The 72,089-nt window shown below is 39.9% G+C and overlaps 2 protein-coding genes across 3 annotated transcripts in view; both read left to right on the forward strand.

Annotated features, from left to right (window-relative positions):
• The window catches only part of eIF5B (eukaryotic translation initiation factor 5B), a 39,952-nt gene extending 20,318 nt beyond the window's left edge, over window positions 1–19,634 (forward strand). The window contains exons 6-9 of the mRNA XM_002046797.4: window positions 354–549; window positions 2,561–2,668; window positions 15,144–15,305; window positions 19,172–19,634. Coding sequence (XP_002046833.1) covers window positions 354–549; window positions 2,561–2,668; window positions 15,144–15,305; window positions 19,172–19,279 — 574 coding nt within the window. The 3' untranslated portion in view covers window positions 19,280–19,634. The remainder of the gene's footprint in view (window positions 1–353; window positions 550–2,560; window positions 2,669–15,143; window positions 15,306–19,171) is intronic.
• A 5,323-nt stretch (window positions 19,635–24,957) lies between these two features.
• sty (sprouty signaling antagonist) lies at window positions 24,958–54,868 on the forward strand. 2 transcript variants are annotated; one of them, XM_015175698.3, is made up of 2 exons: window positions 24,958–25,301; window positions 50,635–54,868. In XM_015175698.3, the coding sequence occupies exon 2, from the start codon at window positions 50,873–50,875 to the stop codon at window positions 52,706–52,708; it is 1,836 nt and encodes a 611-aa protein (XP_015031184.1). In that variant the 5' UTR covers window positions 24,958–25,301; window positions 50,635–50,872; the 3' UTR covers window positions 52,709–54,868. The 2 variants fall into 2 exon arrangements, with proteins under 2 accessions (XP_015031184.1, XP_002046835.1); XM_002046799.4 differs by lacking the exon at window positions 24,958–25,301 and adding an exon at window positions 34,304–35,735.
• Window positions 54,869–72,089: the final 17,221 nt, after the last annotated feature.

Below are 72,089 nucleotides of genomic sequence, written 5' to 3' on the forward strand. Positions count from 1 at the left end.
TAAGCAAACAACGTCGTTGAAAAAGAAGAAGAATGGAGATGGAGAACCAGAGACATCGGCATCGGCATCGTCTCTATTCAATTATTGACGCTTCCTGGTTCTGGTGGTGGGGGCAGGGCTTAGCTTGCAACATGTGGAAATATAATTAGCCCAACTCGACACTCGACACAGGAAAACCCAAACACGTTGGATAGTTTCTGATTATGATTATGATGATGTTGATTATTATTATAATTGTAATGTAACACGATCATTTGTTATACATTTAATTGCACACAATTGCCGTGGCGTGTTCGTTCTCTAAAATACCAACTGCTCTTTGTCATTCCCGATCTATGCTTGGACGCCGTCAGATATGCAACAATCTTGGCATTCGATGTGAAAGTGGAGCGCGAGGCGCAGGAAATGGCCGATTCGCTGGGTGTCAAGATCTTTCAAGCGGACATTATCTATCATCTGTTCGACAAGTTCACCAGCTACCGCGAGGAGCTGAAGCAAAAGAAACGCGAAGAATTCCGCTCAATAGCCGTCTTTCCATGCAAACTAAAGGTGAGTTCAGATTAATCAGTTATTGTAAGCATATGTCTCTATTTAAGCATATATAAATCCGATGAGGATATTTACTCATTAAAGCTAGACAGACAGAGGTCCAGCCTTAGCTGAGTAAACGTAGACCATTATCTTCTAATAAAATATCTTCTTGATTATTGATTAAATTATATATCTGAGTATATGCCTTTAGCTAACCTTTCATATAACTCTTTTGGTCTCACATGATCCTCTTATTTTAGTTAATAGCTGGAGTAGCACGATAGCTGTGCTGTACGGCACGCTGAGCTCGAAGCTTAGGGTTCGAACCCCCGTGAAGGCAAAATATATGTGAATATATACTTTGAGCTGCTCTGTCATATAGCTTCTTTGAGCTCACAGGATCATTTAGCTAATGAATAGTTGTTAAAGTAATGCAATGGCTTTAAGATGACACTTTGAGCACTAAATTTGAGGTATAAAGGAAAATGAACACTGAGTGCTCTTGTGATAATTTAGTTAATTAAGTTGAGTAAGAAGCGATCGAGTCAGTGATCAGTTATGTGATCAGTTACTTAATAAAGAGCCTCACGTTTAGCAGGAAGTTGAGGGTTCGAACCCAAGTCAAGAAAATATGTATGCACTTAGAGCTACTAAGTCAAGCAAATTACCTGAGCCCATCTGCTTAATTTAATTTAGTATGCCCGCATAGGGTATTTAATCTTCGGCACAGCTTGTAATATTTACATGCATTATTTTTTTTTATTTTTCGTGAGCCTTGATCGAAACATAATTACGCCAAAAGCTACAGGTGTAAAATGCAATCAGCTCGCTTTGTGGTTGACTGCAAATGCAGGTCTCCAGCTAGGCCAGCTCCGGCCCGTTGTGGCTAATGATGCGTGCGCTCTGCTGCCCAAGAAACGCCACTCGGCGAGCTGCGAGCGAGCGATTAAGGCCTGTCCGAGAGACGCTTGCATCACGTCCACACTTCCTGCTCAAATAATGTTAAAATAGCATATTTGATTTATAGCTAATCATTAGGTTATAGTCGCAGTCAACGATTGTTGGCTGGCTTGTCGACGACCCTAGCGCTCGCGTATTAAAACAGAGTTGGCCATTCTAGCCACCGTCTCGTCTCCCACTGTGCTGTTAATTGGGCACACAGCTGTGGCCAGTTGCCAGTTGGCAGTTGCCAGTTGGCAGTCGTGGCTCACCTTGTTGCTGGCTGCTTAGATGCAGCCCCAACAATGACGTTGTTTAGTTAAGTTATTACCTTGCCTCTTACCTTCTCATATCAGCTCAGAGTGGCCCTTTTAAATGCCAGCTGCAGGCGCAATATCATTGGCAACGCTCTTAAAAAAAACCGAAGGCACACAAATTGCATTTATCTTTAGAAACGATTAAAAATAAGCTTGGCATAGATAATCTCAATATTCGATTTAATATTAATAATCCGATTCTTTTTAACTCAAAAGAGATTTTGATTATAATCTGAGTCTGTTCTAATTATCTTTTTTCCTACATCATATATATGATCAAAATGAATTAACTTAAGGAAAAGAAAATACCATCTGTATATTAGATCTTTTACTCAAAAAAATATATTAATTATTATTTCAAATATACACTTTGACTGAATTTCATCAGAGATACAAATAGATGATATGATCTCTATTCAGATATTCTTATATTTTAAGCCTTGGATACAGGGAACATGATTTTATTTTGATATCTACCTGGAAAAAAGAGTTCGTTTGATCAACACCAAGGTCTAATTTTGCATTTAATCTCATGAAAGTTTAAATTTATTAGGCTCAAGAAATAGAAATGACGACATAAAATATAATCTTATATCTTTTTCTTTCAATGGAAGATTTGAACGTGTCATAAATGATCGTCATAAATGATCTTATTATGATAACCCATATTTAGAAAGTCCCAAATTCCTTTTCCTTCAAAATACCATTTAAGCATAAGTACTTCGGATAATTATCAAACATCGATCTAATCTCGGTTTTCTATCCTTTCACAGATACTGCCACAATTTATATTCAACAGTCGCGATCCGATCATCATAGGCGTTATGGTTGAGAATGGCATAGTTAAGGTGGGCACACCGATCTGCGTGCCGAGCAAAGAGGTGAGTGATTAGTGAAGTAGACGAAGTAAAAGACGAAGACGAAGTGTCCGAGCCACGCAAATATTTAACTATTCTGCGAGAGCACCACAACAGGCACACTCAATGGGCAGGCATTGTAGATCCATCCAGGGTCGGTTCTAACAATTGAGACTTGCGAGCGGCGTGCACAATGAACATCCTTGTCTTGAACGGGCCTCTTCAAAATCGTGTCAAGTATCTAGATACAAAATGTGCGTGTGCGTGTATCTGTGTGTGTGTGTGTGTGTGTGTGTGCACGTAAGGGCCCATCTCGCAGTTTATGAACTGCGTCATTCGAATTGCTGCTTTTGGATTGGTTTGTATCCAACTCCGGGCGCTTCTTCCATTGTTGACACAGGTGCTCGTTGTGTCTGCTACACTTGGTATTTATTGTTTATTTGCGAATGCTCTCGTGATGCAATTGCGTTTTAGAACACCGACACACATAATGTATGCAGACAGACATATTTACACACACTCGCACACACACAGACACGAAAACTTGGTGCTGGCGCAGCCAACTTAATGTGCTGATTTAACAGCTGATTCGGGCCTGAGAAAGCAACCACTTTTATGATTATCATCGCATAAATCAAAATGCGTCTCGTTTGTTTGAAGATTAGAGTGAATTGCGAACGAGAGCTTCAATTAATGTCCTTCCGTTGCACACAAAGCTTGGGGAGGTGGGGACAGACGACTGCAACTGGCATTCAATTTATGCGAAGACATGTCCTGTTTCCCGTCGTCAGCCCGAGAGACAACAATAACTGTTTCCTCTTGCCACAATCACAACAAAAAAAAAAAAAAATTAAAAAAAAAAAAAAAAAAACCAACAGCAACAACTTGAATTGGCTACTGCGGCAACAACTGCGATCTTTTTTGCAAAAGGGTTCGCCCCGTTTCGTACAATCTGCTTGACTCCGCTGCCAGGGGATCCGCAGCAGCGCAGCCGGATCGCTTGGTCCCCCGGCTGCTTGGTCGGTCGGTCTGTCGGTCGGTTGTTCTGTTGGTCGGCGTGGCAATCTCTTAGTCTGGGCTGGTTGGCTTCATTGGCAATTATAACTTCCTCAATTATCCAGCAGAGCGCAGCTAAGCTGTGCGCTTCCCGTCATTCATCGTCATTCTTTTTAACATTTTCCTCCTTTTTTTTTTTTGCTTCAGCTCTTTCTAAAGTTAAATTTATACAGATTTTCTGTGCTGTTCTTGCTTGAATACTTTAATACTCTACGTTGTCATTTAAAAATTCATCCTTTAAATATATTCATAGCGCTAACAGACTGCTCGTTTTGCACAGCTATCGATAACACTATCGATACTATTATCGATTGGTTAGTTTATCTGCTATTATCAAAAGCTAGCGCATATATTGTAAAGATCGATTTTTAACGATTTCCGGCTGGCTTGATGACCGATTATTATCGATAGTGGTCGATAACTCTTATTGCAATTCTCGATTTAAACTCTTATCGATTGTCCCGATTATCGATAACTTTGCTGCACTACCCTAGAGAAACCACACTCAAAGTAAAAGCTGAACATTTTGAAACTCTATCAATATAAAAAGTTACCACATTTGTAGTTCATTTATCAAGTCGACTTAGGTACGTTGCGGCCTTCTGGGGGGATACGAGAACATGTGAGTCCCCAATCAACTCTACTTTAAATGTGCACGTTATTTCTGCCAAAGAATGCCGAGTGTATAGGTTGTCGTTGTTGTTTTTGTCGCCAATGCTGCCAGTTGTTGTAGTTGTTGTTGTGGAATTTTTTTTCCTTTGCCTCGCGATTTCCGCCAACTCTGCTGTTGGACTTGAGGCAGGGGTCCAACAACTTCCTTTGGAACGGCTGCTGCTGATGCCTCTGGAGCTGGCTTTTGCGCGTGCGTGTCAGCCGTTCGGTGTTTTGCCTGCCCAACTGGCTGCCAGATGGCCAGAGAGCAGGCCTTGGCCCTGCCATTGATTGCCTTTATTAATTATCTAATTAAATCTGTAATGGCAAAGTGGCTCAGCCTCAGCCTCGCCCTGCCCTGCCTTGCCTCGAGTTGTTGTGGGCCCTTTTGTTTTTGAGCGCCGCGTAATTGTTTCCACCAAAACTTCCGTTCCCAAGCGGCATTTACACCAGCCCAGAAACCACTTCCAGTTCCCGTTTTGGTTTTTTTTTTTTTTTGCTGGTTTATTGATTGCTTCGATCGTTTGGTCAGCTGCCCGCCAGTGCGTGCTGTGCAACCCTTAACCTCGGGTCAATTGAGGCTCACAATGCGACAGCCAAGTGTCAAAGTGTGCAGCGTAATTTGAGCCGGACAACAACAACAGCTCCTTGGGGCTAATGAGGGTAAATCTCATGCATAATTTGAAGGTCCTTGGCTTGAACTAAGGGTTGTACGAATTGCATATTGATTACATTACGCTTTGATTTTTGCAGAGAACTAAAAACAAGGCTGCAAATGCAAGGTTCACGTTTCGCAGCAACTGCCTGAACCTGGTTTTCTGCTTGCTTGAATCTAACTTCTGGTTCAAACTTGGAAATCTCTTTCAACCAGTTCATTTTTTTTTTTTTTAATTTTTAACTGCGCGCTTGTCCACCGGAAATATTGCAAGTCGTCAATATTTTCATATGCAAAAGGCGCGCTACATTTGATATCTAGCCAAAATTGACAACTTTCAAATATGGTTGGATAATTGTAAAAGTTGGGGCCAAAGCTATTTGAGTTTTGTAGCTGAGTCTCTCTTTGAATATATTTTCATAATAAAACCCAAGCTTTTTTTTTAAGGAAACACAAAATTCAGTTCAGAGTTAAAATAAGTTGTTTAATTGTGCAGCCGGATTTGTTTAGGGCTTAGGTTAATAGTAAAAAATTAATTGGAATTCAAGCTTCGAACTGGCTTAAAATCAGTTTGCAGCCTTGCTACAACATTTATAAACAAAATATATAATCGAACCTTAAATTAAATATATTTTTAATGAACGCTAACAAACGGGCTGATCTCAGAGACAATTAGAAGCCGAGATAAATAAATGAAACGCTTACTTTGCTAAGTCATAGTTTACATGCAGCCCAAATACAGTGTATTTGTTAGTCGAGTACACCCTGCTAAAGCATTTTTGCTTGTTTCTCTCATTTTCTTTTGCCTGCCTGCATTTAAAGGCCGAACCAAACAGCGAACGGAAGTTGGAGGCGTTGCTCAGCGCCAAATCCGACAAACACTCGACATATGGTGTGTGCGCTTGCGTGTGTGTATGCATATATATATATATGTGTGTGTGTGTGTGTGTGTGCCTAGCTGTCCGCATTAAAAAGTTAAATAGTCTGGTTGGCTTTTTAGCCGCGTTTATTAAAGCGCAACAGTCCAAAAGCACGAAGAAAGCGAAATTCAGCTATGTAAATGCAAACGTGTTGCAGATTCATTGATCTACGTATGCAGATAAATATATTTATATATACTATATATCATACATATATATATAAATCGCTGTAGGACGTTTGGATACCCTCTTGAAAAAGCTTTTAGAGGGTATGTTTAATATGTCCATGAATAGTTCAGAAAATAGTTACAAGCAATCAAAGTTGCAAAGCTAATGGATATTCGTGGATTTGAACCAGCAACTTTCTTCTCGCATTTGTAATGCAGCTAAGACAATACAAAATATTCGTGGATTTGAACTAGCAACTTTCCTATCGCTTCTGTAATTCAGCTCAGGCACTTCGAAATAGTCGTGGGTTTGAACCAGCGACGTTGAGCTTGAAATAATCATGTATTTTAATGCCTTCTAATACTTATGCTACTCCAGCTGTTATTGTAAAAACTATTATGAGTGGAAAGCTCTAGGTCTATAGGTACTACAGAGTATCCTCTAGTCAGTCATTTTCATACGTTTGCCTTTAGTTTGGTGCTACTCTTTGTTGCTGCTGCTGCTGATGGTTGTTACCCGTCGAGCGGGCTCCTGTCCGGGCTACTACTCTGGCTACTCGTTTTTCTCCAGTTGTTTTTGGTTGGGAGATCGAACCAGCGATCGATATCTTTAATAATTTCATTCATGCCGCGAGTCGGCGCTGATATGCACCGGAAATGAAAGCTTATTCAACATGCTGCTGCTGCTGCTGGTTTTGTTTTGTTTTGTTTTCTTTTTTTTTTCTCTTTTATTTTTCAGTTTTCTGTTAATTAAATGCCTCGGGATCTTTGTGGGTTGATTACTTTGTGTAGTAGCCGTTATCCCTTTGCCAACGCTGGCAGCTGATCGTGTTTAATTTATGGACTGTAAAATGCAAGTCGCCCCTTTATAGCGGAAATCGTAGTGCTTAATGCATGTGCCGTCGCATTACGAGCAAAGATTTTCAATTGTTAAGCCTAAATGGACGTACAACTTCCGTTTGTCGCCTTTGGCAAATTTGTAGAGCAACGCGAAGTCGTTGCGATGCACAATTCAATACGACTACCTATTTTTTCCTATTTGAAATGTCGTGTATAGAATTTCATCACGAACTATAATTCAATTATAGAAAAGTATTCAATTTTGACTGCAAAATCGAATTCGTGCTAATTTTGGATTTCTTGATAAAAGTGACTAGTTCCTTTTGGATGATTTAAGAGCGCAATGCATCATTATCAGGCAGACGGGACTTAAGGCATTTGGCAGTCTTTCAACTTTAAATACAATATATTTATTAGCTGAGCACATAAGCTGCCCAATATAAAGAATTGTTTATGTAAGGGTATCACAAGGCGACCAACCAACCACTTTTATCAATGGGCAACTGCGTCATATCTTGGCTTGGGGTACTGCGCTGCGAAGTATACGAAACAAATGCGATACGTGTGCGACAAAGAAGTACTCTGAGCATTACGACAACAATGGAAGTGACAACAACAACAACGAGAACGAACAACTATAAAGCGCTAGAAACAGCGTTAAGAGTCGGAACAAGTAATTAAATGGAAAATATGTTCCAGCTGAGGCGCTGCGGAAGCAGATTGCAGTCAAAGGCAGCAGCAGATGCGGGTTGCAATTTGATGCAGCAGCCGCAGCAGCAGCAGCAGCCGAAGCAGCAGCAGCAGCAGCAGCAGCGCCTGCCTTAGAACGGAAGCGGCAGAACGGATATGAATGCTTCCGCACGTAGAATGAATAAAAGATACCGCAAAGGAGGCACACGCTCTTGAGTGTGTGTGTGTGTGTGGTGGCAGTTGGTCGTCTTAGGGCGTGGCCTCAACTCGGAAGTGAATGGAACAAAGGCAACAGCAGCAGCGGAAGTAGCTTAAACCCTTGTGTGCCAGCCCAAAGGCAGGGGCAGGTGTGCCGCTTGCTTAGCCGGAAGTAAAAGTAAAATTTCATGAATGAACAAGACTCGCAGCGAGTCTTTGAGTAAAAAGCAGCAGCAGTAAATTATGCTGTACGCCAAAGAATCCACCTTAAGATTGGTTGTAAGGGGTATTATGATTTGTTGCAGAAGTATGTGACAGTTAGTAGAAAGAATATTTATATATTCTTGATGAGAGCGAAGAGCTGAGTACATCTAGACACGTCTGGCTGGTGGTCTGTGTAGTTCGATGTAAATATTCACCCTGAAATTCATTTTAAATATTCTTGCCTTTTTCGTAAGATCGATAAATACATATATGAGCTGTGGTTTTTTAAGCATAATTCAGAAATGAGTCACGTTAATAACTTGCCCCATTTCCCCAAAACTTCAAAAAAGACAACATTTTTAAAGGGAATGTCTAATGCTTGCTGCTGGTTTTAGGGCATATTCTAGTCGGGCACTTGTTTAGGTTCAAATAAATGTGTGGGCGCATTCAATAACAGCAACAAAAAAAAAAAAAAAACGAATATACGTATCTAAAAACTGTATCTATGTATATAAAATAATGTAAAGTGGAGCAAACAGACCATAAAACCAACAGCAATAGCTTTTATTATTGCTAAAGCGAACCATGAATGAAAACTAAGCTAATAGAAACTATAAACGCAAGTTTTAAAATTAATATATCTGGGTCTATCTCTATCTCTATCTATATCTATATCTATATCTATGTCTATATCTATATCTATATCTATATCTGTATCTATATCTATATCTATATTTATATCTATATCTATATCTTTATCTATATCTATATCTATATCTATATCTATATCTATATCTATATCTATATCTATATCTATATCTATATCTATATCTATATCTATATCTATATCTATATCTATATCTATATCTATATCTATATCTATATCTATATCTATATCTATATCTATATCTATATCTATATCTATATCTATATCTATATCTATATCTATATCTATATCTATATCTATATCTATATCTATATCTATATCTATATCTATATCTATATCTATATCTATATCTATATCTATATATCTATAACTCTCTAATGCCCAAAAAATCAAAATGCACCAATTTTTTTTTTGTTGGCATTTTTCACTTAAGCTAAACATTTTGCACGTAACTGTAAGTGGAGCTGTATTTGTATCTGTATCTGTATCTGTATCTGTGCATCTATGTATCTGTATCTGTATCTATTGGTGTGTTTTGCTCGCTCGCCAACGTTTCATTCATAAAAATGCTTATTTCCTGTTGTTTGGCTAGGCGACCGCCTAGAGCGCTTCATGTTTCGAGTGTAGTTTGCACAGTCATAAAAAACACACACACACACACTGAAAGTCATTCTGGCTAGCGATAAGATAATAAAATCCGCTTAGATACGCACTTTTTTTTTGCGCTCCGTCTGCCTCGACTTGTGTCTCCGCGCAGCTGTATGTGTATCCGAATATACATATATATCTGCCTTTTATATATAAATATATACATCTATATGTATATAAATTTTACTATGAAAATGAATAGCAGCAACAAAAGAAATTAGCGTAATTAGCAAATTACCCGCCATATACACTTTTTTGTGGCTTGGAATTGACGTCGTCGTCGCCCCGTCGCCTGGTCGGTCGGTCTGTCGGTCAGTCGGTCGCCTTCGACATCGTCGCATTTCAGTTTCTTGGCCGGATATGCTGAATTTGCACAAAAGTCGGAAAATCGCATAAATACTTATTCGTTGGAGCATTTCTCGGTATGTGTGTGTATCTTTTTTCTCTGTTTTTTTTTTTTTTTTTTTTTGGTTACACGCGCTGCCAAAATAAATATACTTAATTGACGTTTGTTAATCGCAACGCAAGATGATGTGGGGCGGCACGGACTGCTGGTCGGGTCGGGTCTGGCCTGGCCTGGCCTGCCCTGGCCTGGTCTGGTCTGGCATTCTGCATGCCATACGTTTTTGGCCAGAACGAAATGTACAGCAGACAGCGACAGCGACAGCGACGTCAGCGTCGACGTCAACGTCAACGTCGCTGCCGCCCACGAGCAATTCTTAAAGTAGAACAATAAACCAAAAAGGGCTGACAGTTTGTCTGGCTCGGTCGCTTGGCTCGTCATTTGGCCAATTAGTCAAGAACTAAGCGTCATATGAACGAGATGCATAAGATACTTGTAGAGTACATTACATATAGATAAATGCTAAATGTATTTAGATAAAGGTAGATACAATTCCAGTTCTAATGCAATCTAAGCAGTAATTCATAAAGCTATTGTTTCTATTATCGCTTTTTGCCTAAAATTGCTTAAAAAACTGAACAATTTTGCAACAAAAGTTCAAATTTCTATCCATAAATAGTAACTAGAATATAAAATATTATGTAGATATCAAGATAGTCACCAATGAATCAGTTAGTCAGTCAGTTTGTCATGCACTCTGTCATTTAGTCAGTCTGTGAGTCAGTCAGTCAATCAATCCGTCATTAAGTCAGCCATTCACTTAGTCAGTTAATCAGCTTGTTATTCAGTCAGTTGGTTTGTCAGTCAGTCCTTCAATCAGACAGTCTGTCCTTCAGTCAGTCATCCAGTGATTCAATCTTTCTGTCAATTAGCCAATCTGTCATTTAGTCAGTCATTCACTCAGTCAGTCGGTCCGTCAGTCAGTTCGTCAATCAGTCAGTAGGTCTTTTAGTCAGTCATCCAGTAATTCAATCTTTCTGTCAATTGATCAGTCAATCCGTCAAAGATATTAGGTATATATATTATATAATGTTATTAAATATATATATATATATAATGTAGAACCATACTAGACGAATGATATCTATATCAGAAATGGTAAAGGGCTCAACATTATATGGTGCCTACAATCGAATCACACAAATTGAGTGAAATCAATTTCCTATAAAATTTAAGCAAAGCAAAAGCCAGCAACACATTTGCTGAGCAAAGAAATCCCCGAAAATTCCGAGCAGCACCTGTTAAAGAAGGTTACTTGCGACCCCTTGCAAAAACCTTGGACTACAAACAACAAACGAATGCAGCATGGCATTGAACTAACCGCTGTTAACCTTGAAACAAAAAATAATAATAATTTTATGCTTAATCACTTCCTATCATGGTCAATCAGTATATTTTGTCGGTCAACCAGATGGTCAATGGGGGTTTTCGGCTTGATTCTTATCGGTTCTATGCAGTTGGCGCTTATCAGAATAAGTTGCTTTCCCGTTGCTCTAATTACTTTATGGGCTTTCATTCATGATTGTTTTGCACTTGGTTTGCGTATTGATTGATGACTGATAAATCTGTATCTTTAAGTGTTTCCGATTTGATAAAGGAACAAAAAAGAAATCAACAGCAACAGACTTGAATATACCTTATCAATGGAACAATCTCTGAAATCATGAGTTGTTTTTTTTTTGTAACCGGGCTGATCTTGGCCACTGTTGACACGGCTGGCTGGCACTTTGCAGCACCCACCTGAGTTGATACTTCAATCTAAAGCCCACAGACTTCCTGTGAGCGAGTGAAAGAAAGACTTTTGTGCCCTGCCTCCTACGAGCTTTTAATGCTCTTGTTGTTGTTGTTGTTGTTGTTGTTTATGTAGTCAATATGTGGGCGTCGCTGCATTCACAGCGGATGCTAATGAGCATGACTAGACTTATGCCTGATTGCTGGGAACGTGCTGCTGACTGTCCGCTCGAAAGGTGTTGTTGACAGCCCTCAGGGGCGTTATGCCGAGGCGTTGCAGATGCGCTCTGCAACTGCAGCTGCTCTTGGCCTGCTGCTGCAACAGTTGCATTATTCTCATCGCTTGTCAGTCCAGGCATTGTGGGCTTGTGACAGTCACTTGAATCTAACTGATCAACTGATGAAATGCCAAAACATTGGAGATATTCAAGTAGAAGCATTTCTTTTAGGTACAGAAAATAAATAAACTTTAGTTGACAGAACTATCGATTGATTGAATCGTTTGGTTGAGTATATCGATAAGTTTTTATCACATGCTAAAGTTCTGTCAAATGAATAGTTGTACTTTGGGGAACTTTAGAATCGTCGGTTAAAAATATCGTGAGATTTTGTAGCATCAGCTAGACTTAAAATTGTGGTTTAAATCTTGATTTAAACTATCGATAGTTTTATTTAGCACAAGCTGAACTTAAATTTGTGGCAACGATAAACAAATAACGGTTTAATCTGCAAATTTACCCATGTTATAAGAACTATCTTTGAACTTTAATTTGTCGACCTCTAACATAGACGTAAAAGATTGAATGAATCATGTGTTGAAACTATCGATCGATTGTTAGTGACATGAATAGCGTTCGATCAATTATTGTCTTTGATATATTTTCTCTGTACTCCTATTGTTGAAAACATTAAAGAACACTTGAATAAATGACAAGTATAGCTTTGCGTTCAAATCATATGCCACGAGCTGCTTTGTTGTTTTTGTCGCAAACTCATTCGAAATGCATAGAAACAGTTAATCATAAAAGTCCAAAGTTCTGCAGCCAAAAAGATTAAATATTTGAAGAACTTCAGAATTCAAGAAGTGAACTTTTTATTGTTGTTGTGAACATTTGCAGCTGCGCAGCTGGGTGACAATTCTGACGTTGCCAAAGTTGTCAGCGCTGTGATTAAAGCTAAAACCAGGCGCATTCAACAGATGTTGAATGTCTTTTGATACACCCACTCTCCCTCTCTCTCTCTCTCTCTCTCGCTCTCTCTTTCTCTATCTATCTGAATATCTGTGAGTAGCTCTGTCCTGCTCGCTCGGAGGTTTGCTGTGACGGATGTCGCAAATTTTGGCACTCTGATTTGTCTGTGCATGACAAACGCACACAGATACACACACACATACACACACACTCTGCTTATTGTGCATGTGTGTGTGTTGTTTTGTGTCGAAATGCCGTAATTCTCTCAGCCGGCAGCTAATTTAGTGTTTCCTGCTGACAACTGCAGTTTAAGCTTCAAAGACAAAAGCAAACCATGACATGATAAAGAAAGCACAGCACAGAGAAAGGCAAAGCGAAAGAGAGAGAGAGAGAGTGAAATTAATTGCGAGAGTTAAGTTAATTACAAAAGCAACAATAACAACAACAACAGCAACAAGTACGCACAATTTGCAAAACGATCCATGGGCTGTATCAAAAAGTTCTAGTATCTCTCATAAATTGTACAATAAATGTTGATTTTGTACAAACAAGCTGGCAGCGCCTCGTGTTTGTTGTTGTTCTTGTTGTTCAAAATAGACGACATCCGGTCTGTACAAAAAAAAAATACATATATATATATAAATCATATTTTTAGATAAACGTTGATACACACACAAACACACACACACACACACCAACACCAACACACACATTCATTCGGTTCGGCACGAGCTGCGCATTGCATGATTGAGTTGCTCTTTTGTCATTACCAATAACATTTTTATTCGAAATGCATTTTTGGTTTAGTGTTCAGATATGTATATATGTTATTATGACCCAGTTTCAGATTCTCACTAATCGCAATTGCTTGAGAAAATAATACAATTGTGCTCTAGTTTTACAAAGGTTCATTATGGGAAAATTAAATGCTTTTGATAAAAACCCAATAATTTCTTTTACTTCAAATAATATTTTTGACATAAAATAAAGTATACTTTTCTAACTTTATTGGGTCTACTCAATAAGTTGGGTAATGTGCTGGAAAATATGTAATTATTAGGGGGTAAAATCTGGATAATATTGCATTTATCCATAAATTTACCAATTAACACAAGTCAGTTTCTATCTTTAATTTACCTTAATCAGAGCTCGAATTTCACATAGATCTCGATTAATTTGCTTCGCCTAATCAATAGAAATCGATATGTAATCGAAATCGATAACATCTGAAGCATCTGTCAGCCTCTTATCATCTGTTCTAGTGTGGCAACACTGGCCAGAGCATGCAACAGGGCCAAATGTTAAAAGAAAAATTGTGTGGAAATGGAAATAAATTAACACATTTAATGAAAATTCGACAAGCGGACTAGAACCGAAAACGGAGCGTATGAGTAATCAACGACAGGAAATGGTGACAAATGCGCCCCTCCGCGCTCTATGTGTGTGTGTGTGTGTGTGTCTCCCTATGTATGTAAATGTGTTGTAGCTATTTGCACCGATAGCAACAAGCCAAAAACGACGAAAAAAAAAAATATAGAAAAAAAAATTTCAATAATTTATTTGGTTTGAATGAAATACGAACGAAGCGACGGGCGACGGGTGACGGGCGACGTGGCCGCCATTGGGGCGCCCACAGGAAACGTTGACGCTGGCAGCGCAGTCGACGCCAGCGTTGGGTTGGCAACAGTTTCCTGTGTTTAATTTGTTGTTGTTGTTGCTGTTGTTGTCGCTGAGTGCAAACGAGTTACGACAACAAACATATTACAATTTGGTTCAATGACTTTGCCCAGCGATAGAGACTGGCGAGTGGCGTTGGGCGACGCGACGCGACGCGTACTTGGTTGCCCCGGGGGCGTTATCTAACCCACTGTAAACACCCATTTAGCCAAAACACCCACAAGCTCGTTTATCAGTCGTGCTGCTGCTGGTCGTGGCAATATTAAGGAAATGGCCGACGCCGCACAAAAGGCTTGCGCCAGATGTGTTGATAAGACCCAAGTCGATTTAGCTTAAATACCCGCCCACAAAAGTGTGTAGAGTATATTGGCTTTGCGCCATGTCCGTTCGTTTGTCCAGCTGTCAGCATACACTCCATTTGACCCTTAAACTCCATGATGAGTCTTTCAGCTTGAAGCGTGCTAATATTCGTATACATTTTATATCTTTATCTCTACCTCTGTCTATCTATGTATATCCATATCTATATCTATATCTTTACATATATATATCGTTTATCGACAGCTCTGAATAGATTTCGCGAATGAACGTGTATTTTTCAGTCTGATGCACCCTGGTTTTTTTTTTTACCATTTGTACTTTATTTCTTCTTTGTAACTCTGGGCTTAGGGTGCTATTATTTGTTGTGCTATCTGTTGCGCTGCGAATCCCATAAGTGTGCCGGCAAATGCTGGTGTCTCTCCATTAGTCATAAGCCCCACAAAGCCACACTGAATGAAACTCTATTTCTGTCCATTTGCAGTTTGTGGACATTGGCATAGTCACCTCTATCGAATCGAATCACAAGCAAATCGAATTTGCACGAAAAGGTCAAGAGATTTGCATCAAAATAGAACCAATTCCCGGCGAATCACCAAAAATGTTTGGAAGACATTTCGAGGCGGACGATATGCTCGTGAGCAAGGTAAGTTCTAGACATATCATTTATCGATTGTGTATAAATTGGGCGTGTGTGTGTGTGTATGAATATATATATAAGTATACATGTATGTATACCAAACGCAAACCAAGGTTAGTTTTCGCTGTGCTGCAAATGTGAATAAAATGTAAAGTGCTCTTCTCCTCGATTCTCAGGGATTGCAGTAGACTCTGCAGTTATTCACGCTTAGCTTGTGATGTAGAGCTGTTTACAAAAGTAGCTTGACCAATATAGTTCCATGCAACTCACTTTTCAGACAATACTATCCATAAAAGCTGACAATTGTTGAAATTGATAAATGTTAAACGAAAAGGTAGTTCTTCTGACAAAAATTTAATATACCACACGATAGTTTGTATGGTTTTTGACAACATTGAGTCTCCAATGAGGATGAGGAAGACGCCCTCGGCACCGCCTGAGCGCATTCCAGACGCACTCGAACAGAGCCTTTTGCAGCCGGCGAAATTATTACGGCCATGCGATGCATGCAATCAGATAATGTTCGCGGACGATATCGTCTTTCTTGTCTAATCTTAATCGATTTGCTGATGTCTCGACATTTCCGGCAGACAGATTGTCTATAATTGTCTCCCCCTTAAATAACGTACAAATTTGATGTTCTATCATGTCTATTGATATGTTAGTTCATTTTATATTTATAAAAATAACTTTGGAACTCTAAAAAAAAAAAAGAAGCAACTATGTGTTTATCACCAATTGCAGCCGAATTACAACCTGACTTTTATTAGTGGGTTTTTACGCAAAAACCATCAATTGGCCCATCTAAAAAACAGTCAATTGCTAGATAGAGACTTGGCTCTCAAGCTTACGTCAGGCAATCGGAGCTGAGTGGCAACTGTACCCAGCACCTGTACCCGGCACCTGTACTTGGCACCAGGTGCAAATCCCCCTGCCCCTCTTTACTATCAGCTCCCTTGTGCGCTGCCACTCGGCACTGGGAGCACTTAAACTTTGGCAGTGCGCCATTCGCATTCGCATTTCCATTGCCAGCTTGGCTTATCAAATTACATGGCCAAGTCGTGTAAAGCGCGAGGGGAAGCTCCCTTCGCAAAGGGGCTGGGGGAGGCGGAGGGGGGCTTTATGTGCCATATAAATGGCGTTAAAAGGTCTTTGCAACTTCCGCCCCGGCAAATGGCTAGCAACATTATTTGATTAATTACTGAAACGAAACAAAAAAAAACGAGATTGATCAAGTCGGGTATGTTCGACTAGCAGTTGCTCTATCCCCAGCTGATGTCATAAGTCGAACACTCTATTATAGATACTCTACACCTTCCGTTTGCCGTACAACATGGGAAATACATTCTTTAGTAGCTCTGAAACTCATTTTCCGATTTGCTTAACATTTTCTGTAGCTTTAATATGGCAACCAAGTGTCAAAATCGATATTTATCGATGATATGCTATGTTGCAGTTATGTTAAAGTGTCGATAAATATCGATAACTTGTTAAAGGACAACTATGTTTTAAAATCGGCATTTATCGATAGTAGTTGTTAAAGCTATGTTTTAAAGTCGATATTTTGTCACGTTACTTATCGTTATTACGTCATGTTACAGTTATGTATCAAAATCGATATTTATCGATATTATTGTATGTGTCAAATACGATATTTTATCGATATCCTGTAATGTTTCCGTTATGTTTGAAACTCGATATTTATCGACATTATTAAATTAGTTTCAGCCATCGAAGATTATAGTTTAAAGAAATTTAATATATATCTCCTTCTGCCTGTAGAATATAATAAAACATAACCAGTATGCCCACTTTTAGTAGATACAGGGTATAACAACTATAAAGCTGACGTCAAGCGAAGGACACTGGGTGTGTGTTGTGTTGTGCTAGCTACTGGGGGGAAGGGGACTGTGAACTTTTCAAATCGATAATGAACTTAATTTTCGCGCTATTTTAGTGGCGCTTATCAATGCGGTGGCATCAATGACGTCAGCAGCATTGGCTGTCAGCACTTTGAGGCGGAAGCGAGGGCTGGAGCAGGGCGGGGGCTGGGTTTGGGACCTTAAGAGTCGTTGGGTAATTGCTCATTGAGCTCCACTTTGCAGCGAGTTTGATTCAATTAATTTGTCGTAAAAAATTGTTTGCCTGCCGAGTTGGGTAATCAAATTTAGTCCACAACATGTTGTAAAGACAAAAACATAACAGAAACACACATAAAAGCGCTTCAAGGACGAGGCACAGTCTCTCTGTGTGAGTCTGTTTGTGTGTGCTTGCCCATTCCGCTCACTTATATCTATTTACAGCCGCTTTGCTATTTTTAGCGCTCAATGCCTTTACGTGCTATCAAAGGGTATTATGTCATGGCTGACCCGATCAAAGCGGGCGCCTTCTGCCCAGCCACCCCGAGAGCCCAGCCCAGCCCAGCCCAGCTGGAATTGGGGCTGGGTCTGGGCCTGGCTGACGTCACGTTTCACCTTCCACGGCAATGCACTTGCTGCTGCCCCCAACGTTCATTGACTTCTGACGTTCTCGTCGTCGGCATCGTCATCGCAGCAATAACCCAGTTTTTGGTCGCGCTGTTTTGGGTACTCACTTGACCCAGTTGCGTGCAACGGGTTCAGCTTTTGCATTGTGCCCGGCTTTGACTCTATTTTTCTTTTTTTTTATCAGAGATTCTGACGCATTTGGCGACCCGGTTCGGCGACTGCAACCCAAATACCCACATACCAGCGTGGCTTTTAATTTTTAGACAAGGCTTAAGAGCCAGCTATAAATAGCTGAAAGTGCGGGGTCAAATATAAAAATAAACTGAAATTGAATCGAATTTGAATTTATTTAGTTGAAGGAAAAAGGTAATTCTCTATATTTAAAAAGTGTTAAGGGTTATAGCAGAAGGTCAAAAGGTTAATCAAATTAATTCCGTAATACTACTCTTTAATTTCGATAATGCTATCGATTATTTAAAAAAAATCGATATAATTAAATACAAATATTAATATGAATACATCCTTATGTACATATATAATATAATTATCAATCGGATTATAAATAATATCTCAAAATGTTATCGATATGGTTATCGATTGTCTGAAATCAAAGTAGAAAATTGCATATCAAAAAAATGCATCTCAACGTGAATTCGATTATATTTTAAATGCCGGACGAGTATAAGCCTAGCTTCTGGCCAGCTCATCAATATGCGTAGCCATTGCCCCTATTGTCCGATACGTCTATAGGTGTATCTTTTATCGGGCATTAGGTATGCAACTCTCTATATATTGAACGTATTGTTGTGCCCGGGCAAATTAATATGCAGCTGGCAAAAACTTATAATTAAATGGAAATGGAAACTAAGAAATGCGCACAAACGGCTGCCATTCAAGCGAGCTAATCGACCGGATGTAAAGAACAATGTCAGCGTGTTATATAAGAGCTTAGACAAACACGAATCGAGCATCTAAATAGGAGAATTCGAAATTGTTTTATAGTTTAGGTAATGATTGGATATATTTAAAGAAATTGTTGATACTCAGAAACAACTTTCGTTCGATTCGCAGCAACTTCTTGGCTTCGGCTGGAAACTATTCTCCTGTAGCTGAGTCCTGCCAAAAAGTTTTTTTATTTAACCAAATTTGATGGAAAAAATATGGTACGTTGAGAATTCTAGGTTCCTTTAGTGGACATTTTTTCTTTTTTGAGTTTGGTTCATAGAAAAGAACCAAAAGGAATTCTCGGCACGAACTGGTTCGCTTTAAAATAGTCTGTCACTTGACTATGAAAAAAACCCTCTTATTTTACTTGCTCTTATTGTTACTCTGTCTTATTAATTTATTTTATTAACAATATCTACAAATTGTCGCTTTTTTTTGCAGATCTCACGCCAGAGCATCGACGCCTGCAAGGACTATTTCCGCGATGACTTGATCAAACCCGACTGGGCGCTGATGGTGGAGCTCAAGAAGCTCTTTGAGATTCTCTAAATGTTTGCCAAAATATTATATAAAAAATGAAGAACAACAACTGCAACTGCAATAGAAAATTAATGCTTGTAGCTCAACTCTTAACTACAGACTGCTTCAGCTAGCGACATGGCCGACTTGTCCCTATGCAAAATAATGTCTTAGTTTTTTTTAAAAAATTAGTTTCTTTTTATTATTATTTTGGCTTACAGTCGCTGCCGTTGCCGTCGCCTACGAAAAAAAAGTGTGTTTAAAGGTTTTAAATCAAATTTGTAAATGCTTTTTGCACAACAACAACAACAACAACAATATTTTTTGCCTGCGCTTTTTTGTTACGCATCGAAAATAAAAGTAAATTTAAAGTTGTACAAAAATATTTAAAGAAAAAACTAGTCTTTGCAATAACTGTGTCAGCAATGACGTCACATCGCCAGAGCTGCCTGCCTCGCGTAACCTTCATTCAGTGTATTGACCCAGTGCCATGCGCATTGCAGCAGCCGCAGCAGCCGCAGCAGCAACAGCAACAGCAACAGCCGGAGCAGCAGCTCCTTTTCATTCATAGCTGTCATTGAATGCGCCAAGGATGCGGCTGTGGAAGGATGCTGCTTGTGAATGGGAACACACACGGCAGCCTGGCAACGGCAGGCGCTGCACAAACTGGGTCAGCCAGTCGCACGGGTTCATTCAACCTGCGGAAGGACGATTGTGTCGCACAACAGGGCGCAGATATGAGTGTGCCACACACACACACACACACTCAGCTACAGCAATGGATGCATAATAGAGGATTATGTGCTGCAAATGCGTCACTTTATGAGCACTCTAAGCACATTGCCGCTGCTCCTCCTGGCTTGAAAGTTCGAATGCCACTCGAAATTGTGCTACTCAATGAATTGTTCCTGAATTTTGATGTATGTATTTCCCGCTTATTTAATTATTTATAAATATAATACAAATATGGGGCATTTGGGCTTATGGATATGCGCCGAGCTGGCTTTATGGAAATATTCCTAAAGTTAGCAACGCCGTTGGGTTCAAGCTTCGACTATTGCTAGGCAGATCAGATGAACAACAATGTTGAGTGTTCAAATCCTGTCTAAATGTTGCTGCGATCAGCTATAGTTAGATAGATTAGTTTTAGGACAACTTTAACTCTATAAATAATTCAACTTTTCGTTAGGAGGAGGAACAGTGCATGAAGGCGAGCAAGGAAGAGATGGAGATTAATAGACAGATTAATAGGTAAATGAATGGGAAGCCAACAAGGTTGATTAAAGCTTTCCCTCTTGAACTTAGGACTATATACAGAATCTCGCGTTCGACTCATGTCCAGGCGAGCGTATCAAAAATACTTAGGCTATATATAAAAAATAACGTAAGAAATGCGCGGCTCGAACCAACTTTCATTGTAGATTCTACGGTTCGAAACGACTTTCTGATTGTATGTCTTACGGTTCGAACAAACTACCAGAATGTAGGTTCTAAGGTTCGAACCAACTGTCTGATTTCCGCTTTCACAGTTCGAACGATTTGTCTGATTGTAGGTTTTACAGTTCGAATCAACTGCCGTGAAGCAGCTTCGGTTCAAACCTTAAGTTGTATATTTTTTGACATTTTAATAAATCAATTAAATTTATAATCAAAGTATGCGTGACTGTTCTACTGAAAATATTGATATACATATTTTCACAAACAAAAGGCGCGCTAAATTGAAGCTCTAGCAAAAATTTAAGTCTATTAAATTTGACTAGATAAATGTGGCAATGGTTGAGGATCAGGTTATTTATGCCTGGATCCTGCACAAAAGTTTTTCATATTGAACCAAACTGTTTTCGAGTTGAAATATGATTTGTTTCGCGTAAAGGTTCATTTGTTTTGCGACCAACTCGTTTGGCTTTAATTTCGGTTCATATTAAAATGTAAATGAAAAGCTGGCATTTATTTGTTAGAGCTTATGCCAACTGCTAAGCTGATCTTTGCATTCTGTTAACATAAAAATGGATATCTAAGGTGTGTTTAAAAATAATATCGAATGTAACGTTCCGTAATTGGAAACGTAAATACATGTGCTAACAGGACAAACGCACATTCACATTTATGCACTCATGAATTGGAAGGACACACACAGCACGAATGACATTAGGGGGAAGGGGGATGGGGCAGGGGCTGCCACCCAGCTAGGATAACGGCTCGAGGCGTCTTCAATGACGCCACAAATAGAAGCTGCCCATTGAAAAAGGCAGCCAGCTGGAAATTGAGAGCCGCAGCGAGACTGAGAGAAATTCATTCACAAGGCGCGCAGCGAATGGCATCCACAAAGGCCGCTCTTTATCTGTGTGTGTGTGCGATGTGTGTGTGCTTGTTGTTGTGGCTGCGTCATGTGGAATGTGGAACTAGGGCAACAGGCAGGCAGGCGGCGCAACCTTCTCGATTCACGTGGGGCTGGGCTCGCGCTGGGGGGCGGGGGTCGATTTGTGGGCGGCATTTTCATTGAGAAAAACGAACATTGGCCGCAGCAGAGGGATTCGGGGCCACTCGAACGAGGCAGCTTAAACGCTTAGCCTGTCCCAGAGTGTGCGTGTGTGTGTGCGTGTGTGTGTGTGTGTGTGTGTGTGTGCGGGGTGTAACTAATGAATGAAAGGAGAAATAAAAGTCAAATGGAAAAGCAAAAAAGAAATGTAATGAAAATCAAATCAACGTCAAAAGCAGATCGCAACGGAAGCTGCAAAGCTTCCAAAAATGTTGAATGCACGTGCTTTTGGCCTGGTTGTTGTTGTTGTTGTTGTTGCTGTTTGTGTGTGAAATGTTGCCTGTTTGTTGTTTGCCAAACGATTTCATGTCTATATTATACGAGATTTCACCTCGACGTTGTTGATTCTCTATCTAGGACACTTGTGACGTCAGACGGCGCTGAATTTATTGTGCGATTTGTGCACAGGCCCGAAAAAAGCAGCCAAAACCAAAGTCAAAGCCACTCAGCCGCAGAAATTGGATGGCCAATTTTCCCATACACACTTCTGCACTTACATGTTCACATCTACACATACATATACGTATACATATACACATATATATTTATTTATATATGTATCTTTTTTACACGCTCGCAGTGCTAGTGAAAATTTGCTGTTTAATGAATTTGAAAATCTACTTGAAATGCTCAACGAAATGAATTGTCATTTATTTTTGTATCTTTCAGCTTATTTATATAGAAATCTATATATATATCTATCTGTATATATATATATGTATTCACAAAGATTTCGTCTTGTGTATGAATGAATCGATTTGTTTAATTTAGCTGTGCGCCTTTATTGAATGTCAAACAGTTTGACCTTTTTGCATTGATTCATTTTGATTCCCCTGTCAATTTTCCTTCTCCCTTTATAGGAAGTTCTATCTTACAGGTGAAATGATATGGCAAAGGCTTTGGGTCAATAGGGACCACTCTTGGCTCGAAGAGCATTTCGTATCTCTGTTTAAACTGAATCTAAATCTTTTTATATTATCTATACTAAACGTGGGCATGAATAGGTACATTTACCAGAAGACTTTACCTAGTTCAAACAACTCGAATCATAGTAAGCTTTTAAGGTATCTTAGAAAATTATCATTAAAATCGAAAAAGCTATTCTTCACATTATCACATATCACATTTCACATATCAATATATACATATCATTGATAGCTTTGTCGTTTGCTCAAATAAGTGCTTTATATGCTTCACAAAACCTGGCTTGAACACTTTTCAAGTGCTTAAATTGGTAATAGACAATAAGCCAACAATTCTTGTAAAAGTTTACATCGAAATCTCAAATGTCCATCGACTGTATTATTGTCTATGACTGACCCGGCCTTTGTTTTTTATTCAAATTTTAGATATTGCCCAGCCTTAATTTTTTCGTTGCATCATTACACATTTCCTTGAGAAATTTTTGCCTTTATGACTATTTATGCCTTATAGCTGAGTCTTCCACGAAAGTTTTTCATATTGAACCAAATCGTTTTTGAAGTGAAATATGCTGCCTTTCGGGAAGCATTTCGTTGAGCTTAAATTTCGGACCATGCTAGATCTCTTTAAATTCGTTCATGAAGTCGGATATGCACATTTTACTAATGCACAACTTTGATACAAATTTTCCATTCATGAGTTGTGGTTGTTGCAAAAAGTGTGAAAGACGTGCAAAGTGAATTTTTTACAAAGATTTTTTTTAGAAGAGTCGAGGCCGTTCGGATGAAAAATTATATATAATAGTTATTCCACGAATTTTCCACTTTTGTGAATGGAATTTCTAAAAAGAGAATTTGCTTCACAAAAGTTTGCTACAAGAAAGATGTCAGCTATATAGAGATTATATATATATATAGACTTGTTACATCCTCTTACTACAGAATTAACATTTCAGCTCTTTGTTTGGTTTATATGCAACAATTTATGCAGACTTTAAAGCCATGCCTAGATTCCTTAGTTGAATAAGTGTTACCAATAGTTGGGCCTTATAACAGAATTTAATCGGAGTTATCTTCGTATTATATTTATATCTACCATTAGCTATAGCTGACTATGAATATATCGGAGTATGAATCGATTCAAGCGCCGCGCACAAATCAGGCGCCAAAAACGATTTAATTGATAGCCGAGTGGCAACCCTGGCAATCAGCTGGTGTGCACACACACACACACATCTACTCGATTTGATGGCTGGCTGACCTTGAGCGCAGTGCAGCTGCTGCAGCGGAAGCAACCCCCAAGCGGAGCCAATGTCGAGGTTACGCCTATCGAAGGACGTTGCCAAGGCAACAGGACGCCAACGCAGCAGGCGGGCTCCGGTTCGGGCTCGGTCTCAGGGCCAGCTCATTGGGCAGGAAGTGCAGCCTGCAGTCAGAGCAACTGTTTGGGCGGCCATTGAACGGCAAAGCATATTCAAAATGGCCGTCAAAACGTGTTGACCTTGAATGCAGCGCGTTCATTGGCTGCCTCGCCAGGCGGGCCAAATCACGGCTTGCGGTCGCCTTTAGGAGCGGGAGCGGAAGCGGAAGCGGGCTTTAAAGTGAGCGTGGGAGGCGTCTTAATTCAGCTGGGATTGGGATTGAGCAGGATGGGGTGAGAGGGGGCTTGAGACTGAACGGAGCACTCGATCGAGCCCGAAAAACTGCATTAGACTGTCAATTTGCATAGAGAGTCCCGGTGGTGTGGGGAGGGGGGTGTGTTTGCCAGGTTTGTGTGGAGTGTGAAATGGAGCTGCAGTCACCGCCGTCGTCGCCGTCGCCACATCAACAACAGACCTTAACTTGAAGCCCACGCAGTCCAATCTGCGATGGCTTCGTTTCGCCAAGTTCGGCACTCGTGTGTCGCGCGTTCGGCCGAGCTCGTGCGGGCGTCGTGTGCCCCAGCATCCTGTCGGGCGGCAAGTCGGGCGCCAAGCCGATGGCAACTGCAGCACTTTGGGGCACGGTCGCGTTGCAAATGGCGTGCAGCGTCGTGCCAGTCGATGGACGAGCGTCAGGCTGCATTCAACGTACCTAAATCTCCGTTTGCCGTGTGCATCCAGCCAACAGGATACACTCCACACTCCACGCTCCACTCCGGACCTCGCTCCGTGTGTGCATAGCAATTTTAATAAAATTACCCAGCATCGCACGCAATTAAATACAAAAAAAAAAAAAAAAAAAAACCATTTAAAAACGCAAAAGACAAGACGACAAGTTTTTTTTTTCGCCCAAATAAAAAAGGACAACCCTAAAAACAATTTTCCGCTAAATGTGCGACATTTTGTGAATTGAAGATAAATTTGCAAACTTTATTTAAAAAGTGTTTCTAGCAAATAGTTAATTAAGTGCATAAACAATTAGCTAATCAGAGCATATAACTAACTCGTAAATAACCCAGTTAAACATTTTGTGTGTGCGTGTGTTAATAATTGTTAATAAGTACTTAGTTAAACTGTCTATTTAGGCAAAGTACAGTTGCCGCAAAACGTGCACTTGCATCAATTAACATACAAAAAGTTTAAACCATAAAGTTTTGCACCTCAATTTGGTGGTAAGTACATTTTATCGATGCCTAATTCATTTTTTATGGCTTGCGCCTAATTTTAATAACTTTCCAGCTAATTTGTTGTTATCCTGCATTAATTGGCAAATGGAAACTTGACAATTTAATTGCTTTCAATTAATTTATATTGTTTTCGAGACACTTTTCGACTTCTCCAAATTATAATTGTGCAATTGGAATGGTTGCTCCCGCTTAGCTCTAAATATTCTAATGTTTTATCGGGTCTGCTAATTATCAAAAAGGAAAATATTTCCGGTTCAGTTCGCGGCTTGAACCAGCTTCCTCTCTAAAGGTTCAGTTCGGGAACCTGACTTAGCTTAGGTTTTAATATTCTAATGTTCGATCTGGACTGCAAATACAAAAATATAAAGAATATATTTCAGGTACAATTCGTGGTTCGAACCAGCTTTCTCTCTCGAGTTTCAGTTCGGGAACCTGACTTAGGACATACGTGCAACCAGTTATTGGTTTCGTTATTTTCATTTTAAAATTTCTTTCAAAATAATAACAATTAAATGGTAATTAAGACAATAACAATTAATTGCGCGTTTGTTCTTTGAAAATATTAAAAGCCAAAAGATATTTTTATATACAAAAAACGCGCTAGATTCTAGCTTTAGCCAAAATTTGGCTAAGCCTTATAGCCTTATAGCTGGCTCTTCCACAAAAGTTTTTCATTTTAAAGCAAACTTTTTTTCAAGTAAAATATGTTTTGTTTTTGGTTCAATTTGAGCTCACATTCAAAATTCAATTGGAACTGGTTCATTTTCTTATCAAATTCTTATCAAAGGTAAAAATAGTCAGTTCTATTTGTGAATTAACTTCCTAATGAAGTGTGGCTTATTGTTAATAATAATTGGAATAATGCCAGTTTTGGTGACCGTCATAATATTGTTTAAGTGTTTATAATTATTAATAACAATTAGAATAATTATTAAATGTTTCTTCCTATTAATCATTATTATAGTAACAACTGTGTGCTTTTGTTTGTGCACGCAATTATTTAGATTTGATTGGATTGAAATAGATTCTATTAATTTGAATCAATAGACTTCGAATAAATTTACAAATAGACAAATGTTAAGATCCTGGAGCTATATCTTGATATATGACTTAATATTTAAATATTGTTTTATTTATTTAATTATTTATTTTTGAAAATTTTAATTTATTTATTTAGTCATTTATTCAGTTAATTGATTTTTTATTTATATATTCATTAATTATTCAGTCAATTAATTATTTTTTTATTGATTTATCGATGTATTTTTTTAAATTATGCATTTAATTGCTTAATTGTTTATTAATGGTCGGCAAACTGAACGACTGTCAACTAAAGTATTTAATATATAGTAGCATTATGTACAGGCTTTTGCAGTGCCAAAACTGAGATCAAATTTATATCAAGACTTTGAAGTTCTTTTACAAGTGCAAAATTGAACTAAACTGAAAGGGATCTCTAATCAAGACAGCGCTTCACAATCTATAAAATATTAACAGCAACAGAATACAAAAACTTCTAATAACAAACCCGACACACTGGAGATATTTTTCCCTTGCTCTCCATCACTTCTCCTGCACTTCTCCTTCTCTCTTCTTCTCAGTCTCAACTCTCTTGCCAAACAGTAGCTGTTGGCATCGGTTCCAGGCCATGGTTAAGACGGGCTACAAAATATTTGGCAATTGCGAAAAAATGCGAAACAGTAGTCGAGAAATTCCAACAGCTGAACGAATCTGTGAATAACCGACAAAGAATTGAATGCACGACCCATTTGTCTCTTGATTTTCGGTTTTTGGGGTTTTTAAGCTCTTAGGTAGCCGAGGCATATATTGGTATCATAATGGCTCGAAATCAAGATCAGGCAGACACGGCTTTGCTCTTTGTCAGCCTCGAGCAGAGGGGCTGGGGCAGGGGCAGGGCAGGTGCTGGGGCGTTGCCTTAAGCTCGAATCAAGCTCCTGAACGAGGCGCGGATCGGGCAGCGGCAAATGCGTGAATAACTGCGTTAATTTCCCAAGTTGACAGCGGATGTGGCTACTGTTGCATGGCATTCCATTCCTGCGACTCCAACTCCAGCTCCGTCTCCAGCTCCGGCTGCGATCATTCGCATTCGTTTTGGCATGAGGCATGCAACAATCTGCGGCATTCCGCGGGTGTGTCAACTGTCTTCATTTTGGCCAGCCAACGCCGCATGCTGAGCGCCATTTACGGCCAGACAATGTGCATATTTCTGAATAAGCCCCCAGTGGCAGCCACAGCCACAACCACAGCAGCAGCAGCACCAGCAGCAGCCGCGGCAGCGGCAGCGACTGACCGACTGTTGCAAACACCCGCGCAATTTACCTGTTAACCTTTCATATGCGAGTATGCGAGGGCTGCCCCAACAGTTTCAACAAGTCGACCAAAAGGCGACCAAACCTGCCTCAGCTGATTGGAAATCTTTCGAAGGAATCAAGTCAACTGCCTTTTTGTGATGGCAAATCTGTTAAAGTCTTTGATTTTGTTATAGCTTAAGCAAACCAGAACTTAGGTAAAAGGTCAATACTTTTAACCTCCTTGACTTTGTCAAAAGTGAAAAGTCCTTTAGAATCTGCACTTGAATTTCCAAAAATGCATTTATATATTTAAAGTTAGATTCCTTCGGGACTTGGTTCTTTCATAACTTCACCTAATCAGAATCGTTTTTAATGAAGGCCATGGCTGGCCCCTATAAATTTATTCAAAATATTATTAAATATTAATACAACATCCCAAATCAAAGCGATTTGAAAGAGACCTCTAGAATTTGCACTTGCATTTCCAAGCATCCATTCCACAATAATTCGACTTAAGACATTCTAAATCTTAAGTTAGAATCTTTTTGCGACTTACTTTTTTCCATAACTTTACCTTTTCTTCTTTTTATACGCAAAGAAACTTTGAAAACAGATTAAAAAAAGGGTTAATGGATTTTTAAAAGACAGAGGGAGTCTTTTCCGAACCCATAAAGTGTATATATTCCTGATCAGCATCGAAAGGAAAAGCGATCCAAGTCATTCTAGCAGTCTGTCTGTCTGTCAGTTTGTCGGTCAGTCTGTCATTCTTACTGCCAGTCTGTCATTCAGTCTGTCAATGGGCCATTCTGTCTGTCAGTATGTCTGCCAATATGTCTGTCAATCTGTCAATACTTCTGTCAGTCAGACTCTGTGTGTCATTGCAAGTCTGTCATTCTGTCCGCCAGTTTGTCAGTCCGTCTGTCAGTCCGTCGGTCTGTTTGATCTCAGAGATTATAAGAGCTAAAATCTTCAAATTTTGAATATAGTTCTGCCTATTCAAGGGCATTTCGTATCATCGATAACTTGTCCCATTTGCATCGATAATCGATAAAAATCGTTATCGTAAACCTATTCTTAAGCTTATTTTGTAGCTTCTAAGAGCTGGAGAGCCCAAAATTGCTATGTGGACTCTCGTTAAGTATACACATATCCAGATTATATTACTTTTTGGATGACTTCTCCCCATTTTCCCAAAACTGAATACCAAAAGCAGATTTAGAGACATTGCCTTGGCCTTTGGTTAATATATATATTTTTATAAGTTGTCTCTGTAAATCTGTTTTTTATTTATGTGGGAGTTTAGGACTCAGCGCTGCTTTCTAATAGATCTCGTAGGCCCCATCATTAGGTGAATTGCCCCCTTAAACGTTGAATTATATTTCGTTATGGGCTTTTACATATTTGAATTGGACGGAAGCGGGTTGGCGTTTTGATTGTTGCCATCGCAGTCGCAGTCGCAGTTGCCATTGTTAACATTTGTTTAGCTAAATTATTAAAAACTCAAATGGGTTTTAACGTTTGTGTGTCTGTGTGTGTGTGCGTGAGTGTGGCTCGGCTTTCTGGGCGACCCACCAACGCCGACGGTTTTCGGGCACTTTCCAAGTTGATTATATGCAAAGCGGAAAAAAGCCCACATCGAAAGCGAGTCCAAAAGCCAACAATTTTTGGCTGAGTTGGCAAAGATTTTGAACCTACGAACGATTCCAAATTTGGTTATAATTTAAATATGCATTTGTTATGCCCTGTCCCTCTCTCTCTCACATAAATTATTGTCAGTTTAGTGGGTAATTTTTTAAACATTTTAGTGCATATGCCGATATAACTTGCTGGTAACTCTCCAAATCTGTTTATGGACTTATTTATTAGCTGTCCTAAGTTCGATTCGATTAAGAAGCTAAGAAATTATTGAAAACTTGCTTGGGTTGCTCGATAGAGGGCGCTTTGCGTCATTTTATTGCTTGACGCTTGTAATTCTCAACTAGTTAAAACTTCAAAAGGGCTAAAATCCGTTTGCACAGTTGCGAGCAAAAGTCTGCGGATAAGGGAAACTGCTATTTATGGTCGTTATATATTGTTGTTGCTTATTATTTGGAAGAAAAGTGCCTAAAAATGTATAATTTGTCGAAAACTGTTTAATTTGCCATTTTTTGACGATATAACATGCTCTAAACCTTTGCCTCGTATCTACGAGGATAGGAATATGTAGATGGGCTTATGTAGATGTAGAAATGTGTAGAAATGCTTTAGGGCTATTAAAACTGTGTGACTCGGAACAAAATGATATAACATATAAAGCGAATATCCGTCGATGTCTTTTGTATACGAGCTATAGACAAAAAATAGAATTTGAATAGATTTTGTAATTGGGCATTTGAATATTTTTATAAAATGTTAATTTATATAGCATCAGATATTAAATAAGAATCTTCTACTTAAAAAGCTTTTCCTCTTCTATAAAATCCGAAAGAGCTTATTTAGCCTCTTCAAAAACTCTTCTTCTATATAATCTAAAAAGAAGTAAAGAACATGTTCCTTGTCAAAATAGCTTCTTCTTCATTGCCAAAAGCTTTTCTTCCTCTAAACCAAAAAGGAAAGTTAAATAAAGCCCTCGACTTGTATAAAAAAGAAGCCATATTGCACTAAAACCAGGCAAAATTTGTTTAAAATAAATTGCAGCTGACAACAATTTGCATTTCTTGACTGTGTCAATTTATCAATATATATTTTTGTTATTAATATTTTTGGCCATTTTGGGCGATTCGAAAGAAATCGTTGTGGAAAAACCCGCGAAGAACTTGTTGTCGCGCGTCTAGAGTGGGTTAGAATGTTATATATATATATATATATAACTATGTATGTGTGCATGTGTGTATATGTATCTGTCGCATAGCTAAGAGATACCAGATAGCCAGCCAGCCTACCATGCGTCACGCCCACATCAAGAAACAGACAAAACTTTTTAACCAAAACTGTCGCAGTTTCATTATGCCCAAAAAAACGAAGAAAAATATTGTGTATATGCCATATGAACTGATATAAAACCCAGTTTTAATGTTTGTTATACTAAGTAGCTCTTAAAATGATTATTTTTGTTGCTGTTGTTGTTGTTGTTGTTGTTGTTGTTGTTGTTGTCTGGTTGATGTAGGGCGACGGCGAGTCTGTCAAAGATTGGGCATTGTTCACGAATAAACTGGTCGCAGTTAAGAAAAAATAAATATATATATACGTATATGCAATTTATCCAAAAAGAAGCGTAAACAATTTACACAGATCCAACAATAAAAAAATAAATAAAAAAAACAACACAATTTATACATGTACATATAGAGAACATTAAATAAAATAGCCAAGAAAAACATCAACAACAATTTTAAATAATACAAAAGCGAGAAGAAAAAAAAAACAACAAATTTATATATTGTTGCTGTTTTTTGTTTTTTTTTTTTCGTTGCCAGCGCACACGACGACGGCAGCGACGCTGGCAGCGCGGCAGCTTTGCTGGCGGCGCAGGCCTCCATTCATTATAAACGGTTTCATTCATAAAAACGACTCTGGCGAGCGAGTGAGCGAGCTGCACGAATTCGCCGTGTGGCGCTCTTTGACTCGACTGAATTCGCTCGACTCGTGGCGAATTCGCTTTCGCTGGACTGTGATTTGCGCTCGCCGAAACGAGTTGAGTTTTGTGGCATTGGAGAGGAAGTTTCGAGTGTCGACTATGTGTGCGCGTGTGTGTGTGTGTGTGTGTGTGTGTGTGTGTTACATACAAAAATACATATGTACACACAATATGTATGTATGCATACATTTAGCAAGCCATTTTGATACTATGCCATAGAGTAAATGTACATACATATATGTACGTACATATATGTACGTATGTATTTGCGTGTGTGTGTAGATATTTGAGTTTCGCTTCCTTCTGCCCTGGAAAGTTCATGCTAATCTGTGCCTTGGCACCCAATAGTCTGTGTTCCAAGCTAGTCCGTCTTTTTTCTATTTTTTTTTTTCTGCCTTAGTTGTTATCTATAGTCGATCCGATTTGCTTGCTATCTCCCCCGATTTTGAGGCTTGGCTTATTAGACAACAAACAACTCTTCACGCTCGCTTTAACTTTTTGTCGTTGTTGTTTTTCAACGCACGTCGCTGTCGACGTCGCTGCCGTTGTTGTTGTTGTTGTTGCCGCACACTTTTTATGTTGAAGCCAAGAAAAGTGCTACTGGTTTTGAGATTTTATTTTAAAGTCGCTGCGCACAGTTGCCAACGCGCCGCAGAGTCGTGTATTTTTCATTTGACACTCACTGCGCGAAGCACTCGGCAACTCTGCCGAACCTCAACAGCAACAACAACAACAACAACAACAACAACAGCCGCAGCAGCAGCAGCAGCCCAAGCAGAGACCAGCCACAGCCAGACAACGTTGAACCAGTCGTTGATGTGTTTGCCTTTCAATATCTTTCACACTGTAGAGCGTTTTCTTGTTGAAATTTCAGCTTCGATTTGACTCACTTTTTAAAAATGAGTTAATTGACATTTGAACCTTAAATAGAATGTGTCTTATATGACGACATCAATTGTCAGCTGTGTGGCTTGGTTGTCTCAGCTTTGAGCCAGCAAAAGAGAAATCGCTGGCTCAAATTCATTTTGCATTTGCTAATTTTTCAATAATACAGCATACAAAAGTGTTTAAATATATGCATATTTATGTATTGACATGCCAAAACGTAGCCCCTCATTCGACTGAGCAGCATTTGAATTGATTTAAACAAGCACTTTGAACTGTTTGCACAGGTGAATGCTTTGAGACAATCGTCCCCGCCTGTTGTTAACTTTTCTACTCACACCACACACTGGCACGACAGCAACAACAACAACAACAGCAACAGCAGCAGCGTATGCTTACCTCATGCAACATTCAGATACAGATACTTGCTCGCACACAGATAAACACTCAAACAGACAGACACTCGCACACTCACACACACACACACACTCACTTGGCAGCTGCAGCTATTCATGCATAGACAACAACCAGCAACAACAACAACAACAACATCGCCGCGGTTTTGTAGCTACTTTCGCCTCGCTGTGTGCGTATTTTTCATTCATATTGGCAGCCAACGCGAAACAGACACACGGCAACGCTCATTGAGGCTGATTTTTTATGGCCCAGCGCAAAAAATTTGGTGAAAATATGCAACTAGCTAAGATTCATTAAAAAAAAAAAAAAAAAAACAGAAAAAAACACTCAAAATCGAAGCAGTGGGGAAAATATGATTTGAGTGTTTGAATTTTGTTTTTGGTTTCGGAATTGGAAACACACTCGTGTGGTGAATTCTTCGCGTAGGCAGCGCCAGTGTGTGTGTGTGTGTGTGTGTGTGCGTGTGTGTTGAGTAGGGGGGTGTGGGCACTGCAGGGGGTGGCGGCTGCTGCTGTTCCTACAGCTTGTTTGCGCGCTGTTTGCTTTTAAATTTAAATGAATGAAAAATAAAAAACGAAAATAAAAACTGGCATGAATTTGTCGCAAGTCCACACAACGAACCGCCCCACGCACCGCACCGCACCGCCCCGCCTCGCCTCGCCTCGACCAGCACGCACCGTAAAGCCGAGCCGTCATCGGCAACGGCAACGGCAACGGCAACGGCAACATGAACGCGGCGAGCGAGCGCGCCTACAAGTTGGCATATTTTCAATTTCCGTTTTTTTGAAAAACAACAACAGCAACACAGCAAAGCCCCCAACACTCAAACAGGCACACACATACACACACACGCGCGCACACCAACAAAGCAGCACAGCCCCAAAGCTTATGTTGGCGTCGGTTGCCGCTGACGGGCATCGGGCATCGGGCATCGGGCATCGGGAGGCGGGCAGCGGGCAACGGCGGTGGCGGCAACGTCCGGTTGGTTTTTAGTACGAAAATTCGTCGCCGTCGACGTCGCCGTCGTCGCTTATAGCATAGGCTTCGTGCGCTTTTGAGGCCTGTAGTCGCTGCATGTGGGACAAGGGCGCTAGCTGTTGGCGGGGGGCTTAAGAAAGGCCGACCATGTGTTGTCGCCTTACAATGCTGTGTAGTTCAAAATTGTTTTGTAGTCACTCGAGCGGCGTGAGTGCGGCGAATTCATTGAGTCAAAGAGCGAATTCGCTTGCGCTCTCGTTAATGATCAGCCATATACATACATACAGACTCACAGCGGCACACATACACAAATATATATGTATACATATCATATTATACCAGTCGGATTTTGCGAAACGTGTTTTGTGTAAGAGTGCATTTGCTTGAACAGCAATAAAAAGAAATCAAGCAGCAACTACATATTGGAATATGCCTAATAACTAAATCAGCAATAACAAAATAAATACACATCTATACAGATATTGAATTATCTAACATTTATAATGAGTAAAACTTAACAATATTTACAAGTAATACACCAACAATTACAAGTAAATATATATTTCGTGAAAAAATGTTGTTTCTACCCACGTACTGCTATTAGCAGTGGAAAAGGCAGCGAGCGTAACTGCTTTTGGCATGCGCTCATGTCCGACTGGGTGCTCGCCGCACTCACACAACTGCGCTCTCAGCGCGCTCTTTTCGCCGCACATACAATTTCAGAATGAAACGTATTCGCCGCTGAAAAAAGCAAACGGTTGCCAGTACGTCGCTTGGAACTCGGCATTCATTTCGCTTCAAAAACTTTGAGCGTGTACACAGTGCAACGTGAACGGAGCTGAGCAGAGCGGCTGCCGCGAAGAGTATAATTTTTTTTAGCCTGGCATATTAAACATTCACTTAAAACAATTTAACAACAATTCAAATCGCACATAACGAACCGACGACCAGTAACCAGAGCAATTATAATAAGTTCAAATTTAAATGAAAATATTGTGCAAAATTGAAGTGAGTTTTCAAATGTTGTTTGTATTTAATAAATGAATTGCAAACGCAATCGAAAATCTATTTTGGAATTACAAATTGCTTCCAATGGAAATCATGTGCCTAAAAATGTAAATTGCGCAAAGAAAATCGACGTCTATTTAAAAGTCCAACAACAACCACAACAACAACGAGCACGGCAAAAATATCTAGCGAAAAAAAACACAAAAAAAATTTCAATTCAAATACAAAACGTGTTAAGCGAAAAATAAAACAACAGCAAAAGCAGCAGCTACAACAACAACAACAGCAGCAACAACAACAACAACAACAACAACAACAACAACAGCAGCAGCAGCAGCAGCAACAACAAAAACGACACACGAAATTTGTCTATATAAAATTGCATAAAAATATTTTTTTACTGTAGTGTGTTGTCGTAGCGCACAAATACAGCTGCAAAGCGACACTCACACAGCTGCAGCCGTCGACGTGGCCCCCGTCTAAGTGTTTGTCTGTGTGAGCATGTGTGTGTGCGTGCCAGTGTACATGTGTGTGTGTGAGCCGCAGTCGCTGTCAACGTCAACGTAAACGTTGCCGTTGCCGTCGCCGTCGCCGTCACCGTTACCAGCGTCGCTGTCGCCGCCGCCGTCGTCGTCGTCGCTGCTGCCGTCGCAAACGTTCATTTATTATTATTATTATATTTTTGGCACGCAAACCTGTAACAGTCGCCCGTGCTGCCAGCGTCGCCGTCGCAGTCGCAGTCGCTGTCGCGTTTTGTGTTAATTAAATTTACTTTTGTGAATGAAATGCGAAAAAAAACCAGCAAAGCGAATAAAAAAAAAATCGTTTTTAATATGTACATAAATGCTAAATAAATAACGCAAGCAGCAAAGCAAAGCTACGCCCGTCTATTTGTATATACACATACACGCGCACACACAAATATATATAAATATATACATACAAACACACACACATACACACACACACACACGTACGTATGTATTATGTGCCGCGATCGCGAGTAGTCGAAATAAAGGCCACAAAAATCACGTCGAATCCGAATCCGAGTGCCCCAAACACCCCAACTTTGGATTAAGCATTAATTGGATATATTTATATATATATATATATATATTCCGATATATTCCGACTCAGATCGAACGGATTATACAGCCAAACATTATCATATTGGATTTTAACGGATTGCTTTTGAAAATCAACGTAAGTCTCGAACACAGCTCGTAAAATATCTGGAATCTCTCAATTAATCGAATTGTTCAGCCTTCGCGCCATATCTCAGATATCAGGAAATGCACAATTACCAATTTCCACGGCGGGGTCGTGACAAATGCAAATGTTCATTTATGTCTATAAACAAACACACACACACACACACACACATGTGTGTGTGTGTTTTATAGCATAGTATTTTCTGGTAAACAACAACAGGAAGGATTATTTTGAGCTTTAATCAAACAAGCTAATAATTTATGTAGGAAATGTTTACACTTTCTGTGTGTGTGTTTTTTTTTTCTTTGAGAGATTGTCACAACATTTTTGCCGGAAATTCAAGTTTCTATTATTATTAATCAATATTATTTATAAATGAGATAATTTTCTAGTTAATATGTGACTATAAAATGTAATTTCTTGACAATTCGGCGTGTATTCCAGCAGTTGTTATATGGAATAATATTAGAATTGGCTGTGCGAATTATATTGAAAGAATTTCAGAATGTGTTTTGAGAACAAATTGGGATTGGTTTAAGTATTCAATGCTCTTCAGACGTTTCTCTTTCTTTTGTGCTTGATTTAAGTCCAATTTGGAATTGAAAGCTTCAAAGAAGATCTTAAAGCAAGACTAAAACGAAGGCCAAATGTGCTTAAAGTGTGCCGAACCGAAAATTCTATAAATAATATATTTATAAGAAAAATGAAATATCAAAGCCTAAATCAAATACAGGACTTAATAAGATATAAGTCAAAAGGTTTTGAAAAAAGAAAAGACGGAGAATTTTCGAGATATTTTTGAAAAAATCTATTTGAATTATGCGGCAATTTTTCATATTGAAACTTGATAGAAAACTTATGTAGCTCTCCTTTTTTAAATGCTGCGTTACATATTGCCTGACAAATTTGTCACTTACTTGGAAAGGGTATCAAGCGAACTGAAATATGTTTAACTGACTTTGCAGTTGTTTGTTTGTCTCGTCGCGCGGCTATTTACCGATCTGCCAGGCAGATAATGCGACGGCGACTAATAAAGATTAGAATTTGTGTAAAAAAATATATATATACGAGAACCGAACGAAAACAGTTTGTTCAATTGTTGTATATAGTTCTATATGTATATATATATATATATATATATATATATGTGTGTGTGTGTGTGTGTGTGTGTGTGTCTGATCGATCGGATGTGATCGGGCTGGATGCGTTTGTCTTGCGCTTCATTGTTGCCCGGCTGATAAGGGCCTGCCGATTACGAACTTGCCCATTCACTAAATCTGCCAGTTGTCTAATCAGTTTCTCACTCATTGTTTTCAATTCCCCGAACACCTGAGCACTCGAACACCCAAACAACCCAAATAACCCGAACAACCCAAACACTCGAGCACTCTTCCAATGTTGGCTCTAATCTTAAAGTCAACTGGGAAATCACGTGCCAACGCACGCTGCACGCCCCATAAACATGCCTAGCCAAAAGTAAAAAATAGAAATGAATAGTTATATATATCTTTATATATAATATAAGTATATATATATATAATTGTATAAAAAGAGTTCTATTTGTGGGCCGATTTCGTCATCGATAGTTCTTGTGCCGCCCAAATAGCAGGGCGGCATCCGCCTCGATAAGCGCACTTTCGTCCAGCTTTTACTTTCTATTTTCCACTGACAAAGCGCTTCCAATATCAGCTCAGCAGTTATCGGCCCGCTGCGGCACTACTGAAGTGGGTGGAGAACTGCGGCGGCTAGGGTACGGCAATTTGTCGAAAATAGAACCCAGTCAAGATCCAGGACACGCAGCTCGAAATGAACGACTGCCTAATACGCTGTAAAAGCTGAAAGCCCGGAATCTTAGCAAGGGTTTATTAAGAGTGTGTTATCTGGTATATTATACTGTCTATACAGATCCAGAATATTTCTATATCTTAGACACATATTCTATAGCATATCTATCTATCTATCTGTTCTACTAACTGTAAACATAGTCTATTCACAAATTATGATACTTCTTCGACACATACTTAATAACAGATTTAGTATATTATATTCCAACTCCAGATCCAGATCCTACTCTGCATACTCTATTAGACAGATCCAGTATATTATAATTCTTTTACCTATTCGACGCATTTCCGCTTTTGTAGCCCAGCTCTAAGAGACTCATTAGTGAACCTTTAGCCTTGGGCTTGGGAATTTCCACATATTTGAATGGCATCTTTATGCCCTGTGAATTACAACAAGATCGTACTATAAACATCCAAGTTACTCATTAAGAACTAATGACTCTCAAACTGTCTTGGCTTGTGACTTTAAAACTGTTCTGGATATTCATACAGAAGTCTAGAAGTCGAAGTTTGGCCGCAAGCAAAAAGTCTGTCCAGCTGCTCAGGCTATAAACACATATCGAACCAATATACCCCTTGAGTATCAAGTACAGGGTATTCAAATAGTTAAACCTAGCTAACGGGCTGCGGGCCATCTAAGTCGAGAGTCCAAAAATAAACAAAGAGGCGTACAAACTTTTTTTTTGTTATTTTCAGGCCGATAAGTTCGTTGTGGGGCATGTTAACATTTTGTTTTGCCCCCATCTTGTTGTTGTTGTTGTTGTTGTATTTGTTGTTGTTGTTGTTGTTTATATTTTGATCGATGGCCTCTGCGTTCCACATACGTTTCGTTGTCGAGCGTTCTCTTCTTTTTTTTTCTTGTTGGCTTTTTTTTTGGCTCGTGACTGTTTTTTTATTTTGGAAACGAAGTCGATTTCGATTTCGATCTGTGATAGGTTTTTTTTTTTTTTATGTTGTCGTTCTGATAGCTGAAGCTTCAGCAGGCGGCGGGGGGAGGCCCCCCACCCCCTCGCAGAGCTGCCTCTGTGTAATGTGCGTGTTTTTCAATGGAATTCTGATATGGCATAGTTTTTATCAAATTCGCCAGGCGCACTTGGCATTAAATTTAATTTGAATATATTCACACACACACACACACACACACACACACACACACAGCTACAGTTATATACACCTATTTATGTCATAGCCAAAAATATGCAGAAAGCGGCGAAATTCATTCATGAACGTGTCTAAAAGCTAACGCTTCTCGCGTATATAAATAAATAAATTATATGCTTAAATTTGATTAAGCAAATAAATAACAAATAGCAGCAACAACAACTAGCAGCAGGTATTCAATGTGTTAGACAAACACTTTTGAGCCAAAATCTACAATGTCGTTGATGACGCAGTCGAGAAAACGTGGCCAATGGCAAATTGTTGGCCGGGAAAACCGAGCCACATACGCAAATGCAGAAGCCAGAATAAAACCAACAAAATGCTTAATTACATATTATTACTAAATATAATTAATATATGAGTGCATAAATATGTCAAGGCATTATCCATATAGAAGTAGACTTTTTATTTATATAATTAATTTAATTTCAATCAATTTATTTATACACCTTATTTCATTTGTTTGTATAATTTTTTTAATTTAAATTACTTACTTCATTTAAGATTTTTGGGCTAGTTTTGTGGCTCACTTCAAGTTCAATTTGTTGATAAAGCCAAACTTAATATGGAATCTGCTTAAGTTAAAAGTTGTTGCTATTCAAATGCTTTAAAAATTCTCAATGCAATATCTCGTCTTGAACTTTGAACTTAGCTGGCACGTCCTTCATTTCTTTATTGAATACAGTCTGCTTTAATATAAGCTTTGCCTATTTTACGCTAGATTTATCTTTATCTCTCACATCCAAAGCTGCTTAAAAGAACATCAATTCTTTAATTGAAAAGCAAATAATATATTTGCTTTCTTAATCGCTTGGGCTGTGCTTCAAAGTCTTTTATATGTATAATTGTATGCATATAGATCTGTAAATATTGTAAAAAATGTGCATTCGAATCAAGGCAAAAACATTTAAATCAAGCCCAATCAAACTAAATACTAATTACTGAAAGACAACAGAGCCAGGCAATGTTGGCATAAATTAAATATTATTCAAATACACTTGCAGCACGATATATACAGATTCTTACATTTATATATCTATTCATATTCGTGCATATATCAATACTTTGTACTTTGCTACGCTTTGAGGAAAATTCTCAATTTTGCGGCCGCCAGCAAAGCGAAACCCCAACTGAAAAGCCAAAGAAGGAACCCCAAAGAAAACGTATTTAAAATAAAATAAAATGCAAATACAAATACAAATAAATAAAACAAAGGCAAAACAAAATATAAATACATGCGAGTGGAAAAAGCAAAAAGTCTGAAAAGATTTTATGCCGCAAGCAAACATGTGATTTTAATTATTTTTGTCGTCGCCAAATTGTTATTTTTGAAAATTATAATTTTTAAAAATAAACGCAAAGCAACAAAAGCAACAACGGCAACTCGGTTGGGCAGTGCATCGAATGACGATGATGATGATGCTTATGATGCCAATGATGATGATGATGCCAATGATGATGATGCCAATGATGATGCTGCTGATGAAATTAATGGGCACACTTGCTATAAAAGACATCTATCTGAACATTTTGGCGCTCGTCGAACTTACGTAGATTTGGGACTTTCTCGTCTCTGCCAAAAGATAATGAAATTCATTTGAAATAAATCTTGAGTTAATCGAGAATTTGTTAATATTATTTTAGAGAGTTGCAGCTCATTTCTTTTTCTTGATTGCTTCTCTTCCATTTTTTTATATATGCAATTAGCTGCCTCGGGTTGCGGATTTCAATTCATTTAAATAAAACATATATTTATTTTTTATACTGCCAATAATAATTCATAATTTAAATAATAATATATTTAATATACTTAAGCTTTAATGTTGCTGCTTATAGATATGTCTACACATTTCTAAAAAGACGCTTTTTTGACAATATTTTATTTAATTTCTCCTTATTATTTGTTTATTAATCATTTGCGCGCTTGTCTACTGAAAATATTGCAAGTCGTAAATATTTTCGCATTCAAAATTCGCGCTAAAGCTGAACTCTAACCAAAATTGGCAGCTGTCAAATATGGTTAGATAAATGCACAGATCGCAGCCCAAGTCATCTACGATTTGTAACTGCGCCTGCCTGGAAATAGTTTCTTTTTTATATTTACTTGATTTCATGTTTCGTTTGAAGTAAAAAATAAATTAGAGTTCGGATTCGAGCAGGTTCACTTGCAGATAATGTGTATAGGAGAGGCATATTTATTTACTGAACTAAGAACTCAACAGAATCTAATTTTCATACCTGGTTCTTTATGATAATCAACACAGAAATTGCATGTTCTTTAATTGTAATCCGCATTGAATTGGACCTTTTTAATATCCTTAAGTAAATCTTATATGAAAAAAAGTATTATTATTAGTATACAAAAATATAAATCTAATTTGTTATTATTTTATTATAATATTCTAATCAATTAATTGTCAATGAACAATACAAATTTCTGTAATAGAAGTGAGCGATTGTTTTATACCTGCACAAACAAAAACAAATTATTATTATAGTTTTTCAAACTCTTTTGTTAAACATAATTTCATTGTTTCACGCTAATGCAAAGACTAATGACTAACTAACTAATGATAATAACTTCATTTAAAAGCAAATATGTTTAGCATTCGGTTTACTTTAATCCAAATTCTTAGCAATGCCTTTGTCAACGTCTTTTTGTATGCGCCAAGCCAAGTGACATAATTTATATAGTTTATATAAATTGTATTAGCGAACATTTCCATGGCAGGCCATTCATTAGCCCATGCCAGATGCCAGCCCCTGGCTCATTAGACCCCTTTTGCCTGGCTCTCGCCTTCGTTAGCTAGTTTTTGCATGCCCCAAAGCTTAAGCGGTTCCCAGTTTGAGTTCTTTTCATAGACGCTGCTCGGCTGGGCCACCCAAATGGCAAACGTCGAGAAGCGCATACAAAATGCTCATTAGACGCGCACATGTGATATATACACACACACACACACACACACATGTCTAGATATGTGTATACACATATATCTGCATAAACAAATCCGTTTGGCATGGCGAATGTCGTCAATGAAATGTTCGAAAAACAAAATAACAAAAATTTCGCTCAAAGATGACGTCCAAGCTGTCAGGCGCCCCCTTTTTTTTTTTTTTTTTTTGATAATACTTAGCTCTAGCCGTGTGGCTGGGCGCAATCTTTGCCACCTGTAGGTGCCACAGGCAACTCTTTGTTAGGCACGCCTCATTCTCCCCTGCCACGCCCAAGACTGCGTGGGCGATCCGGCCAGCTTGTGACGAGCCCACGCGGCCTTTTGTTACTGCTGCTGCTTTTGCTGTTGTTAGCCCTGTTTTCGGTTTGTTATCCTGGGCAAATTGTATCTCACACAGATGCGCAGCGCGACAGACACTTTAGGCGTCACTCACCTCTTTCTTGTGGCTGCCAGATACGGATACGCACGGTGCACGAGCAGAGGAGGGCAGGGCGGAGACGGCGACGGCGACGGCGACGGGGACGGAGGGTGTGCGGTTTTTGTTGGCCAAAATGTGGCTAAAAATAGCTAAGCGCAGACAGTCAAGTGTTCTCTCTCGCACTCGCTCGCTCGCTCTCTCCCCCTCTCTCTCTTTCTATTTCTTTTGCTTTGAGTGTCTGTGTGCGTGTGTGTGTGTGTGTGCGTGCCCTCAAATCACGCGCCTGTTTCTATGCTTTGATAAACTTTGCCCGCTCAGCTGTTTGTGCCTGTGTGCGTGCTTGTCTGTGTGTGTGTGTGTGTACTTGAGGGCAAGTTAAGGCGGGTCAGGTTGATGTCGAGCGCTATTCATTTTTGGGTGGTTGCCTGCTCGCTCTTTGGGCTCAAAGGAAAGGTCGCTTTTGGCTCTCAATTGTCGTTGTTGTTGTTGTTGTTGTTGCTATTTTGGTAACATTTGCTGCTCTTTAAGTTGGGGAAATAAATGCTGTATATAGGTAGACGCAGACGACAGACGTGCTGGCGTTCCTATCAGCACGTGTGTGTGTGTGTGTGTGTGTGTCATTGACGTCATCAACAGCATGTCATGAATGTCGCTTATTTTCATTTGGCGTATTTTTTTTTTTTTGGCAAAGTGTCTGTGTGTGTGTGTGTGCTCGCTGCCGCTGCCGCTGCCGCTGTCAGCGTCGCTGCGTGGGCGTTGCGCGTGTAAGGATGTGAACAGAATTTTTGAATAGCGCACGCAAAATTGAATTCAGAATGTTTAGATGTGTGTATGTGTGTGTGTGTGTGTGTGTGTGTGTAGGCCTCAGCTAGATGACTCTATTAGTGTTCTGCCCTTTTTGTTGTTGTTGTTGTTGTTGTTTTCTTTTGGCGGGGTCGGGCCCGCGCAATTTGTGGGCGTTGCTGCGCTGAAGAAGAAGTAAAAATAGCCGAAAACGAGCTTGAGCATGAACAAAATTTGTAATAATATTCACAGCGCGAACTACCTGATAAAAATATGAAATAAATCAAAAGTTATCAAACGAATAAACGGGAAGTCTGTAAAACATGGGAATATATTTTGGCTAGATATTATATATAAATTATTTAAACTTCATTCAAATACATACAACATTTTCCTATTTCATTTAGTATTTAATATTTTGGTATTTGACTTCGTATCTATCGCGATTGAACTTAGTTCGGCTGCTTAGCTATGATGGGAAGCTTAATAGAATCGAAGGCCTTTGAGCTGAAAAAGATCATTTCGAAAACTAAGTTTATTTTTGTTAAAGAGTTTCCTTTGGCTTTCTATTAATGCACAAAATATAATTTATAGATTAAAGATAAGAAACGTCTGTGCCTGGCTTTAGCAACATTATGCTTCATAATGAAACCAGGCATATCTCTCAGTAACTCCTGGGAAACAACAGACGGATGCGACCAGATCCTTTTTGGCTGTATGTATACACTCATGTGTTGCACGGCGAAATTTCCCCTTTTTGTCTACAAATTTTCAATGAAATTCCTTTTTGTAAAACATCTGTTGAAGATGTCTATTTATAAGGCAAGGGCAACAGCAGCAGCAGCAGCAGCAGCAGCAGCAGCAGCAGCAGCAGAGGCAAAGGCGGCATTAATTTGTTGTTGTTGCCAGTCAAAAGGTGTGCATCAACAACAATGAAACAGCACTTACGCACAGCAACAACAACAGCAACAACAGCAACAACAACAAGCAGCATTTGTTGCAGCTTCCTTTTTGGCTGCCACTTAACTGTAACTCACTTTAGTCATTATAACAACACACACACACACACACACACACACACACGCGCAGACAGATTCCTACCTGAAGACTACCTAGCATCATAGTCCATGCCACCAGCTGACGCAGCTCGGATACACACCACCTCACACACACACACACACGCACTTTACATAGATACAGCTGCCTAGGAAAATTGTAAGAGCCTACGCCTCAGCGACAATCAGTGCAAGAAAATCTTGAGGTCGATCATCTGTAGTTTATGGGCTTCTTTCTTACTCACGGCCAGCAGCAGCAACAACAACAACAACAGCAACAACAACAACAGCAACAACAACAAAAGCAATAACAACAAATCTAACCGTCGAATCGTTTCCAGTTTTGATACCCTGCAATTGAAACTGCAAGTGCAGCATATTGGTTTTCGAGCCGAGCTGTAATAATGTCTAAAGATGTGTTGGCCACGCCCATTGCTGCCTTTCTTTTGTTTGTATATGCCACAGTCCGAGCACAAATTTAACAGCTAGTTTTAGATTTGCCGCCTCTTCTGCTACAGTTTGCCAGGCACTGTCCTAGCTGGCACAGTTTTAGCAGCACATGTCGCCTTAACACTTTAAACAGGGTATTGCGCAGTCGTGCAATTGCAGTTGGCTGGTTTCTAGTTGAGCTCTTGTTGTTGCTGTTGTTGTGTTTGTTTTTGTTGTTGCCTCATTTGTTGGTGATTTGATCTTTTTGCTGTGCGTTCGTTCATCCTCATCTCTCACCCCCTCTCTCGCTCTCTCTCAGCTTCAGTCAGCCAGTTAGCTTCAATGATTACTATAAAAGTAAAGAAAAATGTACAACAACAAAAAGCAGCTAACATAATCATCAGCATCATTATCAAGAGCATAGACGCAGACCCGATATATATACATATACATATGTATATACACTATAAATGTGTATGTGTGCAGTCAGCATGTGTGTGTGTGTGCGTGTGTGTGTCTGCTTGTATCTGGTATCTGTTGTATCTGTATCTGTGCCTGTGTTTGCCACATGTGCTGCTCATTTGCTTTGAAAACTATTAGCTGCCCTTTGCTGCTGCTGCGACTTCTGCTGCTGCTGCAGCATCCACAACATATGGCCTTTTAGACGACTTGCGTCTGGTTTTTAGTTTTTACTTCTTTTAGTCTCTGGCTTGAGCTGTCTGTCACAGCCGCCAAAGCGCCGCGCGCCCCGCACTGCATCCTGCTGCTGCCGCTGCCGCTGCCGCTCCCCCCGCAGCTCGTAGCATTTAAATAGTTTAATGATCTGTGCTGCGACTGCGACTGATGCTGCGGCTATGCTGTGCCAGCCGCTGTGCATACCGATTGATTTCCCCCGTTGCCCTTTAATATGCCCTGTAAGCCCGTTGAATATGGCTAAAAAGGGTATCTTGCTCATGTGCCAATGTTTGTAACAGGCAGAGGCAAGCATCTGCCAGCTCATAGAATATTCCTATGTTAAGCTAGGGACTTCAAAGTTAAACTCAATATGCTTCTGTATGATGAGAGAGCTTTCCTTAAACTGATAAATATTGATTTTGATTCATAGTTTTGTAAGCAAATCTCGAGAACTATAAGCACTATGTACATCAAATTTTGTATGCAACTTCTTTTTTAACACACACTTATTGAAAACATTTCACTTTATGAATAGCTTCCTCCCTTACCTAGATACTTGGGAAAAACAAGTATTTGTTAAAGCTTGCGACTTGAGCTTTGGTATGTTTACACATCTGAATGTCATTAACAATTCCTAAAAGTTTCATATGTATAGCACATAAGATAGCAGAGCTATGCAAGTTCGAGGTAAAGGAACGTATATAAAAGGAAGCTGAATCAGGGTATCTGCTGGTCGTTCACTACCGTCTGGATTACTCTTGTATTTACCCTTCATTTTACCAAGTCTTTTCCGTTACCGATTTACTGCCACGGGACTGCGCAGTTCTTTGCCTGCAGTCATTAGTGTTTCCTGTGTAGGTTTTCCATTTGTCGCCGTCGCCGTCGCCGCCAGCAGCTGTATCTGCAACTGCAACTGCAACTGCAACTGTGTATCTGTATCTGTAGCAGTAGCTGTATCTGTATCTGTATCGCATGCTCGCCCTTAAGGCAGATCCGCACATATTTTTAGCAGGCGTCGCGCCAAAATGCATTCAAAACGAAACTTATTTCCACAGCAGCAGCAAAAAGTGGCGCACTCTTCCGCTCCCGCGCCCTGAAAGCGCCCCAATATGATATAAGCATAAATGAATAATAATAATATTTAAATAATAATAATGATAAGAGTGCACGAGCCAATAATCTTAATATGCTAGCCCTGATTTTTATTTATAATAATATAGTTGTATGTCTATATATATATATGTATGTCGATTTATATAGACGGAGCCATTGCTGACTGTTTCAGAAATAATTGTGAATTTCCGCAGTTCAGCGATTTTTGCCAAATTAATAAAATAGCAGAAATATTTAAACGCCCCGCACCACGTGATGCCCCAGCACAGTGAACGCTCGCTAAACGCAACGAACTCAAATCGAATTCCGAATCTCCAAAAGCCCCATCATATCATATATAGAGATACATATATATCACATGCAATCTCTTGGCTGCACTTCATTTGCGAAAGCTCGTGTTAGCGGGCGCTCACTGTACTGGCATTATCATCGCCTGCTTTTAAGTAAATGTAATAAAAAAAAAAAAAAAAATTCAGACAACATGTGAATAGATATTTAAGATCTTAAGCTGTTTATTTACGCAGGCTTTCCTGCACATTTTATTGCCACATTTAATTTGGCTAAATATGTCCATTAATTACGTGGCTTAAATGCGTTTTGTATTAACGTTTATGACTAGTTCATAAAATTGGCTTTTATCGAGGTTTTCTTGCTGTTGTCGCTGTTGTTGTTGCTGTTGCTTTGTTTTATTTTTATTTATATTTTTATGATAATTGGGTCATGCTGACATTTCTTAAGCGTTCAATTAAATGCATATAAATGACAGTGGGGCGCGACCCCACACTCCACTCGCCCCCCTCCCTGCCACTGCCACTGCCCCTGCCCCTCCCTTGACCAGCTGCAACTCCAATGTCAACGCCGCCCACGAGGCACGGCCCTCAAAAGTGGCCCCGGCTTAAAAGCCAGAACGGCAAAAATAACAACAAGAAAAAAAATGTAAGCAGCAGAATTATAAATAAATATAGAATAATAATAATAAAACCTGTTTGCATTTGATTTGCCTGAGTTTATTTTTAAATAAAAGCGCAGCGAATTGTTGTTGTTGTTGTTGTTGCTGCAGGTTGTCTGCCTTAAATAATTCTATTTGAATTGCAACTGGCAAACAACAAACAAAAAAAGATACAATGGCCACAAAAAAAAAACCCCGTCGAATCGTTTGAATGAAAGACGACAACGCTGATGCCGACAGCGACTGCGACAGCGACTGCGACAGCGACTGCGACAGCGACGCCAGCAGGGAACGGCAAGTGCGACGGCAACTTGTGACTTGTTCTGTGGCGCCCGCAACGTCAAGTTCACTTATTAATGAAAACGTTTCAAATTCAAATGGCAAATTTCGTTTTGTGCGACACTCAATGAGCAACAGCGGCAATAACAGTGGCAAAAATAGCAGCAATAACAGCAACAGCAACGGCAGTTACAACAATAACAGCAGCAACAACAGCAGCAACGATAACATAGGCAATAACAGCAGCCAGCAGCAATAATCGCAAGGAGTAGCAGCAATAACAGCAGCAGAAATAACAGCAGCAACAACAATAACAGTAGCAACAACAGCAACAATAACAGCAACAGCAGCAGCAGCAGCTTTAACAGTGTCAGCAATGTTAAGAATGCTTGCGTTATGTACTTTTCGAAAAATTGGCAGCACTTTTTCATAACTTCTGGCCAAGGTCAAAGTTTGCCAGCGCTGCTTGCTGCTTTTAAATACAACAACAACAATTAAAATGAACAGCAACAATTCAACAATATTCGAAAGCAATTAAAAATCAGAAAAATCTTTATAAATTACGTACACCTTTTTTTTTTTCTTACTAACTTTTGTTTGTGTTAATGCGCTGTGCCAATTAATTTAAGAATGAAATCGAAAATCTTGGCGCTGCGTGTCTTTTTTTATGCTGTTGGTTTTGGGCGTGGCCAAAGCAATAGATATAAACAATAAAAAAATAAATAAACAAATAATTATGCATTCAAATTTAGGCCAAAGGCGATTAATAGGAAACATTGGAGACGAGCAGAAGTAAACGCTGGCACCTTTATCGTGTAATTATTAATTTATTTCATATTTATTCGCCATTTAATGTTTAATGTTAATAAATAAGCACATCATTTGCACAACAGCAACAACAACAGCATTTGATAATCCCCCTGACAATAACATAAAATCGAAATTTTCTATTAAAAACGAAATGAAAATCAAAAGGAAATTTTCAAATCACGTTTGCCGCGCCAAAACGATTGGCAAACACACACTTCGAGTATTTCGCTGTTTCTTATTTTCTTTTTCGTTTTTGATTTTCCTATAGTTTTTCTTATTGGCAATCAGCAGCAGCGATGCTCAGCTCCACGCCGCGCTGGCCCCCTCCACGGTTGGCTCTTAGCCTGGCCGAAAGCCCATTCCTCATCTGTTGGCTGTTTATTTCGATTTTGTTTTTCTCAATTGTGGTCATTCTCGAAAATTGTTTTTGAGTACCGGACATGACGTCAATAAGTGGGCGTTTGTGTTAATTTTTATACCAACACACACACACACACACACTCACACAAAGTATATACGTGTATACTTATGTAAAGGTGAATCTATAAAGATCCATTTTGCTGGCTTTTTTGTTGTTGCTGTTCGCATTTGAGGCGAGCAGCTTTTGTAGGCTGCAAAATACTCATAATAATACTAATGCTTGACGCTTTTTATTGGCCATTAGCTATCGCACACATACATATATGCATATATATGTATAGACACATATATATGTTATATGGAGCATCTTGGGCTTTATTAATTTCCTGTATTTACCTATTTGCGACTCGTGCCACGCATTTAATAATGGCCATGTGTATATTTGGTCTTTAATCGCCGCCAAATTCGCATTAATTGGATATAGTCAAAGTACAGTGAACGCTCGCAGCAACGAACACATCAACTTTTCCATTTCTAGACAATTTTAATTGCGCTGCCTCTTCTAATTTCCGTGCCAAATAAAAATAAAGGGCATTCTTTTTATTAATAATAGAAAGCAATTAAAATGGGTAAAGCGATAATTACTTTTATTTGAAATTTTTACGAACCGCGGGAGTGGCTATTAAAAGATAATCAAGGTTATGCGGTTCAAATGTTTAAAGCTGATTAAAATACAACAAAAAAGTATATTAAATAAATTAAATAACAAATTGTTAGTGGAGCCAAGCAATTCTTGGACTGCAAAATCTTGTCTAAGTGAGAAGTCCAAATTCATAATCCCAACAAAAACATAGCTAAACAAAGGCCTAGCTCGGTTCTGCGGAATTCCCATTAAACATGATTCCCTTTAATAAAACAAACTACAAAAAAAACAAAAACCAACCCAGTCAAATTAGCAAAACTCACATTTAGGGAGCCGCAAGCTTTAATCTTGAAAATATCATGTGTCAACGCGGCGAATTCAACTGAATTTTAATGTTTAGTGACGGTTCGAGACATTTGAACGAAGAAGAGGAAGAAAATAAAAATTAAAACAAACTCTAAATAAACAGCTCAAAAGGGGGCCAACTGCAAATAGTGCTCCATTACAAGCTACCCTGCAATAACAAATATTTTAAGGGTATATACAAAAAAATAAACAAACTGCTTTCTTAGAGATTTTGTGTATTTCAGCTGGGTTTGAGCCAGCGACCTCTCGCTTTTTGGTATTAAATTGTAAAACAAAGTTTATTATCTTCAATTGAGGTTAAGATACAAATTTATACATTTCTATACCTATGAATTCTATTGTAACCCAGGCTGGGTTTGAACCGGCGACTTTTCGCTTCTCCGATCTACATATTAAAACAAAATTTACGAAATGTCGTTGATTGAAAAAGATGTAAATTGTATATACTTCGATATTTTTTTTTATTTACTGCTGGGTTTGAACCGGCGTATTATCATTTCTGGGGTCTAAATTTTATATAAAATTTATAAACTCTAAATATTAAAATACAAATCTATACATTTGAATATTTTCTTTAATTGCTGCTGGGTTTGAACTGGCGACTTTTTGCTTGCTGGTTTCGAACGTTCTTAAACTATTCGTTAGTCTCATAAACTTTTGACTAGTATTAGCATACCCAATTGTTTATATGTTATGGCAACAGGGCATAAAAAACCTTGCATTATGTTTACACAAAAGTCACGCCAAAGATTTTGACCTTTTTCTTGGACGTTGAGCTGTTTTTTTTTTTTTTATGGCACAGCCATAAATTAATTATAAACAAGCAAATTTTTATATTTAAACTAAATAAGCAGAGTAAAAACAAAAGCAAAAACAAACCAAAACCAATTCGTGCCATAATGCAAAGGGGCGTGGCCTTCAATTTGGAAACTTTCAAAGAATCAAAACGAGAACATGAACGTGCCATTCGAAGGCAGCTGCAGTTAGATGCAATTAATTTTAAGTTAATTTTATTAATATTTGTTTTGTTTTGTTTTGTTCTTTTTTGCAGAAAGCAATCGCCGCTGTGCTTGGCAAATTGTCGGAGCAGCACGTGCGCTAGGATGAAGGCAAATCGCAACGATTTCGGGCACAGCAACTACCGAGGGAACTATTGAGGGGAGAAATCATTTGAAGCCGTGCAACAGCAGCCGTAGAAGTAGACGTAGACCTAGCCGTAGCCGTAGACGTAGCCCGAGTGCAGTGCAGTCTGCAAGGCTGGTGTTTGGAATTGGCTTTTGAAGCACTTCATGGATCGCAGAAATGGCGGCGATCCCTTGGCGCCACCCCGGCCCCCAAAGCTGCTACCGCGCGTGCATCGACCAAGGGCGCCGGAGCCAACAGCGTTAGGTGGCGACAACAGCAGCAGCAGCAACAGCAACAGCAACAGCAGCAGCAGCAGCAACAACAATCCGAGTATTAGCACAAACACTGCAACACTTGCAACAACAACAGCAACAACAACCAGCAACAACAACAACAACAACAACAACAACACGATATCTATAATACCGACAACGGCGGACTTCGACGACTATCAGATACATCATCTGACATTTCTGCCGCAGCGTCCGAGCAGCCTCAGCCGGAACAGCAGCAACGCCTCCTCCTCGACGGCCACGGCGAACAGCAGCGCTGGTTCCACCTCCAGCTTTACGCGTCGCCGTCCGCCCCCGCCGCTGCTGACGCCCGTCGGTAGCAGCAACAGCAACAACAACTTCCTTAGTCATTTCCAAAGCGCTGAGCCCGTGTCGGCACTGTTGTCAACGGGTCAGCCGCCCGCCTCCCCCGTCACGCTGGCGCAACCGCGACCCGAATCCGAGAGGCTCACCAATGAGTATGTGGACACGCCGCTGCAGCATGCAACGCGCAGCCAGCATCCGGCTGGGCAGCAGGACAATGGCCAGACAACGACGCATCATCTGCTGCTGCTGCCGCAGCGGCAGCATCAACAGGTGCATCATCAGGCACCCGGCGGAGCGATCCACGCACAACATGCCCATCATCACATCAATCGACTGGCGACGGTGGCCACCTCGACGTCGGCGTCAACAGCGACAGCGGCAGCGACAGCGACGGGCATCGATGGCACCGACGGCTTATTACATTCGCATTTGCACCACACTCCCGCGCAGCATCATCCCCAGCAGCAGCAGCAGCAGCAGCAGTTAAATGGCCACACCAAAGCAACACCCGCCTCCAAGTTTGGTCCGCCGCCGCCGGCGCCACGCGGCGTCCTCGGTCTGGGCTTTGCGGCGGCAGCCGCAGCGCAGCCTTTGACGCAGCCGATCACCAAGCAGCCCGCCTCCGGCAAGGAGCACATGCACGCGCTGGAGGAGCTGCTCCAGCAGCAGCAACAGCAGCATCATCATCAGCAGCCGGGCGGCGGCGGCCAGCTGGGCGCGCCCATTGTGATGGGCGGAGATCCGTCGCTGCTGAATCCGATTGTCTGTCCAAGGTGTGGCATGTGCCGCTGCGAGCAGTGCCAGAGCCCGCGCCCGCTGCCCCAGACCTGGGTGTGCAACAAGACGTGCCTGTGCAGCGCCGAGTCCATCATCGACTACGCCTCGTGCCTGTGCTGCGCCAAGGCTCTGTTCTACCATTGCGCCCGGGACAATGACATGGACTGCGACGATGGCACTGGAACACCCTGCGTCGATAATCCCTGCTCCTGCGGCCCCTACAAGCGCACCCAGCGCTGGGGCTGGCTGGGCGCCCTCTCCATCGTGCTGCCCTGCCTCTGGTGCTACTGGCCCATGCGCGGCTGCATCAAGCTCTGCGAGAAGTGCTACGCACGGTTCGCGGGTCGCGGCTGCCGCTGCCAGGGCAACAGTGGCAACAGCTGCGGCTCCGGCGCCGGCGGCATCGGCTCCACCAGCAGCATGATGCCCATTGTGCCGCTCGGCGGCGGCGGCGGTGGCAGCCCCAACGTCAACGGCGGTGGCGTCTTGAATGGATCGCAAAATGGTGGACTTCAGGCGAATGGCAAGGGATTCGAGCATGGCTGCAGCGCGGCCAGCCGGATATTGCGCAAGGGCGATCTGACGCCAGAGAAGCGGCTGCTCGACTCCAGTCCGGACTACTAAGCATGGGCGCGTTTTGTGCGCGTTTTTTTCCGCGCGTAAAAAACGCGACACACGACGTAAGCTTAATTAAGGGCGGGACGCAGAGCGGGAAGCTTCGAAATTTAATTATATATACACACGCCTATATATACAAATATTAAATGTATGACTTAAAGATAAACGCCTATATATATATATATATACCGATATATATATATATACAAATATTAATTGTATGATTTAAAAGATATACAAACAACAACAAAAAATGTTTAATGTATGATTTAAAAAAAAAAGGAAAAGGAAAAAAGAAAAGAAAAGAAAAAATAAATAACCAAAGACTGCAAACAGATAATTATTAATTATTAGAAATGTTATTTAAAAAATAATGTTCGCTTAATTTAAACAAAAACTAATTCAAACAAAACTAAAAACAAACTAAAACTAAAACTAAAACGAGCAACAACGCATTCAATTGAAATGTGTTTTTTTTTTTGTTTTATTTTAATATATTTTGCATTATTAATTTTTGGCGAGGTTGTTTTTTTTTTTTATGTTTCAAAGTCAACTTTTTCTTAATGCAAGCAAATAATTCCAATGATATTTCGAGAACACCAATGAATACAGTCTGTAAAGTAAACCTAGCCGGAAACAAGCGAAAGGCAACTTTTAGATAAATATATATACCTAATGAAAACATACATACATACATACATACATACATACATACATACATACATACATACATATATATATATATTATATAGCTGAACACAAGACACCGCAACTAGGCAAACATTTTTAAGATAACAGTCCATTTTGATGTTGTAGCTAATGCAAAAAAAAAGAGTATTCAAAATTATGCACATTTTATGTCTATATACGATCTATATAGTAGCAGCAGCAGGAAGAAGCAGCGCAAATGCGGTACGAATTTAATGGCTAATATTATGTATCAAAAAAAAAAAAAGAAAAAGAAAAAGAAGCTGAGAAAAATGAATAAATTAAAAATATTTTGGTATTTAAGTCCAGCTAAAGATGTATCTTAATGTGCTTATGTGTGCGTGTGTGCGAGTGTGTGCGTGTGTTTGTGTGTGTGAGTGTGAGTGTGTGTTGTGTACATATGTGGAATCTAAAGTCAGTTGGCCATAAAAAAAAGTTTACTTTACTACAGGAAAATAAGCAAAAAAACAACAACAAAAAACTGATAACATAATTTTATAATAAATACTAAAAAAAAAAAAATGAAAAACAGATACGAAAATTAATTTCATATTAATGTATTTTATATGAAAATTGTTAGTTTTTTTTTTTTTTGTTTTTTGTACAAAGAAAATACTGAATTGTGCGCACAATTCCTCAACATATGCCTAGAAAATCAAGCAAGCAGCAAAATTAATATAAACAAAAACAAATGCAAGAAAAAATTCCAAATAACAAACAAGAACTAATTTAAAAATATAAATAAAACAAAGCCAAACAAATTCTTAAATACATTAATTTATATGCAGCAAAATAAAACAACAAGAACAATTTTATATACATATATATATATGCAAAACTAGAGAAAATAAAAAGAAAATCAGCAAAAATTAAGCTCCAAAATTTACACAAAATTAATGTTGAAAAATATACATACAAAAAAAAAAAAAATAAATAAAAATAAAACACAATTTACCATATGTTATAAATGTATATGTTATATTTAAGCTAATAGCTGAGTAATACACAAAACAAACATATACCATGCTTAAAACCTAACTATTAAATGAGATAAAAACGAAAAACAACAACAACAACAAAAAAAAGAAATCCAACAAAAAACATGAAAAACAAACTCCCTAAAGATAGTGAAGAGAAGAGTAAAAGTAGTAGAAGAAGAAGAAGAGGAAGTGAAAAGAAGAAGAGAATATTGAGTAAACAATTAATATTTAAGGCACTATACATACATACAAGCTATACATATAATGAATATTTATTTTATTTGTACATTTTACTATAATTAAATAAACTGAGTAGTCCGTTTTGGTGAATGATGCCGCCGCGTCGGGGCTTGACCGTGTGTAGACCCCCCGACGCCGACGACGTTGATGATGGCAGAACTTTATGTAATGTTTTTAGAATGTATGTTCCGTTAAAAACTACAAAATAAAAAAAAAATCATATAATACTAAATATTAACCGCGACTCTATTTTCAATTGCATACAAGTGCGTGTGTGTGAGTGTTTGTGTGTGTATGCAAGTGCGTGCGTGTGTGTGTGTGCGTTTGCCGCGTTGAAATGAACGATGACGTGGACGACGACGTCGACGTCGACGTCGACGCCGACGATGCAGCCGTCGCCTAAATCGCTGCTGTCTGTCTGCCTATGTGTGTGTGTGTTTGTGCTTGTGCGTGCATGTGTGTGTGTGTTGCTGTGCCAAATGGCTATGGCAAAATAAAACTAAAGCAGCTGTTTCCGGTATTTGATTGATAGTGAACTGGCAGTTTGTTTATCTCGCGCACACGGACCGACCGGAGACCCGCCTGCTGCTGTTGCTGCTCCAGCCGCAGCCACAGGCGCAGCTACAACCGATGCCGCTGACGCTGCCCCTGGCCATTTCTCTCTCACTCGATTATGCTGCACACGCATCACATGGCATGGATGGGCCAATCCAGTGGCAAACGTCGCTGCTGCCGCCGCCGTCGCCGCTGCTGCTGCTGCATTTTGCGGATGCTATTTGGGGCCGCTGTTCGTCGGCGCACTTATTTTTAAATTACTGAAAATGTTGCAAGCGCACACAAGCATGGGCACACACACACACACTCATTCAATTTAAATTTAACTGCAAAATATTTCACTCACACTGGAAGGGAGGCAGCAGCAATAATAACAGCAACAGCAGCAACAACAACAGCAATTTCTTGGCTTGCGCTCTCTCATCCCACACTCTCTCTCTCACACACACTCTCTGAGAGAACAGCTGTTTGCCTTGCAAGCTGAGCTTAGTTAGGCCTAAGCACGACACGACGTGTTGGACACGTGCAAGTTGTATGACAGCGGAGCAAAGAGTTTGTGTTTATTAGTTATTTCCATTTGCTGCTGTTGTTGTTGTTGTTGTTGTTAATTAATGCAAAGTGCAGTAACCGTTTTGCATAATTGACTGGCAAGCGACTGCGGCTGCGACCCTCGTTGTGGGCACATTATTCAATCATAATTCGCGCGGTCAGTCAAACCAACCCAACGCAAATTTCAAACGCTCTTCACTTGAGCGAGTGTCTGTGTGTGTGTGTGTGTGTGCATGTGTGTTTGTGTGCGTGCATGTTTGTCGCCGCTGATAGCCCCACAGTTCGCCGGGTCACCTTTGCCTATGCAAAAAAAAAAAAATAAAAACAAAATTTAACTGTAATCAGCGGCGACTTTGCGGCACACTACACACCCAACAAACAAACTGAGATGGCGAACGGGTCTGATAAGCGCACGAGACCTGCCAATTCGCTTCAAACTGGTCTTTGCCTCATCGCTGTCCTCGCCTCTGCCTCTGCCTCTGCCTCTGTCGCTGCCGCTGCCATTGTCGCTGCCTCCTATCTCTGTCGCTGTCGCTGATTGACACAGTTTGGGTCGCTTTCTTATATTGATGAATGGAAACCGAACTGAAACGTTGGCACAGCATTTTTTTTTATTGAAGTGTGCTATATTTAACGAAGCGAGTAGATGGCATGCAAGTATTGCCATTTGAGTAACTGTATTGGCTCGCCTGCTGCTCTCTCAATAACCGCAGCACACACACACACACACACACGCACACGCACGCACTGACAGCTCTAATGAATGAAGTTGATAAGAGACGAACAAAGTGAGCTGCTGCAACGGTTGCCAAGTGCCTTGCCATGGTAAATGGATTGAACGGGCCAGTTCGAATAACTGCAAATGCACCTCTTTATTTGCATGTGTGTGTGTGTGTAAATTGAGAGCTTTTGAAATTCGGCACCCAAAAGCTGAGATACTAACCGTAAATAATGCCAAATTGCAGCAGTAAACACAGATAAGTTCAGCTGCAGATTCGTGAATATAAATATAAACAATTGGAATATTTAGAAAATAAATAAATCTCAAGTATATCTCAACAAGTGCACACGAATATATACATACATATAAATTTATATAAATGTGTGAGTTATGGACTGTTCGACCTTAACCCTATTGCAAATCTATTGGAACGATCTTGAGTCGAAATATTATATGGAGATGCGAGGAAGCTAGCCAAACTGCAGGACTTAGCACAGGGTAAGTTTTCGGATGTGCATATTTTCTAAATCAAATTTATGATATAAGAATTTAAATATTGTGTTTGTTCTCTGAACTAACTGACTAACTTGTTCTAGTTAATCAGTTTAACATATTCTAACATAACATAACATAACATAACACGACATAACATAACATAACGTAATACAGCATAAGATAGCATAACATAACATTGCAAAACTTAACGTATTTAACATAATTTAACATAACATAACATAACTTAACATTATCACTTTAACATAATCAATCAACTATCTTTAGCTGCTTGTATCGTGCATACAAATTGGCAGCAGCTCATCTGAGCCCATGCAATTAGCTTAGATATTGCATCTTTTCTAGATATGTAGCCGCATATCCGTTATCGAGTCGGCTATCATTCAACTTTTGATCATTTCCGACAAGTTATACGCATTAGTTTGATGGCATCTCGCGTGGCATGCCACATTTGTTATCGACGGATGCGCTTGCAACACAATTACCGCTATTTGAGCTTCGGACGCTCCTCAGTGTCTGCTGCTGGAAGGTGTATCTCCACAGAGATTGGCCTTTGAAGCGAGCTGCTCTAATGAGCTTGAGCCGGGAAGCGTTATCAGTGACACACACACACACACACACACACACGCACAGGCGCACATATATGCAACACACACACACGCAGAGAGAGACATATGCATATTAAAGAGCTTTGCCGACATGCTGGAAGCTCCTGAATGACAGATCAATGAAATCATTATGAATTCGCATACGCATATCAACAGCAACCAGATTGTGTCTGAGCTCCGTGTGATCGTCATCCGATCTTATCCGGCCTAAGAAAAAAAACTTGAGTGCTCTAGTCGGCAGTGCTCGACTAGCATATACCCTGTGCCCAAAGTCAAGCTGTTGCTATAAACTTTCTTTAGTAATTCAGAAGTTTATTGTCCGAATCATATACAATTTTCAGTGCTTAAATATAACATAGGACGGATAGGACGGGAGAGGGAATCGGTAAGTGAACATTTTTGAGAGTAATAAGATCTTTATCTTTAGTAAAGGATCTATAGTTAAGATCTCTATATATATAGAGAGAGAGAGAGAGAGATCGATATGCTAGAATTATATTTAACAATACTTATTTTAAGATTTATATTTAGAGATATAATGGTAATTGAGGACAGTTATAGAGAAGAGAGAAGGAAAGAGAGTATGATAGGCACGAAAATATATTTTATATTTAAGTCTGTAGAGCTCTCTAGATCGAGTCTCAGTTTTACTTATTGACAGATATAGCTGAAGACACTCAGCTCGTCGTTATATGCACCTTAACCATTTTACAGGGTATAAAAACGCCAACTCACTTTGCCTGTCAAGAAACAGGTCTCCCAGACTCCACTGTAGGCTCTGATTGATCCTGCGCCTGCGCCTGGGCCTGGGCCTGGACTTGGGCCTGGGTCCGTGCAGCGGAAGTCGTCTGTGGTTTTGTATGCATTGCCCGTCGTTGCTCGAGCGTGTTTTTCGCCAGCTCGCTTTGATGTGCTTTCCGTGTCGCTGCAACAGGTGTAAACGAAATTCAACAAATACGCACATCCGTCCTGCAACGGAAGCACCTGTGCGCAGGTGTACAAGTGTGTATATTGGGGGTTGGGGTTGGGTTTTGTGAATCTTTGATTGTCTCGTTGTTCTTGTTGTTGTTGATGTTGTTGTTGGTTCGTCATTTCGGCAGTTAAATTTGTTTTTATTGTCGTGTTGTTGTTTCTGTTGTTGTTGTTGTTGTTGTTGTTGTCGTTGTCCATGTCCCGAGTCCGAGTGCGACAAATTCATTTGACACTTTGCGCGGCTGCCTTATCGCTGGCGTTGTTCAATCTTGAAACTGGAAACTTGTTTCGGCTGGAGCCGGAGCTGGAGATGGGTTTGGGCATGGGCATGGGCGGAGGTCGGATCGGATCTTGTCGGTTTGTTTGCCTTGTTGTCTATGTTGCTGCGAGTATATTGCGGTTGCTGTTGCCTCGACTCGAAGCACATAATTACCGCGGCGCGTATTTAATCCGACAAATGGTTTCAACCTTACTTGAACTTTGGCTATGGGCCATGCTCGACAGCAACAGCAACAGCAACAACAACAACTGCAACATAAACAACTTGACTGTTGTTGTTGTTGTTGTTGTTGTTGCTTTAAGCACTTTTGCGTTTCTAATAACTCATGACAGCCGCTTGAAGCCGAAAGCTTTTCTGTGGTTACATTGTAATAAACCTTGACAAGCATCGAGGAGCAATTGGGCTGCGTTGGGGGAGGGTTAGGGGTAGGGGTGAGGGTTGCCAACTGATGAGCATTGTTGCTGATGATGTCAAGTGTCTGTCTGACAAAGCCATCTGACAATCAAACACAGCGTAACCCGTGCACGTTGACGTAATAGTCCAAAGCAATCCGAAATTTGCGCGCATCCCAAAATACGAACATGCATATTCCATAATCCAAAGCAATTATTCATATGTTTAAATATTTGATATTTGATATCAAACTGAACTGAACTGAAGCTTAATTTTAAACGTTAAATCAATTAAATTAATTTGTTATTGTGGAATATATAAATCTAGTCGAGGATCTTAGTAGTAAAAACTTTTTAGTTTTTTACAAAAGGTATTATATGGGTTTCTACTCTGCTGGAGCATGTTTTTTTATTTTCTTAAATATTTTTGATGGATAAGTGTGGATAAGTTTCTTTTTATTGTTTTTTCTATTAGTTGCAGATGTCAGTAGAGAAAAGTAGAAAAGTTCTTTAACAAAAATAGGATCTATTCTATTCTTAAATATTAACGTTTCCATCGTTTCAATATTACGAATCCAGCAAAATGTCTAGCGTAATTCTCAGCGGCATGCTCCAGCGACTCATACATATACATAGAAGGGAGTGCTATACAAATGCATATGTATGCGTGAGATATATGTATGCATGTATGTGTACATATTTGGATAGATATTTGCACTTCTAGCTGAAACTGCGCCGATACTTTATCTTTTCCGGCCATCTATCTGCATAAATATACGAGCACGAAGAGAAACGCACACATTTACACTTGCTCACACATACACACACACACACATGCACACACACACATGCAGGCAGCGTCACGATCATCAGAATCAGCAGAATGAGAAGCATCGACATAGGAGCTGCCGCTGCCTCTCCCTCTGCCGCCGCCTCTGCCGCTGCTGCTGCACCCTCTCCACATGTTGCTTCATTCATCCCAAAACTGAATGCGCAGCAGCTGCCGGACTATGATAAATAAAGTAAAGTGCATTTCCGTCAAAACAAGTTTGTTCTATTAATATTTTCAATACTTCGAATTCAGACAGACGCGGCAACTTTCACTGCAGCCTCCCCGTTTGCGCAGATAACTAGAATAAAAAAAATAGCATATATACATTTCTTTCGCTTTGTGTGTGTGTGTGTGTGTGTGTGTGTGTGCAACATAATTTTAATTTGGCTGCTGCTGATCTCCCCCTAGAAATCTACAGCTGCCTAGCGGCATTTACAGTTATTTTTATTGGAGTCAAGCAGCGCGACAATTCATCCATCATTTTTTGTTATGATTTTGAATATCTCTCTCCGGTATCCTACGCCCTCCCCCTCTCCCCTTCCCACGCTCCTAAGCACTCTTATGCTCTCTTGTCTCACCATTTCTCTCTCTCTCTCTGTCTTTCTACGCTTGGCATGAGCATGTTGGCTCCCTGTCGCAGTCGCAGTCCCACTCGCAGTCGCAGTCCCAGTCCCGGTCCCGGTCCCGACAGCGTCGTTCAACAGCATCCGGTAATTATGCGACACGCTGATTAAAATGCCTGGGACTTAGGTGGGTCTGGCCTGGCACTGCCAGACCGACCTCCAAGTGAAATCTTCGCCTGCATTAACGAGTTTTCCGTGACGTGTTCAGTTCATTTTTATACTCTAGCAGCGGGTATGTCGAAAAAGTCGTCAAGTATGTACACGCACTGAAAAAGAAGAAAGATGAATGTATTAACATCTTACATTCTATCTATATAGCAGCATACACTTAGCTGATTATAGAGTATAAGCATATTACCATATAATTCATATTATCCATATGTATACCTTATACATGCATATATAATGGTAGCGTATTTGGTTTTCGGCTTGCCGTTAGCGGCTTTTCTTTCTTGTTTTCTTTTTTGTTGCTCCTCCTTCTTTCTTTTTCAAGCCTGCTGCTCTTATTCTTTTGCCTTCGCATTGCTTTGCTACACTTGATTTCCACACACACACGCGCACACACACTTACGCACACACACACACACACACTCGGAGAGACTGCAACTTCTCCTGATACTGGCCATTAGGGATCAGGTTCTCTTAGGCGCGCGGCGCGCAGGTGGGCAGCGGACTTTTAGTTTTCTGCTGTTGTTGTTGCTGCGCCTCGCCGCTTGCTTGGTTTTATCTGCAGCGCTGCAGTCGACGTCGACGTCGCGGTCGTCGTCGTCGTCGTCTTCCTCTGCATTGTTGTTCTTCTTCGCTTTGCTGTTGTTGTTGTTGTTGCGCTCTTCAGTCTGTTTCTTTCACTGTTTTTTTCTGGCATTACGCTGCACACGGCATTCGTCCTCCAACGAAAAAAAAAAAACGCGACAACAACAAACAGTATGCCACGCCCCATCCGTACGACCGGTGCAGCAAACCGCCCACCTTCACTCAAAGTCGCTGCAATTTAAAGGATTTTTCTTACAGCTATTGTTGTCGTTCTCGTTAATATTGCTGCTGCCTCCATTCAACATGCCCTGCCAGCCAATGGGGCGTATGTGCGTGTACATATGTATGCATGCATGCATGCATGCATGCATGTATGTTTATGTACATATATGCATGCACATGCACACAAACTCGCAAACTCGCATGCGATTAACGGAATTAAGACTTTGTTAAATCGTTTGGTAAGTGTTCCTTTTGTGAATGCATTTGTATTTGTATGTGTGTATATGTATTTACATTAAAAGATATACGTAGGCATATAAAATGTAATAAAATAGAAAATATGAATGCCATGTGTACGGCAGAATATCTTATAATTATTAATAAATCCATCTATTACCATAGACGGACACCAGTTTTAGTTTATTCGAATTACAGGGTATATTGTAGTCTAGCATTTGGGTTTAGAAACCATGTTCTTACTTGTTTTTTGTTTATCGTATTTCTTCTAGCCCATCGTCGTTGTGTGTGGCTTGTTGTTGTTGTTGTTGGCTTGTCTCGTTTATTGATCGTGTTGCTGTGCACACACAACGCCACACACACACACACACACACACACACACACAGGCGACGCACACGCACAGTTGCAGTTACATACGCAATTCAATGAAGAAATGCTCCAAGTCCAAGTCAATGACCCGGAAATTGTGTCTAAAAAAGCAGCAACAACAACAACAACAGCTACACCCAGCAGAAGCAACAGTCACGCAGCCAGGCAATAACAACAACAACAACAACAGCAACAGCAACAACAACAACAACAGCATCACATTGACGACTTCAGTATAAAACTTTTACCTATTCAGCAGCGCATGCGGCTGCGCCAACTGCACTGCGCCGCAGTCCAATGAACCAGCCACGCATTTGCTGCCCGCAGCTTTTGCCAGAGCTGCGATTGCAACAGCAACAACAACAACAGCACGCGTCGATAACTCGCGACAACTGCACACTGAGCAACAACAACAACAACAACAACAAGAACAAGAGAAAAAAAAAAACAAGAACAACTGCAACAAAGTCGACATCGACAATCAAAATCAACGCAATTAATGCTCATCCGGCTGGCAAAGCGCAGCTCCACAGTGAGCCCTTGGCATGTTGTACAATTTTCATAGCCGCCAGGGTTGCCAGGTCACATGTCTAATATGCATAAATATAACATATTGTGCATGTGTCGCTCCGTCTCTATGATATATGTATATAGGCTTTGATCAATTTTTATTGCATAAAATGTGTATCGAAAAAAATTAAGCACAAAAGTTCAGTGCCAGCGGGCATGTCGGCCCAATCGAACCGCAGTGGCAATCCCCTTACTTATAATGAGAATTTATGTGCTGACACGATGCGCACACAACATTTATAATCTTGCAAAGAAGAAGAATATGCAAGCTACAATTACACTGCGCTACAAAAGTATAACACATTTATCCATCATACTTGAGCATAAAACTTATCGCTAAATTTCAATAAGTTAGGTTATGTTTGTTTATGTTAGGTTAGGTTAGCTTAAGTGAGGTTATGTTCACATCTGCTGCCAGCCTTAATATAATTCTTAGAGTTCTTTAAAACTAATCAATAATTCAATCAAATTCAATTCAAACGCAAAACTTATATTCAAACATTCTCTTCTTTTCTTCCAGTTAGATTGGCTGACTAGCCCCCATTGCCAGTGCTGCCCATTGCAATGCAGAACGCATCTAATTTTCGACAGCAGCAAGTGCCACACACACACACGCATACGCACAATTGTGAATCACTTGCATATTGTTGGCGGGTCAAAGTTGCCGCAAGTCTCACGACACAATTCCGGCGTGCCCCCAAGACGAATTGCAGCAGATGCGTCGTTGAAACGAGGCCGCAGCCTGCAATTTGGAACAGGGCAACCTTAGATCTGTTGGGAATCGCCCAGAGCAATATGTATATACTATATATATGTTATATATATATATATATGTGCTTAAAAGGAACTTTTTACTGGCGCTGCTTTTATTTTCGCATTTAATGCAATTAACCTCAAACTAAATGGCAATCACTTTAATTTGTTTTAATTAAGCTTTATATGCCTACAAGTGTGTCAGCCGGCGGGCGGGGCAGGGTTGCGAGCAGGGGAGGCATTCCAAAAACAACGCCTACGTTGGCTGTTTAATGACGTGTGAGGGAAAGAGATTAAGACAGAGCGAGAGAGGGGAGAGAGAGAATGCTTTCTATTCGGATTGACTGTGTGCAAGAGGGAAAGAGAGAGAGAGAGAGATGTAGATAGTACTTTTTATTGACCCTCTAAGAGTTGGAGACAACATTCCTGAGAACAATATGATGAAAGAGAGAGAGAGAGAGAGAGAGAGAGAGAAAGAGAGAGTTCTGGCACACAAACTTGAAGATAATCTTCCTGGTGGCACTATGAGCATGTATGCGAGAGAGAGAAAGAGACAGCGCTTTTCATCCACCCTGTAAGAGTTGGAGATAACATAAAAGAAGAGGATGGGCATTGAGTACGCGCACTAAGTGGATCCTTGACATGTTCACGGAATCGAGCACAAAAGGAGCCCGGAACGCATGCGCGCGCACACGCAGCACTCGCTACTTAAGGAACGCTTAACGGATGTTTCTCTGGGCACTTGTAACCCAAACGCCCGACATTTGTTTCCTACAGATCTGGTTTGGGCCTGAGCCCTAGCAACAGCCAGCCACGCCGGCTCTTGAGTCGCGTACGTGCCCAGATGCGTGGGAATGATGTGGGACAACGAACGAGGGCGGCAACAGTCACTGCATGGAGAGGGAGGGGCGGGCGATAGGCTAGGGAAGAGGCGTGCTGGAGAGTGGACTCAAAGCGGGTATACTCGATCGAAATTTGAGACTTCTTAATGCGCCAAATTATATGCGGCGACAGCAATTCAGAGCCACATTTCGAGGGTATACACAATATACTTATATGAATATGTACATAAATATATTTACAATATTCTCCTGTAGCATATTGACAGGGCTTGGGTCCTGCCAGCTTAAGAAGAAATACGCAAGCGAAACGATGTGAAATTTATGAATGTGTACGATTACACGAGCATTTTCCACGGCCATTCTGAAACGGAGGGAAACGCCGGGGGAACACGAATGAACACGCGATCTGCAATCTGTGAAGGATCACGTCTGGAATGTGGCTTAAATTATGACTTAAATGGCGTTGGCAGTTTATGTGGCTGCCGTGTGCTGCGCCCAATGATCATTAACGCGGCTCATCATGACGATCGTGCTGCTTGCTGCGCTGCTTACTGCGCTGCTCGCTGCCTGCTGCTGAGTAGCGGAAACGACGCACTCGAGAGATCTTGACTTCAAGCTGCGTCTCGTTGGCTTTCTTTCTCAATGCTGTTTCGCCCATTCTTAAGAGGTTCAACTCCAATTTGGACTCAAACTCGGTCGCGCGGCTTTTTATGACTGCCTCTCGAGTTGTTGTTGCTGTTGCTGTAAACTGGCTGCCTGAGTTTTGCTTTATTTGGTTAGTTGACGATAAATTTTGCACAGTCGCACATTCTTAGTTACATCCTTCACAAGGTCATGCGAGTGCGCATAGCACACACATACACTGTCACGCGCATGCATGCATATATGCATGTATGCATGTATGCATGTGTGTGTGCATATGTACGCATGCTGTTGTTGTTGTTGTTGCATTTAAGCCAAGTAATCTTTAAGCAAATAATTGTAGTTGGTATGCGGTTTCTGTTTGACTGGCCTCACTGCCCGCTCTCTGCCCCTCTGCCCGTCTGCCCCTTTGCCCGCCCGCTGTCATCATTTGTACACACCGGGCTGCTGCTTTATGTTTGCACAAATTGTTAGCGTCTGCCGCAGTCGAGATACAGTTTGTTTTGCTTGTTGGTTCTTTTATTTTTCATATTTTTTTCTCCAAGCTTTGCTTCGCAGCATATTCGAAAATATCATATGTATGTGTATGTGTGTGTGTGTGCGTTTCTCTGACTGTGTAATGCAGGGCTACACTGGCCAGGCTTTCGAGCTCGAATTCGAATTCTATTTAGCTAGGACTATTGACTGTTCTGGCAATTGGAAGCTCTTGCCTGCCAGTTGACAGTGTGCACCCACTTCTTGTCAATGTTACCACCTCTTTTTTTTTATACTCTAACTATTCCACGTGTTGCGCCCTCCAGGTGCTGATTAGCTGCTTGTCTGTCTGCCTTAGCCGGCGGCGTGTGGGGTGTTAATAAGATATCAAATACCCATGTGGGCAAACTTAGAGGCAACCCAACCCGACTCTGGGCACACAAAATCTCAGCCACAGCGCACACTATGCTGCGCTGCTGGAAGAGTGCAACAAAATGAACCTACACTAAACAACAAAAGTTAGAGCTTAAAATCTATATTTAAAAATAAATAAAAGTGTATATTCTAATTCAATTTTGTATACATATTTCAACAGACTGCACTTAAGATTATTTTTGCTAAATTTTTAGGTGTTTTTATGCGGCATGCCCTATACACACATTGTTTACAGGGTATACGCCACGGCAGCTGCCAAAAGCACGACAACAAACGCCGAATGTAGCTTAAGGTTTTGTTTATTTTCGGACGGCAGCGCAGATTAAACAAGTAGGAATACCCGACTTAAACAAGTCGAAGATCAAATACACTACACTTTAAATTAAAGAACCACGTTTGACAACTTTCAAATAATGTTAATGTATATAACTATAAATATAACTTTAACGATAAGTACAGTGCATTTGCCAGTCGAATACACCCAATTGATTTGGCTTTTATTTGAGTTTAAGTTCAATTTTCAAAGAGCGCACGCGCAGGCGTAGAAACATATGCCAAGCCAAAAGCTTTGCTGTATTTCGTGCAGTGTAAAGCAGCGCAGCGCAGCGCAGAGCAGAGCGTAGCACGGTAGCCCAGTTTGTGTGTGTGTGTGTGTGTGTGTGAGCGATGACGCTGGTAAAAAAAATAATGATAAATAATAAAAAATACAAATAAAACCTGTACACAAAAAACCACAAAAATAAACCAAACACAAAGCTTCGTCATCGTCTTTTGGTGCGTGCGGCTTAACTGCAGCAAAGCAAACTGAAACTGGTCCGAGCTGGAGGAGGAGCAGCAGCAGGGTGTAGGGGAGGTGGAGAAGGGGAGAGGGGGTCGACGCAGTTGGAGTCGCAGGCATTGACAGCAAGCAACACCAAGAGCCAACGCCAACCAGATCGCATTTGCTCTCTTGCCCAATCTCGACTTGTTCTCTGTGTTCCTGCCTCGGTCGCCGTTTGGAGCAGCCCATTTGGACTTGTTGTTGTTGTTTTTCTTCTTCTTATTATTGTTGTTGTTGCTGCTGCTGCTGCTGCTGCTGGTGGAGTGTGGCAGCTCAGCTTTTGGAGTGCTGCACTTATTATTATGCGCTTCTTTTGCTTCTGTTTGCCTCTCTGCTTTTGCCTCTGCCCTTGGCTTTTTCTTCTGCTGCTTTCAGTTTTCTAGAAAAATCACAAAAACACTTTTCTTACGTCCTTTAAGGTCATTAAAAGTTCATTTTGTGTTGTTGTTGCTGCGGTTGCGAATGCCTTTAGCTCGTTTTCTAAACTCTGGCATAATATAGTTGTAGCAAGGCCAGGATCTCGCTTCTTGATCAGCAGCAATTCCCAAGTTCAAGAAGGTACAAACCTCAGGAACTTAGAGTTCCTTAGATATGAATATGGGCTGGGTTATACCATATACTCATATCGATGAAATTAATGATCAAATTTATGTCTTTCGACATTCTTTACTGCCGATACTTAGAACTCTCAAATACCCATTGAAAACACTCAGAAAATGTTTATATCTTTTATTTATGCAACAATATTATAATAATAATAGTAACAGACAAAGTAATAGTAGTAATAATAACAATGAATTTAATAATAATAATTTATTTATTAAGTAGTCCCAGTTCACAATCTGAAAAGAAAAAGAAAATCAGATTAAAGGATTATTTGTTTATTTTTATGACTCCCAACCGGATTCTCTTAATGAGTCCAAGCACTTATTAATATTTGCGTAAATCATGAGCTACTTAAATTTACAATGTAATATGATCTTGATCTGAGAAGAGATGTAGCCTCCGGCCCATTATTGACTCACTTGGGCGCTTGCATCATTCAAGTTCAGCTCGAAAGGTCGCCGGAGTTCTTAAAATATGTCATAACGGTCATATCAAAAGTGACAAAGCCGACACTTGGTGGGGATCCCCCTCCCACACAGCCTACGCAGAGAGGGTGACTTAAGCGTGACACAAAAGGGTTGCGCTTTAATTAATTAATCAAATCGGTCAAGGAATTCCACGCAAAGATCGTTGAGTCACAGATCAGATATGTCTGTATATATAAGTATATATAAAGAAAACGCATTCTTGCGTCTGATCAGGGGGTCAACTTGGATGTCAGCTTTGCCGCGTAATTTTCTCCGAATTTTTCATGAATATCAACTTAATTAACTATTAACTGTAAAGAGCCAAAGAAAGGGCTGAACGGAAATGATAATAGCCTATACGCGCACACACACACACACACACACACACATATATATTTACACATCCGTGCTAAGTCGAATATGTATGTATGTATATGTAGTTGGTAGTTATGCTGATGAAATATACATAACAGGAACTCCCTTAATATGCGTCCGTGTTTAGTTGTATGTGACTAAACTCACATGCATGTATATGCATGTGTGTGTGTGTGTGTCTGTGTGTGTGTACTTAGATTCATGCACAATCAATGCAAATGGGAATGTAAATTTTCAAATTGTAAACGCAACTCGATGTTGTTGCTGTTGTTGCTGCTGCTGTTGCTGCTGCTGTTGTTGCTGTGCGCAGATGCTCACTGAATATCAAATTACTCGGCTCGGATTCGGATCGAGTGTGTGGGATAATGTGTTTGTGTCGGTTAGATTTATGTTTATCCAAATAAGCGCAACACTCTTTTTTTCCGTTTTCTAAGTAATAGTTGCGATTGTTGCTATTGTTGTTGCTGTTGCTGTTGTTGCAGTTGCTTTTGGTCGACTTGCTGTGGGGTGCTAATAAATAAATCGCATTCGCTGTGCAAATACACACACATATACGATAACTAATATGCCAGCTAGAGTTAGTTGCGCTGTCTAAATATGCAAGCACATGCCGCTATTTACCCCGATCCATATACGCTCGATCTAGCATATTGTATGCGCACATACATAATGTATGTGGAGGCCCAGCTCTAGGCAGAGAGACCTATTCATTCATCCAAGCGTTGAGCCGGCCATCCGCAAGTTTTGTTTATTCACAATCATTTCGCGTTTGTCTTTTGATACCCTGTACTTGTGAAATGCCTAAAATTGAGGGGTATCAGCCAGTTGAGCATATGTTTAAGCTTTCTGTTGATATCATATGCATATAGTAAACGGATATTAGACATTTCTTAGCCTTAATATATTTCTTTTTCTGCTTCTGTTGTGCTCTCAAATGACAGGGTATCGTCTAGTCGCGCACATACAGCTACTAGGCGTTTCTGTAATACAGAATCTGTATGCGTAACGCAATCTATTCATAAAATAAAATTAAATGAAATACAAAAAAAATCAAAAAAACAAGAGAGAAATAAATATTTTCATTTGTAAGACCGGAAGAGCACTTCCTCTCTGTGGCTTTGCCATCAATCCCGGCACCCGCAGCAAGATAGACAACGAATACTCAGCACCATGCTGTGCCGATTGTCGTGTTGTTGTTATTGCACATGTTTAGATGCTTGTACGCATGCTAAATGGCTGCCCTATGGTGGCCCGGCCCGTGCCCGTGCACTAGAACAAACAAAGTGCATCAGCTGCCGATTCTTACATAGATATTAGTGTTTGTATGTCTGATTGCCCATATATGTATTTACATTCAAATGCGCCTGATTGTACTTACTAAACATGTTTAGTTTTGTTATTGGTCGAGAAGCCGCCTCTATCCACAATGGTCATCGGAAATGAAACACAAAGTGTGGGATTTTTGTTAACGCCCAAATATATAAAAAAATATAGATTAATACAGATGGAAACCTAACCTTATTTCAACATAACCTCATTCGATAGGAGCTGTTAAGCTATTTATATACACGTATAAATTCTGTCCAGACTGACGATTGCTGATTTTAAATCAGATGTTATTTATCATCATCTAGGTCAACAATATTTGTTTAAATGCAAATTGGAAATAGGGATCCGTACGAATTGAAATATGTATAAAATTATAAAATCCGACGATATTTACTATCGAAAAAGTTTTGATATGACGTTCCAAAACGACATAATTTCGCGCGGAAATATGACGTTCCAAAACGACATAACTCCGCGCGGAGATATGACGTTCTAAAACGACATAACTCCGCGGGGAGACATGAGAGATATGTCGTTTTTGAAACGACATATCTTCTTGAATCCCGGAGATCATGGAGATATGTCGTTTTGAAACGACATATCTTCTTGAATCCCGGAGATCATGGAGATATGTCGTTTTGAAACGACATATCTTCTTGAATCCCGGAGATCATGGAGATATGTCGTTTTGAAACGACATATCTTCTTGAATCCCGGAGTTCATGGAGATATGTCGTTTTTGAAGCGACATATCTCCCCATGTGTGACCTTCCAAATCATCACGATTTTTTTCAAAATCGAGGTCAGTGCGAAAATCGAAACTTTTTCGATGATTTTTTTTAATATCTCGAGTATTTTGGAATGTTATACTTTACCAACAAATCGATTTTTGGTCAACAACTTTTTTAAGGCCATCGATTTTTGATTTATTTGAATGCAAATTGAAAGTAGGGATCCGTACGAATAGAAAAAGGTATACAATTATAAAATCCGACGATATTTAACCGAGATATTCAAAAAAAACTTTCGAAAAAGTTTTGATTTTCGAACCGACCCCGATTTTAAGAAAAAACGTGATGTAACCCCTTGCTTTTTTGATCGATTTTGGTCAAAATTTAGATTTTCAATTTTTGAACGCCAATCGATAGTATTGCTCCCCACGAGTCAAAAATGGTACATCATTCCAAAATCGGACATTATTTGGCCGAGATATTCAATAAAATCATCAAAAAAGGTGGACTTTACCAACAAATCGATTTTTGGTCAACAACATTTTTTAGGCCATCGACTTTTGATTTGTTTGAATGCAAATTGAAAGTAGGGATCCGTACGAATTGAAAAAGGTATAAAATTATAAAATCCGACGATATTTACCCGAGATATTAAAAAAAAACTATCGAAAAAGTTTTGATTTTCGAACGTTTTGAAACGACATATCTTCTTGAATCCCGGAGATCATGGAGATATGTCGTTTTTGAAGCGACATATCTCCCCATGTGTGACCTTTCAAATCATCTCGATTTTTTTCAAAATCGAGGTCAGTGCGAAAATCGAAACTTTTTCGATGATTTTTTTTAATATCTCGAGTAAATAACGCCTGATTTTGGAATGTTATACTTTACCAACAAATCGATTTTTGGTCAACAACTTTTTTAAGGCCATCGATTTTTGATTTATTTGAATGCAAATTGAAAGTAGGGATCCGTACGAATTGAAAAAGGTATAAAATTATAAAATCCGAGGATATTTACCCGAGATATTCAACAAAAAACTATCAAAAAAGTTTTGATTTTCGAACCGACCCCGATTTGAAGAAAAAACGTGATGTAACCTTTTGCTTTTTTGGTCGATTTTGGTCAAAATTTAGATTTTCAATTTTTGAACGCCAATCGATGGTATTGATCCTCACGAGTCAAAAATGGTACATCATTCCAAAATCGGACATTATATGGCCGAGATATTCAATAAAATCATCAAAAAAGGTGGACTTTACCAACAAATCGATTTTTGGTCAACTACTTTTTTTAGGCCATCGATTTTTGATTTTTTGAATGCAAATTGAAAGTAGGGATCCGTACTAATTGAAAAAGGTATACAATTATAAAATCCGACGATATTTAACCGAGATATTCAAAAAAAACGTTCGAAAAAGTTTTGATTTTCGAACCGACCCCGATTTTAAGAAAAAACGTGATGTAACCCCTTGCTTTTTTGATCGATTTTGGTCAAAATTTAGATTTTCAATTTTTGAACGCCAATCGATAGTATTGCTCCCCACGAGTCAAAAATGGTACATCATTCCAAAATCGGACATTATTTGGCCGAGATATTCAATAAAATCATCAAAAAAGGTGGACTTTACCAACAAATCGATTTTTGGTCAACAACTTTTTTTAGGCCATCGACTTTTGATTTGTTTGAATGCAAATTGAAAGTAGGGATCCGTACGAATTGAAAAAGGTATAAAATTATAAAATCCGACGATATTTACCCGAGATATTAAAAAAAAACTATCGAAA

Source organism: Drosophila virilis, chromosome 3 (genome assembly GCF_030788295.1).
Source record: "Drosophila virilis strain 15010-1051.87 chromosome 3, Dvir_AGI_RSII-ME, whole genome shotgun sequence".
In the NCBI taxonomy this organism is placed as follows: Eukaryota; Metazoa; Arthropoda; class Insecta; order Diptera; family Drosophilidae; genus Drosophila; species Drosophila virilis.

What these genes read in the sequence shown, in the direction of transcription:
- sty (XM_015175698.3), top strand. Translation starts at nt 50,873, where the DNA reads ATGGATCGCAGAAATGGCGGCGATCCCTTGGCGCCACCCCGGCCCCCA.